The sequence below is a fragment of the Lontra canadensis genome, unplaced genomic scaffold (assembly GCF_010015895.1).
Source record: "Lontra canadensis isolate GAN:19392208 unplaced genomic scaffold, GSC_riverotter_1.0 scaffold38, whole genome shotgun sequence".
NCBI lineage: Eukaryota > Metazoa > Chordata > Mammalia > Carnivora > Mustelidae > Lontra > Lontra canadensis.
Genome location: NW_022631032.1, coordinates 14,244,071 through 14,316,159, shown reverse-complemented (window position 1 = coordinate 14,316,159; position 72,089 = coordinate 14,244,071). Strand labels below are relative to the sequence as shown.

Below are 72,089 nucleotides of genomic sequence, written 5' to 3'. Positions count from 1 at the left end.
ATTCATCGTGTGACTCTGGAAACTCTTAACTGACTCTTTAAAAGAAAACCACTAAAAAAAAAAAAAAACTAAGGTTTTTCTGATAGATCCACGCAAATGAGCAATCCTAAAGGTGTTCCATATCATAGTTGTGTTTCAGGATAAAAATAACCATACGCATGGTTATAATCCATGCACAAGGATAATTTCATTTATGTCCAAACTGAAAAGATGGCCTCCATCTCTCCCTCATCTTCTTCTCAGTCAAGAATCATATTAGTTTCTTGGGTGTAATGCAAAGGAATGATGTCAAGTATCAGAACTAAAGTGTTTCCTCTCTAGGTTGTCTCCCAAACCCCAGAAGAAGGCAAGAGGGAGGACCTTTACCAAATTCAATAAAGACAAAATTGCCTCATGCATCCACAAAGAACCTTTTCAAAGTGTATTGCAGATTCTCAAGGAACCAAGTACAGAATGATAATACCAACTTCGATTAAAGAACACTTCTACATTCAAGCAGAATACCTATCTTTGAGTTTCCTGGTAGCCAGAAAAAAAAAGAAAAGAAAATAGGTGTCATATTTTCCTTGCCTTATAAGTGTTTTCCAGACTATTGGAAGACTCAAAATTTCATTTTTGAACCCTGAAATTGTCCGGAAAGGATAATTCTTACATGGATCTCTATGTATAGGACCACAAACAATGTAATAGAAAATATTCTCAGTAATAGTTTTAATGAAAAAGCAAGGACAAACCTACTTATAACTTTCTTCTGTGATCCCAAATATGAAGACAACAAAGCAAGAACTTTTATGAAGTCAGTGCCACAAAAGGAGCTCCCAAAATTTGTCTAGATTCGTGAATCCATTGTGTGACTTTCTTCTCCGTGTTCTATTTTCCACTGCTCCTGCCTTTGTCCTTTTTCTCTGATTCTGTTTCTCTCTTGGGAATGAAAGCATCATCTGTTATGAGCCATTGTTCAACAAGCCATGTTGACAGCCAGAACAGATTGAGGAACGGTCCTCAGAGGCAGATCCCTGTGAAAGCAGGAAGCAGAAACCATTTTTCCTTTGACACACTCCTCTCCGTGGCCTTTAGATCCCCAACCTGAATTGGGTCCTCACTGCCCTAGCGGCTTACTGCCTACTATGTCCCATGGAGGTTCACCTCTTCAAATAGTGCCACAGCCTTAAGATTACATCCTCTTTTTATTTCCTATCAATACCTCCCTTTCCTCAGGGCTGAGGGCAGCATCAAAAGGAAATGACCTATATCAATCCAGGTTCAGTCGGAGGCAGAACCACAATGAGCTCGGGGATAAGGGAGTTGGAATTAGACCTTTCACAGTGATGGGAGTTGCTGAGAAGCACAGGTTGGAAAGGAAGAGAGATCAGTCATCTGAGAGGTCTGTTACCACAGTGGGATGCAAAGGGGGAGATGGTAGAGAAGTCTACAAGGAGCCGTTGCCTGTATAGGTTGTGGGCTGCTGGGCCTGGGGCAGCTGTTGGTCCTCAAGGTCAGCACTTAGATACATGAGCTGGTCTGGGGTAGGGAAGGGCTAGGACAGGCTGGAACCCGCTGGTACCCCTTCACCTGTCACTGCATTTAACCATGATGACAGTCTAAAAGTAATGGCTGGGCTTCTCTTCCAGCTCCCAAATTTTATGCCGGTTTTTCTTTTTGGCTAACTCTAACCTGAAACCATACAGAAAAAAAGATTTGGAAACACTGTTCCCATTTAAGTCGCTTGCTGGATACATTTCCTAAGTTCCTCTCCCTTAACCTTTCAGTTGCATAAAGAAATATGCACCCATTTACCCTGTGGCCTCAAAAACCCCAACAGCACACCTGGGTGGCTCAGTTATTAAGCATCTGCCTTTGGCTCAGGTCACGATCCCAGGGTCCTGGGACAGAGAGAGAGAGACAGGGAGATAGGGAACAGAAGCAGGGGGAGTGGGAGAGGGAGAAGCACGCTTCTCTCTGTCAAATAAATAAATAAAATCTTTAAAAACAAAACAAAACAAAACAAAAAAAAACCCTCAACCTCACCTCACCTCCATGTCGCCCCTGGAAAGTGCATACCCCAGACTGAGGAACAGTGCTTTCCCTGGATGCCCAGCTCATCAGCCCCTCCCGTGCTTCAAATGATCAAAGGCTCCCAGCTGCTCTCAGGACCAAGTCCAAGCTCCCCCACCCAGCATTCAAGGCCTCCCTGGTCTGGGCTCACTCCACTTCTCCTGCCTTGTTTCCTGTCATTCATCACTCACGCCTGCCTCTGGAAGTCTCCTTTCCAGCACACTCCTGTGGGCCCCCGACTCCCTTGTGTGCTTGCTGATTTCCCGCATTTTCCCCTGGCGTTCCTCTTCTCTGCACTACTTCTTTGCCCAATTCACATACCTGTCGCATCCCTGAATTACATCCCCCTCACGTCATCATTGTTTGTGTGGAGGCCAAGAAAAATTAAGGCCATCCCACCTCAGGTTTAGCCTTAGCATAAGTACAGGCGTCTTAGCTCAGGCAGCCATCTCAGACCCTTATGCCCAAGGGCTGAACTTTCCCCTACTTTACTTTAGTTCTAAGAAGCCCCACCCTGCTTTAGTAACAGGAACCCATAAATACCCCTGCCTTAACTAAGCTCCGTGTCCAAGTCCCTACTCAGCTGTGTCGGGTATACTTGGGCCCAAGCTTAAGCTTGTTAAATAAACCCTCGTGTGATTACATCGGTGTTGGCTCCTTGGTGGTCTCTCAGACGCAAAAACTCGGGTACAACAGTTTGTACCATTAGGTCCACCTTTCCGCTTTGTGTTGTGTTGGTGTTTAGTCTGGCTTTCCCAGGAAGCCTATGAGCTCCGCATGGCACAGTGTCAGAAGCCTACCCCAGCCTTTCTCCTCTTCCGACTCGCCAACTCAAGACCAGTTATATCTGGAGGAATCACTGTTACACTAAACCAGTCATGGTGACCCCATTGTCCTTTGCCAGTGAGTGATCTCCCTAAGGTTGGGCACATGGCTCAGTTCTGGTCAGTAGGATGTACAGAAAAGACACCAGCAAGCTTGCTGTTCCTCTTCATATATATATATATACCATGCGAGGACACAAGGCAGCCCGCTGCCAGCCGGAGAGAGCTCTAACCAGACACTGAGCCCTGCAAACCTTGATCTTGGACTGCCAGTCTCCAAAACTGTGAGAAAATAAATTTGGGTTGTTTAAGCCACCCCATTTGTACTAATTTGTTATAGCAGCTCAAATTGATAATTGATGTATCCTTAAATATCTAAGACTTAGTGAATGCTTATCATATGCAAGACACTGTTCTAAGTATTTTTATTTTTTAAAGATTTTTATTACTTAGAGAGTGTGCATGCGTGCATGTGGGGTGAGGGGCAGAGGGAGAGAAGAATCTGAAGCAGACTCTGCACTGAGCATAGTGCGGGACTCAGTCCCACGACCCTGAGCCGAAATCAAGAGTTGGACACTTAACGACTGAGCCACTCAGGTGCCCTGTTCTAAATATTTTTAAAGGACCAATTCATTTTTTAAAAAATTTTATTTACTTATTTGACAGGGAGAGACATGGCGAGAGAGGGTAGACAAGCCTGCAGAGGGAGATGGAGAAACAGGCTTCCTCTTGAGCAGGGAGCCTGGTGGGGCTTGATCCCAGGACCCTGGGAGCACGACCTGAGGTGAACGTAGAGGCTTAACGACTGAGACACCCAGGTGCCCCATAGCACCAATTTATTTAATATTCACAACTTCCCAGTGAAGTAGGTACAAGTACGATCATATCCATCATACAGATAAGCAATCTGAGGCACAGAAAGCCTGAGAAGCTCACCCCAGATCACAAAGCTGATAAATGGCAGAGCTGTGATTTGAACCGAGGTTGTCTGGCTGCTGAGGTCACACTTAGCCACTATGTTCTGAGGCTTCACAACAGCTGTCCTGGGTATCTTATCCACCTGAAAATTCTCAGAGGCCAGCACAGTGCCTGACACTTGTTAAAGCATTTCTTAGTCTCTGAGGTGCCCGGCGTCTGCCATCCTTTGTCAGCAGTCCTCTAACTTCACCCTCACGACAAGGGGTGACTGACTGGCTGGCTTTTCCCTGGGCTGAGGGGAGCCCCTAGAAGGCAGGACTATTGACCTCAAACGGAGACAAGTTGGTCACCCCACCTGTCAGGTCAGTTCACAATTGCATTACAACTTTCATTGCCCAAGGCACTTTTGCTTTGAAGGACCCCTCCCACTGTCATAGATTTTTGTGGGGCCCCCCAAATTAGTTTTTTTAATGATAGGAGAAAAAAATTGAAACCTTTTCTTCAACCCTGAAGTTTCATTTTTTTTCTTCTTCTGACTTTAAAAGAAATCAAAGCGCCTTAGTGGAGGTCCTAAAAAGATGATGAGCCCTCCTCACTGTGCCCACATGCCTCTTGGTCCTAATCGATGCACTGGCTCTAGGTTATAAGCTATCATGATCCCCATTTCACAGAGATTTTAAGTAATTGTCAAATAGTCAAACATCTAGAAAATAATGGAACCAGGATTTGAATTCACACTGTCTCTCTACAGAGCCTATACTTGTAACTGCTGTAGCAGTGTTTTCCAACATCTTTGTTGGGGACCCACAATCAGAAATAAATTTTATAACACAATGCCACACACACGCACACACGCACATGTACAAATATAGCTGAATCGAAAGTTTCGTGTAACAAATTTACCCTTACTACACATAATTCACATTGATGCTTTCTATTCTACTGTTTTGGTTTTATTTCTTTTTTTTTTAAGTGTCAGTTGCAGCCCAACAGAATTCATGACCCCTGTCAATAGGTTGTGACCTACAACTTGGAAAACCTGTATCCCACTCTAATACCATTTAATATTTTTTTTTAATGAATGTCTTGGGTGTAGGGACAGGATAGGAACATCCCCCAATACAAATATTTTCAACCAAAAAACTATCCATTTGTGGGGCACCTGACTGGCTCAGTCAGTAGAGCATGCAACTCTTGATCTTGGGGTCATGAGTTCGAGCCCCAACTTGGGAGTAGAGCTTATTTAAAAAAAAAAAAAAAAATCTCAAAGCCTCATTCCAAATCTCTGTACTCTGTACCATCCCACACTACCTCCACTGGAAAGGGAATAAATTTGGAAGGAAAAAAAAAAAACTCAGTTTTACCTGTGTCTTTAACAACTGAACTAACATGAAAAGGAAATATGTGTTAGTTTAGAAAGACGATGCCAATGGATGATTAAGTATACTAAAGTATCTGCTTTCTAGAAAGAATGGAATGGGGTAAGAGCTTTGATTTTATACTGTTCTGACTCAAATAAGTCTTCGCATTCCATCCCTCTTCTGCAGTTTGTAAGGCTGAAAGGGCAGGAAACCATGCTTCAGAAAATTCATGAACCCAGGGGCTAACATGAGACAGCCCAATCTCTTAGGTCTGTGTATGCCTGTTTCCTCCCTGATTAATCAAACATGAGCCTTTCACCGGGTTTCCTTCCCTCTATATTATAGGGAAATGTGAGTTTCAAGCTGGCTATGTAGATAAATGATTGTTACTAAACTAGACCTAAAATGCAGATCAGGCAATGTAAATATACCGTTGGGTTGATTTAAAATCCCTCTGATGCCTGTAGGACCTCTGAACCCCAAAGACACGAGTACATAGTTAGATGTTCTCAAGTGACACTGAGGAGCTAGCTTCCCTGTCCTACGTTAGGGACTGGGACCCTCTGATAACCAGCTGTACGCTCAAGGTCTAGACTCACACTGGCATCAAAGAGCAATAGGCCAATAACGGATGAATTAAGCCCTGCGTGAAGGAGGGGAGGAATGTTGGCATGATCTCAAATTAAGGAAATTCAGACCAAGAAGCTATAAAACCCAGGCTTTCCTCAAATGAGGGCTTAGAGAAGGAGGGGACACAAGACGAGAAAGAGGAAAGAACATTGAAGACACAGGGACAGAGCCTGGCATAGTGGGAAGGACTCAGAACCGGCAGGTAGGGGTGTAGGCTCTGGCTGTCATGGTGTCTCACCTGCTGTCTGATTTTGGCCACAGCCTTCCCTTTCTGAGCCCCAGATTCCTCAACTATAAACTGAGTCCTCTCTGCTCAATGGCATTAAAGGTTCCTTTTGGCTCCCAAATTTCAAAATTCCCAGATCTGAACAACTGAAGGTCCTAACTATGTCAGGCTATGCATGCAGCAGTTACAGGAGGAAGGCAGAGAGGAAGGAATTTCCTTCTGGAATTTTGACATGTCCAAAGATGTTGGGACCCACATCTTCACCGGATGGCACTGCTTTCCTGGGGCTGGGGTTAGCAATCCCAGTTCCTGCCCTAATTTGCCAGATATTCTAAGGAGAAGCCCCACCGGGCATTGTACTTCTTATGTTCCTGATTATAAGGACAACTGTACCAGGCATTGTGATCATTTCTTTTTATGTGCATGATCTCACTTTGTCCTTACAGCGTCCTATGAAGTGAGGACTATATTATGCTGCAGATGGATAGAGAAGGCTCAAGGACATTAAGTGGCCCACTCGAAATCATTCAGGTGAGAGGTGGTAGGGGTTGGGTTTGAACCCAGCTATGTCTGCCTCCAATGTTCATGTTCTTTCTAGAGCACGAGGCTGTACAAGTGTGATTTGCAAGAAATAAGCCCCTCCTACTCCACCCATTTTGGCATATCAGGAGGATTAAGATATATCTCCCTGGACACTTTTTATTTCTTTATTATTTATAGCACACTTTTTTTTTAAGATTTTATTTATCTATTTATTTGACAGAGAGAGAGATCGCAAGCAGACAGAGAGGCAGGCACAGAGAGAGGGGGAAGCTGACTTCCTGCTGAGCAGAGAGCCCGACGCGGGGCTCGATTCCAGGACCCTGAGATCATGACCTGAGCCGAAGGCAGAGGCTTAACCCACTGAGCCACCCAGGTGCCCCTATAGCACACCTTTTTTAAAAGATTTTGTTTGTTTATTTGACTGAGAGAGAATGCATGTGTGCACAAGCAGGGGGAGAAGCAGGCTCCCCACTGAGCAGGGAGCCCAATGCAAGACTGGGTCATAGGCCCCCTGGGATCATGACCTGAGCCAAAGGCAGATGTTCAACTGACTGAGCCACGCAGGTGCCCCATAGCACACTTACTTCTTCTTCTTCTTCTTTTTTTTTTTTTAGCACACTTACTTCTTTAAGATTTTTTTTTTTTGAGAGAGAAAGAGAGTGATGGGGGCAGGGAGAAAGAGAGAGAGAGAATCTTAAGCGGATTCCCCACTGAGCACAGAGCCTGACGTGGGGCTCCATCTCACAATGCGAAAGTCATGACCTGAGCTGAAATCAAGAGTTGGGCACTGAAAGGCTGAGCCACCCAGGCACCCCAACAGCACACTTACTTCTCAAAAGGGACCTAAGGCAACTCAGAATATTAAAACATATACTATAGGATAGTTTTTATAAATCAAAGGATATAGAAATATACACACACATACACACACACACATGAATTCGGGTTTAAAAAATGATAAAAACTGAGTAAGGTCTATAGTCTACTTAACAGGAATGCACCGAAGTTGATTTCTAGCTTCGTTGTGTCTCCTTTGGGGGAAGCCTTCACAAGATTTTGTACTATCTCTGCAACTTCCTGTGAGTCTATACTATTTCAAATGACAAATCTTAAATTATATGAGTTGGGGGAAATCGGAGGGGGAGACAAACTATGAGAGACTGTGGACTCTGAGAAACAAACTGAGTTTTGGAGCGGAGGGAGGTGAGGGTTGGGTGAGCCTGGTGGTGGGTATTAAGGAGGGTACATATTGCATGGAGCACTGGGTGTGGTGCATAAACAATGAATTTTGGAACACACACACACAAAAAATTAATTTAAAAAATAATAAAAAATAAAATTATATAAGCAAATAATAAAAGATTAAGAGATTATAAATAATCTTGATAAGAAAAAAGTAATTTAGATGAGAAGTAGCCTGGGATGGCATGTCAGGAGCTGCCGGCCTTCCACACTAAATCTTCCTTCATCTCCCTGGGCACTCAGCTAGACCGATTTCCCAGCCTCCTTTAGAGTTAACAATGATCACGTGACTGAATTTAGCCCGTAGAATGAGAGGAACTAATAGGACCCTTGCAGGCTGGTCTATAAAAACCTCCCAAATGCTTTCTTTCCTGCTCTTTCCCTGTATTAACTGAGCACATGACGGCCAGAGTAAGAGTCGGTACCACATGGGAAAAGCCTAAGTGACTAATTACAGTGCAGGGGAGAGCTGCCCACCGACCTTTCTACCTTGGGCTGTTACAGGAACAAGAAATAAACTTCTATGTGTTCAAACCATACACTCTTTATGTTTCCCCCTTTACATTCTTTAAACTATTGAGGACTCAAAAAAGTTTTGCTTGTATAGGCTACATCCAGTGAGATTTATTATATGAAAAACTAAAACGGAAAAGTACTTAGAAATACTTATTAGTTACTTTAAGAGGAATGGATCCATTACATATTAACATAAATAGCATTTTTTATAAAAAAATATCTTCTAAAACAAAAAAATTACATTTTTACAAATGTATTTCTGGCTTAAAATAGAAGACAGGCTAGATTTTCGTATCTGCTTCTGCATTTCATCTGTAACGTAAGTTGTTTTGGTTTAAGTACATGAAAATATATTTAGGCTCACACAAATATGTAACAAAAAGGAGGAATATTTTAATAGGGTTTTTTTTTTTTTTTCAGATAATTCTGAATAGTCTCTGTATACTCCGTCTAAACTCTACAAGTGATAGTTTCTTAAAGGTTGGTTGCAATATGACATCTAAAACTGTATCAGTGAACTTTTCATATTCTCTTAAATTAAAATCCGCTGGTTTATTTTGTACTTAATGGATCTTTTACCCATGCATGATTTTAGAACCTCATCCATTGGTTGTTTGGAAATAGTGATTCACTGAGCCATGCACATCTTCCAGATGTTGACGCATTTTAATTCACAGTATTTTAAAAATCACATGTGTTAGTATCACCACCAATATTATCCCAAAAAAAAAGGTCTTTTAAGTATTGGGAAGGTGTAAGTTTCAAAATGGCCGATGCTAGTTTTCCAAAATACTAATTTTCACTTAAAAGCCTGAGTGTTACCACTGGCAACAAATGCTCTCATTTGTTTTCCTTAAAGTAACAGGCTTGTTTCTTTCAAGAATGTGTCTGTCCAGTCCCCAGGCCTAAATTATGAGCTTGTCAGTCATTCTTTCTAGTAAAACTGAAGTTCTATGGAAAAAGCCTCTAGTTCTTTCAGCTCCCAACTCGGCGAGATACGGGCTTTCCCCTGAGAGACAGGAGTGCACTTCAGTGTGCAAGAGCCATATGAACACTCTCATTCTGCCACACAGAATTCTGAAAGATGGGTATGCAGGGGTCACAGCTGCATAACATTAAGAGCTGTACTGCTCATCAAGGAGATTCTTAAGTGAAGCTGGCGTTTCTTTTCACGAAAGTGCACGATGAAAACAATCTAACGCCCCCAGAACCGCGGGACAGTTAGTGCCACTGTCTGGATTCACCCAGGGGTCCCACCATGGCTTTTGCGCCATTAGTGCAAATATAAACACAAAGGAAATGGCAAAGGAAGTCTTAATATTATTATTAAAAGAGTTTTGGGGCGCCTGGATGGCTCAGTCAGTTAAGTGTCTCCTTGGGCTCAGGTTGTGATCCAGGAGTCTTGGGATCGAGCCCAGCTGCTGGCTGTTGGGCTCTCTGCTCAGCATGAATCTGCTTCTCCCTCTGCCCCTCCCCCACCCCCATCCAGCTCGTACTCTCTCTCTCTCTCAAATAAATAAATAAAATCTTTTTAAAAAGTTAAATTAAAATTTAATTTAATTTTAAAAAAAAAGTTTTCAACTTCATGGATTCCCTTAAACAGTTGGGAAAGCACGTCACTCCCCTAGAGTTCCTCAGACCATTCTCTGAGAGTCACCCAGGAGAGAATGCGCAGCCTTCAACTTAACTCATTTTTTTTCTTTCTCGTTAGTTGTTTCAGCTTGGCCATTGGCAGGCCCTGAAAGACATGGATTCAGGGCTGACACATTTGCCTTCCTTTGATACCTTTGGAAGACTGAGAATAGAAGCTAGATTATAATCATTATCTTTCTCCTTCTCTGATGACATGGTCTTTAAAAGGACACATTTTGGAATATTTTAGTGCTATTTTATGAAGTTTTCTCTTTTTTTTCCCTCTTTCTGTCTGCCTGCCTGCCTGTCATTTTTAGATGTCCTGGTATTCGTAATAACAGTGCAGTCCCCAAATCATCAGGATTTCTGAATTTCATAACAGAAATTCCAGCAGTCCCAAAGGCTTCTGGGAAATTCTTGACCTGAAAGAGAAAGGAATGTCCCTTCTCTGGGAAAGCTGCCCGATCATGTCTATCCGATTAAAATGGCCACATGCAACAAGGTCACAAGATCAAGGGAGCCCCACAGATGGGAATTCCAGACCCTTCCCCTTCCTCTGTGCTGTAGTCCCCCATACCTGGAGAGGTTTTATTTTCTCTTTTTTCTGCTCTTTTCCTATTCCCATGTTTCTAACTCCTTCCTAGGGCCCAGATTGACCCCCTGAATTTGACTACCCCCCCCTTATTGGTTAAACTGACTCTAGAAATCTCATAAGATTCTATTACTTAATCCTCTGGTATTTGTTATCTAAGTTTTACTATATACTGCTTTGTGTTTAATTAGTCTTGTTGGTTTGGGGATTTACTGGAACCGGTGGTATTCACTACTCTTCATCTCATATGCTGCCAGTTTTCTTGAAGGGTTTTTAAATTAAAAGCCATAATCAACTCCCCACTTCGCACCTTGTGGAAGATGCCTTCTGTGATGTCACTGTGGCTCACTTCACCCCTTTCTGAAACCCCCTCTCCCACCTTTCCAAATGGGACCTGGCAGCCATTTTTGTTATCAGCAGCCCTGCCCATCCCAGACCGTAACTGATTGGATCAAGAGTGGACACCTGATGGAAACAGGTCAGTCAGAAGTTTTTCTCCCAGGAATATGCTGTTTGGCCTCAAATAAATGAGTCAGATTTTGCTGGTTGCTTGACTCAAAGATGGGTCAGTTCAGGAGCTGAGGGTGGGCAGAAAAATCAAGAAGGGGGATCTATTGAAGGGGAACAGGAAGCAGATGGGCAGAGAGGAGAAGAGATGGAGACCTCGCAGCTTTGGCAAGTCAGACGAAATCTTCTACTTAGGTTTCCAAAGTCTGTCCAGCTCCTGGTCCCAGGCCTTGGGAGACCCTGTTTCCTATGGGTTCTAGGAAAGTCCCTGTGGGCTCTAGAAAACTCCCCCCTTTTGCCTAATCTAGCTCCATTTTGACCAGAACCCACAACCTCTCCAATCCACGAGGTATCCTTCAAGACTAAGGACAAATTTCCCCTGCCCTGAGAGCCTTCCCTATGCTTTCAGCAGAATGACCATGTCTTGCCCAGGATTTCTGTACTACCACAGTCCCCTGCATGACCACAGTCCCCTGTGCCACAATAGTACAACTCCCCTACTCCATCCTCATTACTGCCATTGGCCCATGAGCTTACTGGTCACTCATCTACTAAACTTGAGCCTTCAGATAACCGTGACAATGTCTTATTGAAGCCCCTTCTCTTATGGTTAGAACAGCAGCTGGTACCTAGTAAGCACTAAATAGATTTTTGAATGAATGAATCAGTGAGAAAGTGAATTCATGGATATGGAAATCTATTATTCAGTGACCCTTATTCAACATTTCAGGTTGAAATATTTTAGTTGCTTGTGAGAATTCGGAGGCATGCCCCATGGGAGCAGGTACTTCTTGTCCTGTGACCAGGGTGGCCCCAGCACCCAGCACAGGACTCGGCATAACAGACACCCGGTGTTTGTTGATGAATCTGTTGGGAGGTATGTGAGGAAAGAAAAGTAAGGGGTGTGTTTGAGCTGCAAAAAATCTCAGTCTTAACCTTCTGCTCTTAGTCTTGCCCGTGGATCACAAGTTTCTCAACTCTGTCCATAATTCTCACCCTATTATTTGCATTCCTTTTAAAAGAAAACCTACAGAAGGAAATGAAGTGCTCATTCAGAAGGAGTTACAGAGCCCCGGCCAGCCTCCCCGCAACCCTCATAGCTGCATTCCTGAGCAAGGCAGTTGGGCCCCCAAAGTTCTGCTGTCCGCTCTTCCTCAGCCAGCTGAGGAAAGATTTCACGTCTCTGATGCTTGTAGCAACATGGCATATGTGTTAGCTTGCAAGGGCCACCTTAACAAAATTCCACACACTGGGAGGCTTAAAGAACACAAACGCGTGTTCTCACAGTTCTGGAAGCTAGATGTCAAGAGATCAAACTGTCTGCAGATTCGGTTTCTTCTGAGGCCTCTCTCCTTGGCCTGCAGGCGGCTGCTTTCCCGCTGTGTCCTCACGGGGTCCTCCCTCTGTGCACACACATCCCTTCTGTCTCTCCGTGTGGGCAAGTGTCCTCTTCTTATAAGGACCCCAGTTGGGTTGCATAAGGGCACACCCTAACAGCCTCATTTGAACTTAACCACCTCTGTAAAGGCCCTCTCCAAATATAGTCACATTCTGAGTTGATGGCGGCTCGAGTTTCTACATCTGAATTTTGAGAGAACATAGTTCAGCCCATACCTGAGCCAACTGAAATATTTAATGATAAGATAATGATTAAATTCATTCGAGAACTATATCCTGAATGCCCCCAGGGCTGAGTCCTGCCCTGGGGGCTCAGTTGCTGTCCACATTCTAGTGGGGACAGGGTGCTAATGGACAAATCAAGAGGGAGGCTGCCTAGCATGGCACTTTCCCCGCACAAATTCTGGATGCAGACATCCTTGCTTTCCCCCATCCCCCCTACCTCATCCCGCCCCCACCCCCGCTTACCAGCTGGATGACTATGGCAAACTATTTAACCTCCCTGTACCTCAGTTTCCTCATCTGTGTAATGAGGTTACTAATAGCACTTACCTCATAGCTGTGTTTTGAGAATTAAATATTTATAAGACACTTAGAATAGTTGCTGGCACATAACACTAGATGAGTGGTAAATAAATGAATTCGTGAGCATCCATGTGAGTCACTGAAAATGAAGTGTGTGGGAGATTGTGTTACTGGCTCCAAGCTTACCTCCCTCCTTGTATCCATGTCCTTTGCCATGTAACTGCAATTCCACCACCAACAGCAGAGTTGGTTTCTTTGTCCCTCTACTCTGGGCTTGCCCATGTGACTTGCTCTCTCCAATGGGATGTTTGCAGATGTAAAATCAGTCGAGATTTGAAGTGGACGAGAGTGTCCCCTTGTGTTTCTCTTGTCATCCTGAGAACGTGCTGGAACTAGTCTGCTGATCCTAGGGGACGAGATGGGGACATATGGACCAGAGTCCACTGACCCACAGACCCCTAAGTGAGAACTAATTTATCACATATGTGTACTAAGATTTTGAGGTTGCTTGTTCTACAGCAAGAACTGACTAAGTGACTGACTGACAGAAATTTGACCGAGACTATTTAATGGCATGAGGACATGTTCTCACTAAACTAGATGTTGGCCAAGGCAGATAACAAAGCAATTGTAACAGTAAGATCGTATTTTTTTTATTTTAAATAAATACATGTGTGTGTGTGTGAGAGAGAGTGTTGTGTATTCCTAAAAAATAGATGAAAATGTGAATCGGTGGTAATCATTTGGTGGTGATTCTTACTTTGTGTGTGTTTCTCGCCATGCTTCAAATAATTACATTTACGTTGTGAAATGTGATTTGAGAAGATACATAGATGGATGAAAAGATGATTACCAGTAGCTGGGTAGACAATACCTCCTTGGTGTCTGTTCTCCCATCCCAGATTTCAGTCTAGATTCTTCTGTGGTGACCAAACCCACACTCCTGCCGGGCTGGAGGCCACACAGAATGTCTGTGATTGTAGGAGTTTGGAAAACGATTTTTAAGATAGCCTTTCAAGGTGAGACAGCTTGTTAAGATTCTCTAGGGCCCTCTGAATGGTTCCCTCCGGGCTTGGAACATTGTGTTTAATGCATTTTGGACACATGCCAGGTCAGTGCTGAAATTAGAGGTTAATGTTTAGTTTAAGAGCAAAACAAGAGGAGGGCTGAGGAACAAGCTGGAAATATCTGATTTGCGTGCAGCAATTACACTGCTTTAGGCCACATTGCCCCACACAATTGCACTGGCCTCTCCAGGTGACCAGCTCTGAAAGATGGAACCTGAGTGGATGGTGCATGGCCTCTCCAGCCAGAGCAGAATAAAGTGGGCCGGTCTCACAGCCTTTGCCCCATCTCACTCTGGAGTCAGAATCCACACAGGCACTAAAAGGGGCTTCCAGGCCTTCCTAGGAGACATAGTTACTATTTTCCTTACTTTTTTTTCATCAACTTTGTTGAGTTATAATTTAGAGACAATAAACCCATCTGTTTTAAATGTACAATTCAATGAGTTTGGGCAAACGTATACACTCTTTTAACCACCACCACCACCACCAAGATAGAGACATTTTCCGTCACCGTGGAAGGTTCCTGCAGGTCCCTTTGCAATCAGTCCCAACCCACATTCCCAGACTCAGGGAACCACTGATGTGCTCTCAGATGAAAGATTAGATTTGCCTTATCTAGAACGTGATATAAATGAAATCACTTGGTAAGTACCCTTTTGTGTCTGGCTTCTTCTGCTTATAATGTTTTAGATGCTCATCCAAGTGGTTATGTATATCAATAATTTGTTCCTTTTTACTGCTTAATAGTATTCCATTATATGGATGAATTACAATTTCTGTATTCATTCATCTTTTTTTTTTTTTAATGTAAGCTTTAACCCCAACTTGGGGCTTGAACTCATGACCCCAAGATCAAGAGTTGCTTGCTCCAGCTGAGCCAGGCAGACCCTATTCATTCACCTTTTGATGGACATTTGGGTAGTTTCTAGTTTAGGGCTATAATGAAAAGGGCTTTTTTTTGAGGGGGGGGGGGGGGGAGTTTCAACTGTACTTATTTCATGGCTGTTATGGGACTCACTAGCTATTGATTGAATAATTTTCCCTGAAAACTAAAGAAAAGTTGACGATCAAACAAGTTGACAGTTTACTCATTCATTTAACCACTCTTTGAATTAACCACTTATCCAATAAACATTCACTCACCACCTACTCTTACTACCAGTAATAATTTAATAATATTGTTAGTGAGTGCTTCATGCATGTTAAGGTCACTGTGCTGAGAATGCACCTGGGATTAGATTCATTTCTCATAGCAGTGATGCAGGGTCACTGTTAACTGGTCTCAGATGTAGGTGCTTTCTTCAACCTAAAGTGTGAGGCAAATAAAATTGCAATTTTTAAAAAAGATTTTATTTATTTGACAGACAGAGATCACAAGTAGGCAGAGAGGCAGGCAGAAAGAGAGAGGGAAGAAGGCTCCCTGCTGAGCAGAGAGCCCGATGCGGGGCTCTATCCCGGGACCCTGGGATCATGACCTGAGCCAAAGGCAGAGGCTTTAAGCCACTGAGCCACCCAGGTGCCCGAAAATTGCAATTTTTAAAACAAAAGCAGTTTCTATACAACTTTTTGTATAGTTGTTTTTCATTTCTTTATTGACCTTCCTTCCTCTCTTTTATTCCACTTTCTGTGAATTGATGAGGTTTTACTACGTCTTCTTTAATCAAGACCAAATGGTCAATGACATTGCTCTGGCTTTTATGTTTATTGGGGTTGAAGTGATGCCTGGTTGACACTGAGCGGAAGACGTCACACTCCCAGCATCCCTGGTGCTCGAGCTAGATTGGTATTTACTCCGGGCACACACCGAACACTTCATCCTCCAGACACACGATTGAGCCAAGGTGTTATATGAGTCAGATGAATAAGTAAAGCCAAGGGCACTTCTGTCCTTGTTTGGCACCTGGAAATATCGTTAATTTTCTCTGGGTTCCTACTGAATGCTAACACTCACCAGGAGCTTTGCAAAGAGAAAGAAAAAAAGACGATGAGACAGAAAAACTGTCTTAACTCTTGAAGAGTTTAATTAGTATGAAAGCCAAGAATAAGCTGGAAAAATAGTTAACCAAGAAAGCATAAAGAAGGGGAGGGGGCACCTGGGTGACTCAATCAGTTAAGCATCCAACTCTTGATTTTGGCCCAGGTCATGATCTCAGAGTGGTGAGATGGAGCCCCACATTGGTCTCTGTGCTCAGCAAGGAGTCTGCTTGAGGTTCTCTCTCTCCCTCTCCATCTGTCCCTCCCCTCCACACTCACGTGCTGTCTTTCCTGCTACAATAAATAAATAAAACTTTAAAAGAAAAAGAAGGGGAGAAAGCTAGAATTTCTTGAGATTCTACCATCTGCTAGAATATGCTAGAATGCTAGTCCAGGGGTTCTCAGAGTTGGCCAGTTATCAGAAGCCCCTAGAAGGCTTGTTAAAACATAGATTGTAGAAGGAAGGAACAAGGAAGGAAGGAAGGAAGGAAGGAAGGAAGGAAGGAAGGAAGGAAGGGGACAGAAGGAAGGAAGGAAGGAAGGGAGGAAGGAAGGGGAAAGTTTTGTTGTAGGAGAGGTGCCCTGCCCCCTACAGTTTTTGATTCAGTAGATCTGGGGAAGAATTCAAGAAATTACACTTCTAACAAGTTTCCAGGTGATTTTGATCCTATCAGCCTAGGGACCACACTTTGATATCTGCTCAGAGTTGCTATATGTGCTAGACATGTGTATTATCTCATTTAAACATCCCACAAGCACTGTGAATTAGTTCTCATTATCCCCATTTTGTACATGAGGAAGGTAAGAGTTCAGAGAATTTTCAGAACTTGCCCCGGGTCCAAACATTGAATTTTGGTCTGTCTCAATCCAAAACCCATGGTTTTGTCACTATTTCAAACTTTCCCCAAAAGCTTCCTGGAAAAGTAGACCTAAGATCTTATCTGAGCTGGTCGCTGTCAGAACCTCCAGGGTTTGAGAGTAAACAGGCATGGTGGCATCATTTAGGATCACATGCTACTAAAGTAAGAAGGTGGTTAACTCAATGGTTTGGAAAGGATCCAGAATATAAGAGTCAATGACCCTGACCAAAACTATCAGATTCTTTGAAGCTAACTCAGAATGCCAAAAAAAAAAAAAAATTCTTCATGGCACCATGTCCCAGTTCCTCCTTTCATAAAGATGGAGCCTGGGTGCCTGGGTGGCTCAGTTGATTAAGCATCTGTCTTTGGCGCAGGTCATGATCCTGGATCCCAGGATGGAGTCCCACATCAGGCTCCCTGCTCGGCAGGGAGTCTCCTTCTCCCACTGACCTCTCTCCTCTCATGCTCTCTCCCTCTCTCTCTCTCTCTCAAATAAATAAATAAAATCTTTAAAAAAAAAAAAAAAGATGGAGCCTGGTTACAAATCAGATTTTCATCTATCTCTCTTCTGCTTCCCATAAGCCCCCTGCTGCATTTATTCAGTATAAGAAACATTTCTATAAAAATGTAGAAAACCAAAAGCTTCAAACTTAAGTGATTTTCTCATGTGAACAAAGCAATTCTATCTTCCTGTTGAATTTTTGCCTTCTAAGTCTTTAATTCAGACACAAATTACCAATTTAAGAAGTGAGAGAGGAGATATCACTATAGATTCTACAAAGATTAAAAGGATGATAGGTACATTTATGAACAACTTTATGTCAGTAAATTTGATAATTTGATGAAATGGATGCATTTCTTGAAAGACACAAACTACCAAAGCTCACTGAAGAATGAATCAACAACCAGGACATCTACTAAAGAAATTAATTTATAGTTTAAAAACCTTTCCATGAAGAAAGCTCCAGGTCCAGATGGCTTTACAAGTGAATTCTACCAAACATGAAAGGAAGAAAAAATATCAATTTTATACAAATTCTTTTGGAAAATTAAAGAGGAGGGATTAGTTTCCAACTAATTATATGAGGCTAAAATTACACTGAAATGCAAAGACTTTAGATAAAAATTTAAAGCTGCACTTAATATTAAGGGAAGAAAGATATCACAACTTTGGTAATGTTAGCCAACATTGAATCCCGAGCTCCTAGCAGCCCCAGGGAACTAAGCAAGCTTCATTCATGTCCCTTCGGCAGATAAGTAAATAGTTAGATAAAGCTCAACCTACATACCTTTCCTGTGGTACTAAGGACGGCAGAAATAAGAGGACACCAAAAATAAACTGCCTCACAATTTCTGTGTGAATGAGGTTAGAAAATGTTCAACGTCACCTGAAAATGTTAAACATGGTCCTTTTAGAGAAGGACCCCAAAGATGACAATTCGCCTCATGGAAAGGTTTAACTTCTTATGACAGAGAATTTCAAACTTATCTAAAGGAGATAAATATAATGAAGCCCCAAACCCAAACCCAGCTATCAACCGGTCAACCAGTCTATGCATCCAGACCTTCATCCTTCTCCTCTATCATACATTATTTTGAAGCAAATCCCACCCCTACTATCACTTTGCCTATAAATATTTCAGGATTTATCTCTAGAACAGGACTTCTCAACCTCAGGACTCTTAACATTGAGTGCCAAATAATTCTATGTTTCAAGGAGCTGTCCTGTTCATTGTAGGATATTTAGTGACATCTGTGGTCTGTACGCATTAGAGGCTGGTAACACCCCTCCCCCAGTTTGGACAACCAAAAACGTCTCCAGATACCGCCAAATGTCCTGTAGGGTAAAATCTCAAAGCTGAGGACCACTGCTCTAAAAGATGAGGACTCTGTTTAAAAATATAGCCATGATACTGTTATCACATAAATTATTAATAATTATTTAGTGTAATTAAATATCCAGTGTTCAAATTTCTGATTGTCTCATAAATATTATAAGTGGATTCTTTCCAATAGTTTTTTTTTCCTAAAGTTTTTTTAAATTATTATTTACTTGACAGAGAGAGCACAAGTAGTCGGATTGGCAGGCAGAGGGAGAGGGAGAAGTAGGCTCTCCGCTGAGCAGGGGCCCTGATGCAGGGCTCCATCCCAGGACATGACCTGAGTGGCAGGCAGACGCTTAACCAATTGAGCCACCCAGGCACCTCCAATAGTTTTTTTTAATAAGAATCCAAATAAGGTAGGGGTGCCTGGGTAGTTCAGTGGGTTAAAGCCTCTGCCTTCGGCTTAGGTCATGATCTCAGGGTCCTGGGATAGAGCCCTGCATCGGGCGCTCTGCTCAGCAGGGAGCCTGCTTACCCTGTGCCCCCTGCCTGCCTGCCTCTCTGCCTACTTGTGATCTCTGTCAAATAAATAAATAAAATCTTTTAAAAAAAGAATCCAAATAAGGTCCCTATACTGCGATTGATTGATATATCTTTTAGATAGCTTTAATTTTTTAAGATTTTATTTATTTATTTGAGAGAGAGAGAGAGAACGAGTAGGGGAGAGGGAGGCAGAGGGAGAAGCAGACTCTCCACTGAGCAGAGAGCCTGATGCGGGACTCAATCCCAGGACCCCAGGATCATGACTTGAGCCAAAGGCAAATGCTTAACTGATTGAGCCACCCAGGTGCCCTTTAGTTAGCTTTTAGTCTATAGGTTTCCCCTCCATTACTTTATTTATTCATTTTTTTTTTTCCTAAAGAAAAGAGGTCATTTGACCTACAGAGTTTCCCACAGTCTGGCTTTCACTGCGTACACATTTATAGTGCACTTTAATATTATCTCTGTGCTATTTCCTGCAAATTGATAATAGGATCTAGAGGCTTGCTCAAATTCAGATTGCAAGACTTCTTCAATATTGTGTTCTTCCATGCGTCACCTGATGTAAAAAGCCACTGATGACCAATCCTATTCTAATTCGACCATTCTTTCTCCATGTATTAACTAAATTCTTCTGTAAAGGGGAATTTTCCCTGAGAAGCAATTGTTTTGGATTAGTACTGACCACCCCCACCTGCAAAACTAGGGTGATCAAGATTCTGAAGCCTCGTGCAAACTCAATAGAAAGAAAGGCTGAGCACTGATGACTGATGCCTGACATGGGCCTAAGACAGAACAGCAGTAGTTAAATCTTATCCCCAGTCTAATTTACTCCCTTCTTTTAGAACTGAAGACTCAGTAAAAAGAAATAAGACCATTAAGAGTGGCATAGAATGGGGGCACCTGGGTGGCTCAGTCGGTTTAGCGTCTGCCTTCAGCTCAGGTCATGATCCCAGGGTTCTGGGATCGAGCCCTGTATTGGGCTCCCTGCTTGGTGGGGAGCCTGCTTCTCCTTCTGCCTGCCACTCCCCCTGCTTGTGCTCCCTCTCATTCTGCCAAATAAATACATAAAATCTTTTAAAAAAAATTTTTTTAAAGGAGTGGCTTAAGAATGTGTTGAATATGATTATGGAGTCAGGGTGGACTCAGAATCAGAGTGTTTATTTTTCTTGTTTGTTTTTAGTGTAATCCCCAGTGTGGACAATATTCAAGGAAAAGCCACTTTGGGATACTGTTTGTAGGAATGTAAATTGGAACTTTTCTGGAGGACAACTTGACAATACGTAACCAAAACCTTAAAAGTTTGCATATATCCTTTGACCTAGAAATTCTACTGCCAGAAATTTATCCCAAGGATGTGCAGGGAGACCTAGCAAAGACTGTTCATGGCAAGTCTGTAATAAGGAAACAATGTAAGGGTTTGCCTAGAGGAGGTTAGCTAAAGGCAGAATGCTATCCAACCCATGACCTTGCCATTCTGTCATTTTGATATTACAGAATACGTAAGGGCATGGAAAGATGTTCATACCTTATTATTGAATGGGGAAAAAAAAGTCTGAAGTAGTATATTCAGTAAATCTCATTTCCTATTTTTAAAAAAGGAATTTACACATGGAAATATATGCATAGCAAAAAAGGTCACGGTAGATGTACCACAATATTAAGTTAATATTAAATTACTAATATTACCTGATGGTAAAATTGGGAGTAATTTCTATTTTCCTCCTTTTGCTTATATGATCTTTCAAAATTTTTTGTAAGTAATTCTCATCGCTTGAAAAGAAAATCTTTAATAACAAGTATTTTTAATTAGGGTTACCAAATAAATTACACCATGGAACATACTTAGAGTAAAAAATTATTGTGAGGCACCTGGGCAGCTCATTCTTTAGGCTCATTCTTTGGCTCCAGTCGTGATCCCAGGGTCCTGGGATGGAGCCCTGCATCAGGCTGCCTGCTCAGCGGGAGGCCTGCTTCTCCCTCTCCCACTACCCCCTGCTTGTGTTCCCGCTCTTGCTGTCTCTCTCTATCAAATAAATAAAATCTTTTAAAAAATTATTGTTTGTCTAAAATTTAAATTTAAGGAGGCATCCTGTATTTTTATTTGTTAAATCTGGCAAACCTACTTTTCATGCAAAGTAATCAAAGGAAAAGGGGTGCCCGACTGGCTCAGTCAATAGAATGTGTGACTATTAATCTTCAGCCCTGTGTTGGGTGTAGACTACCATCACCAGCCTCACCATCCCCCACCCATTCACCCCACAATCTTTTTTTTTTTTTTAAAGATTTTATTTATTTATTTGACAGACAGAGATCACAAGTAGGCAGAGAGGCAGGCAGAGAGAGAGGAGGAAGCAGGCTCCCTGCTGAGCAGAGAGCCCGATGCGGGACTCGATCCCAGGACCCTGAGATCATGACCTGAGCCGAAGGCAGAGGCTTTAACCCACTGAGCCACCCAGGCGCCCCTCACCCCACAATCTGTATGTCCTGGGGCGAGTTACCTGTCTTCCCTGAACCTCAGTAATAATGCCTGCCTTGCAAGGATCAAATGAAAAGTGTGTGACGGCACTTTGTAAATTGCGAAGAGCCAGGAAGCCCATTATTATCATGTTAGTAAATTACACACACAAGGACATGTTGAACAGGAACGAAACAGCTGCCACAGATGACTGCAGAATTGTTCCTTGCAGCAGATTTTTGATGGCTCTCTGAGGTCAAAACAATTCAAGGTTTAGTCACTCGGAGACTGAACCCGTATATTAACATCTATCCAAATTGTTCTTGCGGTCCTATTTATAGATGCACTGATCACTAGATATTGTGGGAATACTTTGCCGCAAGTCGGTCGCTAAATTGGTTGGCAAGCAGCGGGCCACGAGTGGCTCAGAGGAAGCCTGCGTGCTTCATGAGCTTGGCCGCTCATAACTCCAGGCCCTCACCTTGTCCTCACACACTAGTCTCGGTCACCTTGGAAACTGCCCTATTCTAGATGCAGAGCACAGAACACACTGGCTGGCGTGGAATTAATCAGCAGCCGCCTCTCTTCTGGTCTGTTACTGAAAATCCATCAGTACCTCTCAAGCTATTTTAGGGAGGGCCCATGGTGGAGTTTCAAGGCTCTTCCAGGGGGAAATTAACACGGGAGGTCAGGGTTTATGGAAAAATAAAATAAGGGAGAAAGAAATTAAGGGAGAAGGAAAGAGGAAAGAAGGGAAGGAAGAAGTGAAAGAAGAAAAGATCAAAGGAGGAACACATAAGATATTATCCTCTTTTACATATGAGAAAACTGAGGCCCAAGCCTCAGGAAATATCAGAGCGGCATTTCAAATCCAAGGGAAATACAATCCCTGAAGGAAGAAAAAAAATCCCCTAAAATGATTGAATTTTCCAAGGTCCAAAACAGTTTCTGGTGGGAATCAGACACTCCAGAAATAGTGCCAGCAAAATGCAACTTGTGGCATGGGACAGAGGAGGGACGCGGTGAGAAGCGGCCCTCTGTGAGCCAGGAAGAGGGCCATCACCCAGACACTAACCCTGATCTTGGGCTTCCCCCCACCCCAGCCTTCAGAACTGTAGGAAATAAGTGTCCGCTGTTTAAGCCCCTCAGGCTGTGGTATCTGTTATAGCAGCCTGAGCACACCAAGACGTGACAATTCTGTGGCTAACTTCTGAAGGAGTCGTCAGGATTATTTTTCACAGTGGCTGCACCATTTTCCATTCCCTCCCTCAGTGTTTGAGGAGGGAATGTCAATGTGGAGCCCCACCAGCCTCAGCCTCAGTCTTAGCTTTGCCACCCACATGACCTAGTAACCTCCTCACGTAACCTCTCTGGCTCTCAATGCCCCCACTGGTAAAATGGGGGTCATCAGGTTGATGCAGATTGCATGGGTGGTGTAGAAGGTCTGTTAGCATACACTATGCAGTACGTGTCCGTGGATTCGTGATTGTTGCAGAAAGAACCACAAAATCGCAGTATGGGAAGGGGCCCAGTAGGCACAATAAATGATTTTACTTCATGGATTTTCTTTCTTTTTTTTTTTTAAGATTTTATTTATTTATTTGACAGACAGAGATCACAAGTAGGCAGAGAGGCAGGCAGAGAGAGAGAGGAGGAAGCAGGCTCCCCGCGGAGCAGAGAGCCCAATGTGGGGCTCCATCCCAGGACCCTGGGACCATGACCTGAGCCGAAGGCAGAGGCTTTAATCCACTGAGCCACCCAGGTGCCCCATACTTCATGGATTTTCACAGCAAGACTCTCTATCGTGCATCCTGCCAAAAGGTCGCCACCAACCTCCCTGTGGGGCACAATGGGCCAGAAGCACCCACTGGATATCAGACAGCATTTCCCAAGTGTGTTCTAGAAAAGCTGGCTTTCATGGGGTATAAATGAGGATTATGAAGAGAGAAAGAATTCTGAAGTCTGAAAACTGTGGATCAAAAACACCAAAGCAGATTTCTCTCTTGCAGGACTTCTCAGAGCATTGAGCAGGATTGTGCACTTTGAAATCACCAGTGAGGAATGGAGACGGCAACGTTTCCTCAACTTCCCTGTGCTGGGAGACTTTTCCCAGCTGGACAAAGTCTGCTTCGGGAAATGAGGCATCTGTCCACACAGCACAGAAACCACGTATAAGGTCAGCTTCAGCCTTGAGTTCTAAATACTCACCCCAAACCACAGCGTTGCAAAAGTTTTCTCCTTTGCCACTTTAACCCAAATGGTGATTAGTGTCCCCAATCATCCCTGCTGTGTGACGTAGATCTCTAAGTACAAATTCGGGGTGTAGGATAATCTTCCAAACACTGAGAGATGAGGGTCGCCTTGTCAAGACTGAGGAAGCCCACCCTACCCCCGCCAATCCCGTAGCATGTCCTGGACGAAAGTGGACAGAGCTGGGTTTCCCTTCTCAGCCAGGTTTTTCACCTGCTGAGTTCAGTAAATGTCCAGAGCACCACATTCTAGGGGTTCTGCAATTGCCCCTTTGTATGTTAAAGCACTTTTCAAAAAATCCACCATAAGTCTGGAGGCCATAACTAAGAGATGTAAGGAATGGTCAGGGTCTGGGACAAAGCAAAAGACTTAGTTATTTCCTGAGACACTAGGCAAGGGGCTGGAGGCCTGGTTCCAGAAGACCTGCCCTCCAACATTCACATGTAATGCAAATGCTAATAAGTTACCCCCTCCTGTTGCACCTTCCAGAATGGTGAATGATTCCATCTCTGACGGCGACCCAATAAAATGACTCTCACATATAAGCTTACCTCGAGCCTTCTATTCTCTGGGGCGCTGAGGAAACTGAGGCCTTTTTCCTGAATTCTTTTAACTAAAATGAAAAAGACGGTCCCAGGAAGACCTCAAGAGAGGAACCCTGACACCGGAGACTTCATTAAGCACTTACCACATGACAGATCCATGTGGTCCAACAGCCAGAGAGGAGAGCCAACTGCACGCAAATGCCCACGGCCGGGAGTAATCCTAGCCGGCCCCTGGACCACTGCCTCCAGATCCCCTACACCGCCCGCTCAGCTGGAGTTTGGGAAACCGCACAATGTCTGCAATGTAAGGAATTCCATCCACCCAACCTTTATCAAGCCTGTCAGAAGGTAGCAGCTGCCCGTGAAGGCTTTGGGGAGATTTGCTCAAATATGAAGATGGACGTGGGTCTTCTTTTACTGACACACTTGAGGGAAGGAGCAAGAAGAAAAGCCGCCGAGCTCTGTGGGTGCGGCCCGGGGGACCTCTGCACCGGAGGCAGGGGGCCCGGCTGCGGAAACGACAGGGTGGCATGCATCTCAGGCCTTTGCATGCCCCCTGGATCCGCAGTCTGGGACAGCAGCAAGTGTGTAGAGGAAGAGAAGCAGCCTGCCATGGTGGGGTCAAAGGTCAGCCGCATGCCTGGGCCCCAACAGGCTGGGTGATCTGACCAGCTCATTCCCCTCTTCAGACCTCAGCTTCCTTGCCAGCAAAAAATGAGATGGATGTTCTAAATCTGTGCATTGGGATTTGTTTATTCTTGTAATAAAATTCACGTAACACGGGGCACCTGGGCGGTTCAGCCATTCGGCATCTGCCTTCGGCATCTGCCTTTGGCTTGGGTCATGATCCCAGGGTCCTGGAATCGAGCCCTGCATCGGGCCCCCTGCTCAGCGGGAAGCCTGCTTCTCCCTCTCCCACTCCCCCTGCTTGTGTTCCCTCTCTCTCTCTGTGTCTCTGTCTGTCAAAGGAATGAATAAAATCTTCAAAAAAAAAAAAAAATTCACATCACACAAAATGTGTTAGTACTGACATTTGGTACATCCCAGCACCAGGCAACCCTCATCTCTCTATATTTGCAGGGCATCTTCATCACCCCGCAAAAACAGCCCATCCCCATGAAGCAGCTCCTCCCCAGCACCCCTCCCCCTGGCCCCTGGGAACCAGGAATCTTCTTTCTGCCGTGTGCACTTGCCGGTTCTGGGTATTTCATATGAACAGAATCTTACACTTTTGTGGCCTTTTGTGACTGGCTGCTGTCACTCAGTGCCATGTTGGCAAGGTTCATCTGTGTTTAAGCATTTAGCAGCACTTTGTTTCTTTTCATGGCTAAATAATATTCCATCGTGGACCTTTACTACTTTTTTTTTTAAGATTTTATTTATTTATTTATTTGACAGAGGGAAAGAGATATCGAGAGAGGAGATCAGGTAGAGGGAGTGGGAGAGGGGGAAGCAGGCTTCGCACTGAGCAGGGAGCCTCATGCAGGGCTCGATCCCAGAACTCTGAGATCATGGCCTGAGCCAAAGGCAGATGCTTAACCGACCGAGCCAACCAGGGGCCCCACATAGAGTCTCTTTTAGGGCAATTATGGAATCACAGCCAGACAGGACTCCTGGCCTCCCTGGCATGGAGCTTTATCTCATGGGATGCCGAGGATACACTTCCCTGCCAGCTCACAGCTAGGAGGGGCTGATTTTACTGTATAATCGTTTAATCACATATAGAAAGGAAATGCCAGCCCACCAGCCAACTGGGTTGAGGACCAAAATTTTAGAAACTTGGTCACAAGGTGAATTTAGGGTTCTGGCTGAGAGGTCTTATACTAGCTTCCTATGGCTGCCCAAGCAGACTAAGACATATGGTATTGTGTGTGTGAATGTCTGTCTGTATGTGTGTGTGTTTAAAGATTTTATTTATATACTTTATTTTAGATAAAGAGAGCAATCGCATAAGCAGGGAGAGGGGCAGCAGGAGAGGGGGAGAATCTCAAGCAGATTCCCTGCTGAGCATGGAGCCCAAAATGGGGCTCGTTCTCACAATCCTGAGATCATGACCTGAGCTGAAGCCAAGAGTTGGATGTTTAACCGACTGAGCCACCCAGGTGCTCCTGTGGTATTGTATGTTTAAGTGACTGAGGAACCCCAAACTCTTTTCCACAGTGGCCACACCATTTTCCATTCCCACCATCAATGTTTGAAGGTCCTGTTTGCTCCTCAACCTTACCAACACGGGGGCTCTTTTAAGCAGGGAGAGCATTTAGTAATAAAACTGCTTTTTTTTAAAGATTTTATTTATTTGTCAGAGAAAGTGAGCACATAAGCAGGGGGAACTGCAGGCAGAGGGAAAAAGCGGGCTCCCCACTGAGCAGGGAGCCCAATGAGCCAAAAGCAGACTCTACTGACTGAGCCAACCAGCTGTCCCAATAAAACTGCTTCTTATAATGAAATCCTTCTTGGAACCTTACTATAAGAAAACCGATAAAAGAGAAGCTATTGAGTGGAGGGGATATGACAGCACCTCTGAGGAAGCCCTAGGCTTCTAAGAAACACAGCATGAAAGCAAATGCTCTGAATAGGTTTGTTGGATCCTTCCTGGCTTGGAATCCAGAGAGCCCCATCTTGACCGGTTTCCCAGGTCCATCCAGGTCCTTGGAGGTGTGGCCTAGAGAAGAATCTCCCCATCTCCATCTTATGCTTCTAGGGGAGGCTTGAGGTTGCAGGGCTCTTCCAGATGTGGTGTGGGGCCCATCTGTGCGAGAAACATCTGGTTCTCATTAAAATGAAAATTCTGGGATCCTACCAGACTAACGGAATGGGAATCTTTTTCAGAGGAACCCTGGAATTTGCATTTTTTTTACATACTTCCAGATGATTTTGATGCCCCCAAATTTGAGAACCACTGGCCTGGAAGGGTCTGAGGGGTGAGGGGTTTGCAGGTGGATGCCTCAATACGGAAGGCCAAAGAGCAGCCATCTTGCTGAACTGTGGTAAGCTCCCTCCCTTGCTCTTTAAGTGAGAGAGACGCGCTGGATTTTGCTTTGGAATCCAAGTGCCACCTGGAGCTACCCAAAGGTCATATTGGCACCACCTCCTTCCCACGGGACTGTGAAGTTCCAAAGGATAAGGACCCTCTTATGCCCCTCAGAAACTGTGCACAGTGTTTAAGCATTCCCAAGTGCTGTTATTTCTTTTAATGATGGTTATTATGGTTACTTTTTTGAAATTTGAAAATACAGCAGATCAGTCATAAAGCAATGACTATTTATGCAAGTTTTAGCAGCGTTAAGCAATGCCTTCGTTGTGCTGAGAATCAACATTATTTACTTTGGGAATCTTGCCCAGATTTCTGTTAACTCACTCACACATAGCTTCTCCTCCCAGCCTTGTGACTCAATGAGGTTTTCCCCCGCTGGGGGAAGGAAAACTATTATGTACAGACCCAGTCTAGTGCAATGGACTCATCAAGGATCATCAAAAGCCCCCATTCCACTTACACCCCCAGAGTAGAAACTCCCTCTTCAGGCTCTGCTGGGACTCCCCCAAGAAGGAGTAGCTCCTACGGTTTTGGTTATACATTGCTATGTAACAAATCTTGCCGAAACTTAGTGACTTAACACAACAACCATTTTATTATTCCTCACCGGTCTTTGGATCGACTAAGCTCAACTGAGCAGTTCTGCTGCTTCTGTTATCTGTGAGACCACAGCCATCTGGGGGCTCAAATGGGCTGACGAAGTCAAGCTGGCTCAGTCACATGACTAGGAGCTGATAGTGGCTGTCAGCTGGGAGCTTAGCTGGGCTTGCTGGTGAAATGTCCTGTACATGGCCTCTTCGTGTGGCCTGGGCTTCCCATCGTGTGACAGCTGGGCTATAAAAGGGAGTATCGTAAGATCCAGTGTTCCAAGAGGGAGGAGATAACTTAAAGCACCGGGATTCAACCCGAGCTCTAAGACCTTGCATATGCCATTTAATCTCCTAGACCCTAAACTTCCCCATCCACCACATGGAGATAATTCCTTTCTCATCAGAAGGATGTGAAGACTAAGATGGGATATATAAAGCTCTTCACACAGTGCTCATAGAGAGTGAGTTAGGATCATGGGCACACCAGCACCTAATCCTAGGACACCCTGGGTTTCTCCACTTTTTCTCCCACCTTATCCGGATTCCTCAGCGGCCACCTCTCATTTGAAGACAAAGGAGAGGTTGCTGTCTTTAATGGGATCCTGTAGGTCTAGATGCAGAGATTAGAAACTATGACAGGACTCCTTGGAGTCAAAATATTTGAAGATATTTGTAAGAAAACATTGCTTGCTGCCCAGTGAATTACATGTTACAATAGCATGTTATCAAACTAAATGCCTGTCAATAGAGCATGAGAGATGATAACATCCATATTCTACTGGATATTCTTTGCTCTTGGGGCATCTAGCAACTGATCATCCTTCCTCTCAGGGGGAAACTGTAAGACAGGAACTAAACACCCCTGCTGTCTGCTACAGAGGCCAAGAGGAAGGCAGATGAGCCCACTCCTGCTTCCTGGAAGGGGTGTAAGCTGAGTGTGGCAGCAAGAAGCTCCTGCTGAGGCAAAGTCACAGGCACGGTTAGTGACGTTCCAGCTTCCCAGGCTGGCAGTGGAGCCTAGATTCCGGTGGCATATAGGTCAGCATCTGGCAGAACAGAGCTGCCTCACTGACCTAGACGACTCAGCCTGGAACTGTTGTAGATGTGAGAAATGAACTTTAATTCATTAAGCCACTCTAAATTGGGCTTTTTATGTTATATAGCTTATACTAGTTATAGTGACTTGAGAACATGGCCACCATGTTCCTTCCATTGAGGTTAGAATCTGTGTTCTCTCCTCTCAAATCAGGACAGGATTGTGACCACTTAGATCAAGGACTATAGTGAAAGGTCATGAAAGGCCACATGGCTTTCTCCCTGCTTACAGGAACACTAGCTCCTGGAGCACTGAGCCACCCTGTCAGAAGTCAGACTACCCAGGGGCTGCCACACTGTGAGGAAGCCTAAGCCATATACGGAGGCCACATACAGGCACTGTGGTCAGAAGCTGTAGCTCACAGGGCACTTGGACGGCTCAGGCAGTTGAGCGTCCAACTCTTGATTTTGGCTCAGGTCATGAACTCAGGGTTGTGAGAGGGAGCCTCGCATGGGGCTCTGTGCTCAGCATGGAGTCTGCTTGAGATTCTCTCTTCCTTTTCCTCTGCCCCTCCGGTCAACTCGCTCTCAAAATAAATAAATAAACCTTTTTTATTTATTTTTTTTAAAGATTTTATTTATTTATTTGATAGAGATCACAAGCAGGCAGAGAGGCAGGCAGAGAGAGAGAGGGGAAAGCAGGCTCCCCTCCCCACTGAGCAGAGAGCCCGATGCAGAGCTCAATCCCACAACCCCGAGACCATGACCCGAGCCGACGGCAGAGGCTTTAAACCACTAAGCCACCCAGGTGCCCCTAAATAAACCTTTTTTAAAAAGCCTTCAACCTTAGCCCAGGGTTCATGTCATCCCAGCCAAATCTCAAACATGTGAATGAAGAAGTTTCCTGATGATTCCATTACCCTCTCCCGACACCAGCTTATCATCTTTCAGTTTGAATTTTCCCAGCTGAGGTCCCAGACTGTGACATCATCCCTGCTGTATCCTGTTAGAATTCCTGACCCACAGACTATATGAGCATATTAAATAGCAATTGTTTTATTCTGCTAAGTTTTATGAATCGTTATACTGCAATAACTAATAGAACACTGAACTATATATAATAGATTCTGTGGGCTATCAGTACTCTCTCAAAAAATTCCTTTCTTGCTGATTCAGTTAACCAGACTTGGTTGCTGTTGTTGCCATCAAGAATCTTGACTGGTAGATATACAATGAAACATGCCACAATGCTTAAACTGTTGGAGTTTAGATGTTCACAATGTAGTTTTGAGTGAAAATGGCAGGTTCCAAAACAGGTAAAAATAGTTCTATTTTTGTAAACTAAAATAATTTTTGCATAGAATAAATTCTAGGATGCCATGTACTAAAATTATACTGTGTTTAGGTACTAGAATTACAGGGGTTTTTTGTTTTTGTGCTATCCGTATATTCTAATTTTCTAATAATGAATATCATTACAGTTACATGTATAATTTTTTAAATTAAAAAATATTTATTAAAAAATTAAGCCAGCATTATAGATGAAGGAATTTGAGAGTACTTAGCATACCTCTCCACCTTTGAGGATTTTTTATGTTGCCCAGTGAAAGACCCAAAAATACAATCTTTAGGAAGTATGATAGTCCCTAATAATTCCTCCTCTCCCTATAAACACATGCAGTTTCTCACACCAGTAGTGTTTGGGGGCGCTTTCCTGGCTCAGGTGTTGGAGCATGCAAGTCTTAATCTCAAAGACCTAAGTCCAAGCCCCATGTGGGGCACAGAGATTACTTACAAAAAACAATAGTAATGTTTAGGGGCACCTGGGTAGCTCAGCTGATTAAGTGACTGCCTTTGGCTCAGATCATGATCGTGGAGTCCAGGAATGGAGTCCTGCATTGGACTCTGCTCAGCAGGGAGTCTGCTTCTCCCTCTGACCCTCTCCCCTGTCTTGCTCTCTCATTCTCTCTTTCTCAAATAAATAAAATCTTTTAAAAATATATTAGTATTTAGTTCCCCTTTTCTTAAGTCTGGGCAGTGCATATGACTGCTTTGGCCAATGGAATAGAGCAAGTTTGAGGATTTCTGATCTCAAGGGTTAGGAAGACTGGTAGCTTTTGTTTCTTCCTCTTACATGCTTGTTCTTGGGATGTTCCCTCTTAGAACCTAGCCCAACCCATGTGTCAGAGAAACAAAGCTCTCCAGTTGGCTGCTTCAGCTGAGCTCCTAGCTAATAGCCAACACCAACTTCCAGCCATGTGAATGAGTCATTTGGAATTCCAATGCAACCAAGCCCCAGATGACTTCAACTCTAGTCAACAATCTATGGGACAGAAGAATCACCCAGCTGAGCACTGCTCACCCACAGACACATGAAAGTCCTAATATGGTGGTTGTTTTAAACCACTAAGTTTTGGGATAATGGGGTAGCCAGCCTACAAGATGGCTCCAGTGATCTTCATCTTCTGATATTCACACCCTTGTGTAGTCCCTTTGCACACTATGCCAGGGCTGGTCTGTGTGACAAACAGAATATAGTAGAAGTGATGTGTGGTATGTTACTTCCAAGATTAAAGTATAAAAGACCTTGTTGTTTCTCTCTTGGTCACTCTCTCAGATGGCTCTTCATGTTGTGAGCAGTCCCATGGCAAGAAAACTACATAAGATGACCAACTTGTCACCAGGTAGCCCAGGACTTTACTCGTTTTAGACTGAGAGTCTCATTCTGCAAACCCCATCAGTCCTGAGCAAACGAGGATGGTTGGCCACCCCACACTCATGTGTAAGGCACTGAGGCCTTTGGACAACAGTGTGCTAGAAACTGAGGCCTCCCGACCATAACTGCATGTGTTGTGTCATCTTGGAAACAGATCCTCCAGCCCCAGTCAAGCCTTCAAATGACTACAGCGCCAGCTGACCACTTGCAACCCTGTAAAAGACCCTGATCCAGAACTACCCAGGTAAGCTGATTCCAAATTCCTGAGATCCCCCAGAAACTGTATAAGATAATAAATAGTTGTCATTTTAAGATGCTAACTTTGGAGTAATTTTTTAAATACCAATAGGTAATTTATACAGGTGGTCTGTTCTACCGAAATCAGTAACAGAAACAGGGGCATGTTCCTGTTGTACACCCTGCTCTAAAGAGCTGTGGTGATCTTTCTGTCTAGGGACTTCCTTTCCTTTCCTGAAAATCAACCTGAGGGAATTTTGCCTCTCAAGTTCCTGAAGAGCAGTGCCGGGCCAGGCCCCTGCTTACTGCTGGGGAAGCTCATTCCAATTCTAATTGTCTTCCAGGCATTAACAATGAATCTCTTGGGCTCACAAGGTCCTCCCCCTCTCCACTTCCAAATACTCTCTGAGGCCATCCTTGAAGGCCTGAGGTGCTTACCAGCTGCTTCCGCAGCCTTCTCTGCTAGAAAGTATCCCTTGATCTCTGACAACTATCTGTGCGTGGAAAACAAGGCATGGGGTGTGTGATCAGCAGGACATGTGGACTGTTTGTGAAGATCTGGGAGACCTGACCTCAAATCTCTTCCAACCAGGCACCGAGGTATTTGAGATTTGGCCTGTTGAATGTGATTCGTTCACTTGGAAGGGCCAGTCTATTCACCAGCACCTTCTTCTGGATGAGCTGTAAGTCCTTCTTGCCTGGGCAGGGCAGCAGAAGAGCAGTGGGAAATTAGTCGAGGGGAGCACAAACAGTAGGGGGGCCCCCCCCGAAAGCTGATCTGGGCTCCATTTCCGGTCTAGTAGGGGGTTATGCTGGCCCTGTCTCTGGGCCGCCTGTGGGCTGCACACATGCACGGTGCCCAGCACACTCGGGCCAGCTGCCGTGTGCGCCCGGGGAGCCAGAGACATCTGTAAAATAGATAAAGATACGAGTAACATGAGCTGAGCTATCAGTGTTCTGTAGTCAGGCCACAGACCGCATGGCTTCAAAGAACAGAAAACTATTTTCTCACAGTTCTGGAACCAAAGGTCCAAAAGTAAAGTGTCAGAAGGTTTAGTTGCTTCTGGGGCTGCGAGGGAGACTCCATCCCATCCCCTTCTCTTAGCTTCTGGTGGTTTGCTGGTCATCTGGGGCATCCCCGCGGCCTGTCGGTGCATCCCTCAATCTCCTGTTCACCTGGCGTGCTCCCCATATATCTCTCTCGGTCTAAATTTCCGGTCCTCATTGACCCCATCTTAACCTCAATCATCTGCAAAGACCCCATTTCCAAATAAGGTCGCATTCAGAGGGAGCAGGAGTTAGGACTTCAGCATCTTTGAGGGCGCACAATTCAAACCATAACACCAAGCGTTTAGTAAAAATAGCTCATATCCATGAAATGCCCAGCATTTGCTAGGAGAGGCATTTTGTATACGTTATTCCTGATTCTCATGAAGTTTTCCTAATTTTATAGCTGTAGGAAAAGGATCGGAACGATTACAGGGCTTATCCTAACTCACGTAGCTTGAAAAAGTAGGGTCTGGAATCAGCCTAGCTTCACCACTTCGTGGGGAGGGAGACCTTGGACAAGTTACTTAACCTCTCTGAACCGGGTTTCTTCATTTGTAAAGCGAAGATAAGAATCGCGCCTCTGTTCGTGCTGAGCGGCTTGGCTGCAAAGGTTTTAAAGATAATGCACAGAACCTGACACACAGTAATTACTGAACTCATGTAACTGTTATGATAAAGAGTAGAGTCAATGTTTAAATCCACATCTCACTTAGCTCTGATACCTTCATCGTCTCCTCTAGGACGCTGCACAACCACGTGCCAGGCTCTTCTTCACCCATGATCTCACCAAATCTTCATTGTATTTTATGGGTGAGGGAACCGAGATACAGAGAGGTGAGGTGACCTGACCAAGGTCACCCAGCAGATAAAGTCTTCTCACCTAGCTCCACTGACTCCGATAATTTTCCACTATGTAACCCCTCATCCCAGTGCACAGATACAATATAGTAGAACACTGTCCTCTACCACGGTTTGCTGTATCTCCAGATCCAAGGGAGTCAGCCAATATGAGTTCATAATCTTGTGGCCCTCCCCAGGTCTACTGCAGGCAAAGAATTCTGTTTCCATAACACTCAGCTCCTGCTGGTTCAGAAAGCTCAGTTCAGGGGTGCCTGGATGGCTCAGGTTAGGTGTCTGCCTTTGACTCAGGTCATGGTCCCGGAGTCCTGGGATCGAGTCCCACATCGGGCTCCCTGCTCAGCAGGGAGCCTGCTTCTCCCTCTCCCACTCCCCCTGCTTGTGTTCCCTCTCTGGCTGTCTCTGTCAAATAAATAAATAAAATCTTAAAAAAAAAAAAAAAGAAAGAAAGCTCAGTCCAGAAGATAGATTTATTTTTTCTTAAGTCCTTCAGAACTCTTTCTCTCTCTATCTCTCTCTCTCTCTCTCTCTCTCACACACACACACACACACACACACACACACGCAATGCTTATACTAGGCCTTACCCCTGGAACAAAGTAACTAATCACTGAAAGGGAATGGGTTGTATAAGATACCTCAGTTAGAAGGCTTGAAAAGTACAGAACCAGCTGCAAGGCCTAATCCAAATCTCCCTGGCAAATGAAGGTAGAGAAGATTCCAAAAGGCAAAAATAAAAACCAAAAAACCATATAAACACCTCAGAAATAAGCTCCTTCTGATTTCTCTGTCAGGACAGAAAAAGAGACAAAGCAGCTAGATTCTCTGGCCAGGCCTTTCTTTGATCTTCCTTCCACCACCTCTTACCTAGCCGCCCTTCCATACCACAACTCAACCCTACAAACACCTAAGCTGGGCACCTAGGAAGAATGGTGACCCACCAGCCTCCTCTGGCCCATAGACAAGTTTTGTTTAGCCTGAACACAGTTTTTAAGTTAGTTGTTAACATTTTTCAAAGTGAGACGTTTCAGCTAGGACTTGTTTTTTTGCTTCTTTTGGAAACTCCCAAGTTCTGGCCAAGAGGCTCTGTGTCCCTGAGTGGCCACCGTGAGCCAAAGCTGAGTAGTGGCTGCCTCTGAGTTGATTATTTTTATACCTAGACCACTTGACTCACTCATCTTCCTTGCCTGACCCCTCTAGGCACGTGAGGTTTTCACTCTGTGCAGTTGAGCCCTCCCCTCTGCTACCAGATAAAATCTATCTTGCCTCACCTGGCCTGGCATTCAAAAGTCCTTCCCAGTGTGGTTTATTCAGACCTAGCCCTGTGACCCTATTTCATTCCAAATTCCTCTACTACTTCATCTCCAGACAGGTCCTGGATTTTCCCATATTGGTTCTTGGGCTAGGGCTGTTTTACTTCCTCTGAGATGCCTTCAGCCCAGCTTGGCCAGAACTCTTCCACACCCTTTGAGGTCCATATGAAGGCCTTCTCAGGACCTCCCAAACACATGCAAGCTTTTGTTCATTCGATGTTCGAAGTCACCTTGTCATTTTGAAGTCTTCTCACATTTGCATATCACAATTTCTCTTCCTGTGAGTCTTCCCCTGCTAGCCAGTGGCTCCGGCGGGGCCCAGCCCTGTAGCCGGCTTCGCCACAGCATTAGATCCGTGAATAAGGACGCTGTCTTGACCCTCCAAACCAGCCCAGTCGCCACTGATCTAATACCTCAGTTCATGCCACACGGAGCAGAAGAATTGCCTGGCTGAGACTTGCACACATTTCTGACTTTTCGACCAGCTGTGGGATATAATAAAAGGGTTGTTGTTTAAGCCACTAAGTTTTAGGCCAGTCTGTCATACAGCAGTAGATAACTGAGACAGTTGGGAAAAATAACAGTTTAATCTTGTTAACTATTTTCTTCAAGTCTTTTTACAAAAAAAAGAAAAAAGAAAAAAGTGTCACACACACACACACACACACGTGTGCACACATAACTTAGAGAAGGGGAAGGAACTAGTGGTTATTGAGATAATTTGATTTCTGTTTGGCCATTTTACATGTATTATCTCTAATACTCAAGACAATCCGGCTTATATTATTATTTACATCTAAAAAAAGAAGACAAAGCCCAGAAAAGTTCAGTAACCAGCAGATGATCACACAGCTCATGAGTGAGGGAAATGGGAATTGAATGCCCAGTCTGGTCTATCCAGCCACAAGATCCAGGTTTTTGTCACCACCTCACCTTCCTACACCACCTCTCTGGGCTCGGATTGTGGTCTACACTCCACTTAATGTGACACCATATGTGGTCTCTTCATGTTGCTGCAAAGCCTTCAGTCCTTCCTATTAAATGGCCACATACATATATTTTTTAAAGATTTATTTGAGAGAGGGAGAAATAGCAGGGAAGGGACAGAGGGAGAAGAAGAAATCTCAAGCAGACTCCCTGCTGAGCCCGGAGCTTGACAGGGGCCTCATTCTCCCAACCCTGAGATCATGACCCGAGCTGAAACCAAGAGTCAGACACTCAACCAAATGAGGTACCCAGGTGCCCCAGTAAATGGCCACATATTATTCCAATTATAGTTTACATACCATTCCCCTCCTGTTGAGCATTTACATTCCTTCCAGATCTTTTTTCCATTAAAAGAATTCTGACAGTTGCACCATGCCACAAAGAGTAGGAATTCTAAAGGGTGGGGTGAGCCTTTTTGGAGTTTCTTGGGTTTTACCAGGAATCTCATCTACGTGACTCCTCCAGCCATCCACTCCTCACCCAGCCACCCTCTCCACGCCGACTGCTCTGCTATAGGGAGCCTGGGTATACAGGCGCCTAAGGAGGGTGTCCCAGGTGTGGCAGAGAAAGAGAAGAATTTCCTTGAAACGCACACCCATTCAGCCCAGATGAGTTAATCACCTTTTATCAAGTTAATGCAGACCTCATTAACCTTAAATAGCTTTGACAGCTGGAAAAATGAAGATTATGTCAGGATTCTTGCTGATTTTAAAAAGATTACAAATCCTGTTATTTCTAAAGGGCCAGGTAAAATGTTTTTAAATCCTGTTAAGAATTTTAGCAGATACCCAGAGAGCAGTGGGTAGACATTAAATGGTTTTAAACAGAGGAGTGAGGACCTAATCTGATTTTTTTTTTTTTTTTTAATCTGGAAAGAACATCCTGGATGGAGGGCAATGGCAGGATTTAGTGATTGAGAGGATGGAGGGTGGGGGTAGGGAGGACTCTAGCTGGGTGGGTAGGAGGAGAACCAGGAAGGGAATAATGGGACCAGGTGAGCTAGGGGTGCCTGAGGGCAGCACCTGGGCCAGGCCAACTTCTGCTAGGACCAGGGATGCAGACCTGGGAGGGAGGGCCCCATAGGCCAGGAGGGAGAGAGATCTGGAGAGCCACAGCAGGCCCAGAAGGAGAAGTGAGGAAGGATGCTAGGGAAAGGTCCTGAGGCCTCAGCAGCCCATGAGGCTGCCAACCCTTCCTTCCTAGGAAGGAAGTCCCAAACTACCCCATTTTAAGGGGCTGTATGAGCTGGTCATCACATCCCTGGAGGGTTTCAGCTCAAAGATTCCCGTGGATTTTATACTTAAGGGAAAGCACTAACCCAGATGGAGCCCCAGGAAGAAAATTCCTTTCTTTCCTTTCTTGCAAGTATTTATTTGAGAGAGAGAGATATCAAGAAAGAGCAGGAAGGGATGGGGAGAGGGAGAAGCAGGCTCCCCTCTGGGCAGGGAGGCCGAATAAACGCGGGGCTCGATCCCAGGACCCCGGGATCACAGCCTGAGCAGAAGGCAGATACTCAACTGAGTTACCCAGGTGCCTCTAAATCCCCTTGTTTCTGACCTCCTCAAGATCTGCAGCCAGCCAAAGACAAGTGCCAAGGGGACTGGCACCAGCTCAGATCAGTGCTTTAAGAGGAGCAAAGACAGGCGCCCAGGTGGCTCAGTCGTTAAGTGTCTGCCTTCTGCTCAGGTCATGATCCCAGCGTCCTGGGATGGAGTCCTGCATCTGGCTCCCTGCTCAGCAGAGAGCCTGCTTCTCCCTCTCCTCCCTGCCTGTACTCTCTAGCTCTCTCTTTCTCTCTCTCTCTCTCTCTCTCTCTCAAATAAATAAAATCAGAGGAGCAAAGACAAACAACTTGGGGGAAGCAGAATTTCATTCCACCTGGGCATCAGGGAGCAGAAGATGGGATAGGTTTTCCTCTGGACAGTGAAGGACGAGGGACCACCATGCAAAGATCCAAAGAGCGGAAAATACAGGACAGGCCAGAGCTAGAGCCGAGGGAACTTTGCAGCTATACAATGCTACCTAGATGCAAGCAGATACCACTGTTTACACTGCTCAGACTCACAAGATTGTGAAGTTCTGGGCAGCCATCTAACCATGGCCCTGTAGGCTTTTTCATCATCAGTGGCTGAGATAGAAATTTTCTGTGACATCATCTGGGAAAATTGTCCTCCAAAAAGCAACTTTCCAGAGCCTATACTTTAGTCGTGCATTTTTTGTACTAGCCTCCTTGACCAGCTTCTTCCTGGTCTACCTGAATATTCCCTTTTGCCCTCTTTCTTTTTAAGCCTTTGGAGGAGGGGATGAGGTATGTAAAAATAAACAAATCTATAAAACACAAAACCTATCATCTTTCAACGGAAAGCCATGTCCCCCAAATCTACAGGAGGGTAGTGGTGCTGTGAGTCTCATGGTGGGCGGGGGGTGGGGGCGTTGAGGGGGCTAACTCGATGGGGCCAGGGAGGCAGGGTCAAGGAAGGAAGTCCAGTAAGGGGCAAGCCTGGGCAGAGGACTCTGGAGGTAGTGTCTGGAGTGAACTGGGACAGAAAGTCCTCAGGAAACCCGGAAGGTTATTAGTCTAGGTACATACTTAGAGTCAGCTTCAGGTGAGGCTGGTCAGGCAAGTCAAGGTCATTTCTGTTCCAAATGACATATTTGAGAGTTAAGAGAGGAGACTTCTCAGGCTTCACATTTTCTACACCCAGGCAAAGAGGTTCCCTTCCGTGTAGGATAACCTGGGAAATGTGAAGGACATAGGGATGTAGAAACTGGGTGGGGAGATGATGATAAATGCTCTTGGAACAACTGCAGAGCTGAGGCAATTTGGCGGGCGGAGCAGGGATAGGTTGGGATCTGTGCTTCCACGCCATGGGCATGGGGGCAGAGGGGAACAAGAGACACAGTACACTAAGAGCCTTCAATTAACGTTGCCATTTTACTGAGAATTTACAAGTGGAGTTATTCTTGGTCGAGCTGTGTTTGGCAGCAAGTTCAATACATAACATATAATTGCTACATAAATTTACAATTGTTTACAAATACATGACAACGATATTTGCTCCTTGGGGACCACAACCCACAGATCCCGGCAAGAAGGAGATTTGCCAGCAACAAGGGAGAAAGCCCCATGCAACCTCACAAAAATTTTCCAGTTCCTAACCTTTCAGCATTCCTCAGGCAGGGCCTCCTATTGTGTGGAAAGGTCCCTTCAGGACGGTGGGGAGGGCCTGTCGAGGGTGGCAGATCTCAGAATCACCATCTAAGATTAACTCCGTGCAGGAGGTGGGGGTCATGGTCACCAAAATGCTTTCTTCTTCTGTGTAATCATCTGATAGGAGGCTTATCAATGACTACCCGAGGAGACCCCTAGCTTCTGCCCTCAGATGCTGGACTGAGGAGTAGTAGGTCAGGAAGCCCAGTTCTGTTTGGGCTGAGTGGGAGAGGGACTCCCCAGCTCAAAAGACTGAGTGGAACAGCAGGTAGCAGTGAGGTGCTCAGTCTGTCACTAGACAGACAGGGCTCTTCCAATTGGCCATTTTGATCCAGACATCCTGAGGTCATAGACGGTTTAACGTGAGTAAAAACTATATAATTGGATTTGAGAGAAGATGCCAAAATACTAAGTTATTTCATATCTAGTAACTGCAAACATAAAGAATGACTTTTTTATTCTGTCAGTGAATGTTTCATGATTGTCTCCTCTGGAGCGGGCATTCACTCCGTAGGTACTGAAGACCCAGTAATGAAGAAGAAGCAGGGTCTGAGAGGATAGATACAAGGAACAGTCACCTAACACTCCCATATAACTATGACTCATGATACATGCCTTAGCAATAACATGAACATCCCAGTAACAATACCTAACATTAATTGGGCTGACAATTGCAGGCACTGAGCTGACTGGTCCTCAGTTCGTTCCCTCCTACAGTCCTCACAACTCCCAGGCAACTGTGTTCATCATCCGCTTTACGGATGAACACACCTGAGCTGCACAGAAGTCAAAAGACTTGCTGGGAAGAGGCAGAGCTTCAATTTGAATCCAGGTCTGACTCCAGAAAGCAGGCACTTGACCCTGAAGTAAAGAGCAGGAAGAAGAAGTAAAGGACTTGCCTTTGGCATGGAGGAGATCTCTCTGTGCTCCCAGTCGTCTGCCTTTATCCTCACCCTTATCCTGCCTTTGTAGACCAAGTAGAAATGATGATTCCTTTGACCTACTGACCTGGTAACCAGGGCCAGAGAATTTCACATTTACTTTGTTGGGTCATGAGATAGGACCAAGAATGGAGTTAGGGTCAGGAACAGGATAATCGTGCCTTTCCAGCATAATTACATCCTTGCACTCTGTGATCAAAATGATTGAGTCATAAGGTTTTTCTTAGTGCCAGAGCCATCTAACTTGCTCTCAAAGAGGTCGCCCAGGGTTGTTTTACTTTGATGTATTTACCAGAGAGCTGAACCTGTTTTGCAGCCAAGTCGGTACTCTGAGGTCCAGCTGCGTGGAGATGCCTGACTCCCAGCAATCCAACTCATAGGAGGCTGAAGTATATAACCAAATACTCGTGTATTTATTCACAGCTGGTGTTAGTCCTTCAGTAACTGGAATGCTCCTCCCTCAACTGGGGCATCCTTTTCCCAATATAAGCAATCAGAGAGCCAAATCAGCCATCAGCTGGCTGGTTGGTGAGTATATCCCAAGAGTTAGCTGCGGGCAGATTTCATTTAAGTCAGGGTGGGGCTTAGCGAGTCGCCTCAACCTCACAGCAGGGCACTTCTGTATGAGCTCCAGTTTCCTGTTGTTCTTTCCTGGACCACGGTGGGTAATAAGTGTCACCGGCTGGCCTCTTGGTTTTACCCTACTTCTTTTTCCTTTCTATTCTCCAACCTTCTCCCTCATTCTTGTTTCCTGCTTTCTCCATACAGTACAGTTGATAAGATTGCTAGTCATTCCATTGTTATTACATCCCAGCCCTGGACCCAGCCACGCCAGGATACGTCAGGGAGGTGATCTGATGGGTGGGTGGGCTGGTCCAAGCTCTTCCTTTAGGTATGGCCTTTTTGTATTTATTCTCAGATATATTAGGTTAAACCATATGAAATTGCTATATGGGCAGGCCAAAAACAGAGAGCAGCAACTTCATGTGGTTCAACTAACAGCAGACCAGATTTATTAGGGGTGGGCTTAATGAGTCCAACCCCTGCTTGCAAGCCTCAGTGGTATGTGTGTATAGGGTCATACATGGCAGCCTGTTACATATATCTAGAAACAGGCTTCTCTGGCTAGCCACTGGTCTGGCACCTTGTTCATCTTGCTATCTGTTCAGCCTCTGATTAGGGCCTTAATGTCAGGGATGACAAAGGAGGGACTTGAGGTTGAGGGAGAAAGTCAAATTTTTTGTTATACCTGAGAGTATGCGTTCTGAAGCCAACAGAGAACAATTTTAAGGAACACTTTTTGGTAGTCCATGTCTTATTTATTCCCCTGTTCATGTGAAAAAATTGGAGACTAATGGAAACAATTTTACATTCTACAACATCAAATGCCTGGGTGATGCAGGCTGATGCCCCACACCATTCCTCCCTTGTGCAGGGTTTTCAAGGGCTGTAGCTATATGTACATGTATTTGTCTGTTTCTGGTAGCAGCTTACCATACAGTAAGCTCTGTGAGGGTAATGCCTATCTCTGACTTAATTATCCTTAACTCGTATCATAGGGCCTGGCACGGAGTAAGTGATCATTTTAAGAAATGTTTTAAAAACATAAATGAATGAGTGAGTGAGTGAGTGAAGTTAAACAACAAGCAAATCACAGAAATACCAGGAAGGCATCAAATACCATACCAAACAAAAGGTCTCTGGACCTTTAAAGGTCAGGAACCAGGCTGCCTGCAGAAGTCACCAGAGACTCCCCAGAGGAAGTGGTCTGAAGGCATTTGCTCCCCAATTGGAAAAGGTTGGTGGAATAGCTCAGGCCGTAGCACAATCTGCCTCACAGATGTGAGAGAGGAAGCCACAAATGACAAGAAGCCACAAATGAAAAGTTGCTCCCTATTTCCTGGCAAGCTCTTTGGCCAGTATGAGCCACATTCCTTTGAGCTGAGCGTGTGTGGAATTTTCAGCCTAGGTAGCAGAATGGAACTTGGAACAAACAGCTCAGCAAAAAAGAACCCAGGGACAATGGGGTGGGTCCAGCTGCCCTTTGCCAGCTCTTGAGCTCACAGAATGTTGGCTCAGTGGGTCTTGTTGAGGGAGATAAATGATGTCTTTTGGATTATACCATTTCAGAGGGCTCAGAGAGACATTTCCATGTTCAGACAACTCTATAAGATACTTAGAAGATGTGCTGAAATACCTGGGAATGGTCTGACTCCTCACCACTGTTCAACTTTCCATCCAGCAAGAACAAGTTAAGGTCTGTTTTACTTTAAAGATGGATACGGTCTTGGGGTGCCTGGCTGGCTCAGTCAATTGAGCATCTGCCTTTGGCTCAGGTCATTATCCCAGGGTCCTGGGATCGAGTCCCACATGGGGTTCCCTGCTCAGTGGGGAGCCTGCTTCTCCCTCTCCCACTCTCTCCTGCTTGTGCTCGTTTGCTCTCTAATAAACAAAATCTTTAAAAAAAAATAAAGATGGGGACGGTCTAAATATTGGAAGGCGGAGGGGAAGAAACCATCAAGAGGGAGCTGGAGGATGCTTTGAGGTGAGGGCAGATGATGATGAGGGGATGATGGCAGGATTCAGGGCGCTATGTAACCAACCTAGAAGAGGGTGGCAGGGGAGATTGAAGAGGAACTAGTGGGAATGCAATCTGTCAGTTTCAGAGCAGAGGATTCCACTAGGAAGGGATGAGCTTTTTGGAGGAAAGAATAACTACAGACAATAGACATATAGAAAGAATAACTACAGACACAACCACAAAGATACTGGTGTCTCTACTGGCCTGACCAGTACATATGATCAAGTTCTGGGAGCATGTCATGAATCACACTGAAAAATGTAGTGGGAAATTTTGTGGTGTCAACCCTCAGCTGCTATGCCTTCTCTACATTTTCCCAAGTCATTAATTCCTTCAAGACACTGATACTTGATGGGGACCTAAGAAAGGGGCGGGGAGGGGGGGGAACTGAATCCCAATTATTCGTATCTGGAATTTCTTGATTATAAGGGAGCTGAAGCCAGGAATGACAAATTACTCAACCTAGAATAAGGCACATAACCTTAAAATATAGCTAAATAGGTGCTTCATAGATGAGGAAAGGACAAAAGTTAGAAAAGGAGGGAGGGAGGAAGGAATGGAGGGAGAAAGGGACAGAAAGGAGGAAAAAGAAATTTGATCAGAGACTTAACTTTAAGGGAGATGTGGGTGGGGGCAGGACTTGGCCTGCATCACAAGAAGATAAGTGGTGTCACAGAAGGAAGTTACCTAGGGTTCACCTGAGTGATTGGGGGCAGGCTACATCTGGGGAATTATACCTAAGCTTACTGTTGCCCAAGGCTAAGTTCTTGATTTACTTTGTTGACATACTGGGAACTCAGTTCTTTAACAGTAGTGGAGGTGGGGGAGGGAGGGAAGACAACCTTCAATGCGGAAACTATAAAGGAAAAGACAAAGAAGTCACCCTTTTACTGGCTGTACTGTGTCTACCCCATGAAGCTACTAACATAGTCTGAGTCATTTCCTTAGTAGCTGCACTCTCCTTTGTCCTTAGAAGGAGGAAGTTGAAAGTCTAATACTTGACATTAGGCCACCGTTTTCAAATTAAAGAATTCCTTTCATTCTCAAGGCCCAAAAGGTACTTAAATGGTAAAACCAGGTTTAACATGGGTATTTTATCCCCATCCCTATGACACACCGTTCTCCTCCTTTTACCAGATATATAAAAGCTGAGGATAAACTGCATCCATCATTTAGACTCAAGTCAGGGCGGGGAGCACTATTTAAATGTATTAAAAAGTCATGCATCTCACATCCAATGCTTAACGCACGGTGCTGGGCAGCTAACAGGTCCTCCGTCCGAGAGCGAATACCCTCATTTTACATATCAGAAGCTCGAGGATCAGATTTCTTTAGCTTGACCTTGGTAGACAGCAAAGGGTGGAGTCCAGACAAAATTAACCCCCTATCTACCTACCGGCTTATCAAAGATTTTCGCAAAAAGACCAAACTTCAGGCCCACGGCTCCTCTCATTTCCTAGTAACCATCCCATAAAATGAAAATTTTAAAAAGTTGCCAGACCAGAGGAGGTGAAAGTACAGAGTGCAGCGGAGGAGGAGTTACCATCTTGAACACAGCTAGCTTAATACACAACCTTCCCGTTTCGCTAAAGTTCAAGCCACAAGGCCACAGTTCGCTCTGGGCGAGCAGACACGCGTGCAACCTACGCATGCGCTCAGACGGAACCCACCCGCCCCTTTCACCAGACCTCTTCAGCCAAGTCACCAATTAGCCCTCTAAATGCCCGCCCTCAAGGCTAAACCCCTGGCCAATCGGGAGGCAGGAGCCATCAGGAACCCCACTTATTTAGCATACACCCTCCTCTCTCTGTCCCAAGGCCCCGCCCCTTCTGAGGCAGGGATTGTCGCCTAAGCGCTTCGTTCTGACACCTGATTGGCTCCTCTGGAAGCTCCGCCTCCGTCTCCTCCCGCCGCCCTCCCCTTTGCGCTCCCACAGCGGCGGGCGGAGCTAAGTACGCACGCGCGGGCGCTGCCTCTCTCTTCTGGTGGCCCGCCCTCCCTCCTCCCCCTCCCTCCCCTCCCCACCCCCTCTCCCTTCCTCTCCGGGCCTGCGCGCGCGTGTCTTCCTCCTGCACGCGCCGCTGCTAGCCAAGCACTCTTGCCGGAGCCGCTGGCCCGCGCGTTCCTTTTCCCCTCCGGCTGCGGAGCGGACGGGATCCTGCACCGCGGGCTCGGCAGCAGCGGCAGCCCCGGCGGCTTCGAGCGGCGGCACGGGCTCGCGATCCCCTAGGCGGACCGTACCACCGCCCGCCAGCACGCGGGGGGGAGCCGCCCGCCCCGCCGCACACGCCTCGGCGACCCCGCGGGGCTGAGGCGTCGCCGCGCCCGGGAGCGTGAGCGCAGAGCCGGCCTCGACCCCGAGCTCTGAGCCCCGCGGGCCGCGCCCGCCGCCGGCCCCACCCATCCAGGCCGAGGAGGCTGAGGCCATGGCCGAGACGGAGGAGCGGAGCCTAGACAACTTCTTCGCCAAGAGGGACAAGAAGAAGAAAAAGGAGCGGAGCAGCCGGGCGGGGAGTGCCGCGAGTGCGGCGGGCGGCGCCGGCGGGAGCAGCGGAGCCGCGGGCGCGGCCGGCGGCGGGGGCGGGCGCGGGGGCCCGGCCGGGCGACGGCGGGACCGCGGGCGCGGGGGCCTTCGGCCCCGGGGCCGCCACCAAGGCCGTGACTAAGGTGAGGGGCTGGAGAGGCCGGGATTCGGGGCCGGGCCGCGCGCTTGCGCCCATGTGCCCGCCCCCGCCGGCCGCCAGCCTGGGGAAGCGTCCGGGAGGGGCCGGCCAGCCGGCGGACGGGCGCGGAGGCTGGCCATGTGACGGGGGCTTCCCACGCCGGGCCGGCCCGCCTCTCCCCGCGGGACCCCCAGCCTCCTCCCGCCCCGCCCCTCCACCTCGTGTCGCTGGCCGGGACCGAGAGTCGGTCCGCGGTACCCTCGAGGGGAAATGAGTCTGGGTCTGAAGTACCCAGCCCAGAGCAGCATTTATCGAGTGACGTCGGCTCTGAGTAATTTGGTGTTCTGACTTCAGCCCGCCAGTCTGAGCAGAATTTTCTAACAATCGCATTTGTGGCAGCTTTAATTGCCATGCTTTGGCCTCTAAACCCATAACAGAATAAGTCTCATGACAACATTGTGGTAGACATTTAGTTGTGGGGTTACCATTGACTTTTTCATTCGACTTTTCCTGGTTGCTTTTAAAGTAACAGCTCTCTGGAGGGAACCCGGTGGAAGTAAGGGTTGGACTGCTGGGCACGTTTGTCCTCTAGCCTAGTCGGCCGCCTTGGAATCAAAAAGGGCCTTTGGCCAGAAAACGAGTCTGCATTTTAGGTTCCAGACGCTTGATCCTTTTTCCATAGTCTGATATTTGCCTTAGTTGTGTTTTAACACATAGCTTTAATTGATCAAGTGGTGTGTGTTTTACAGGATGAAGATGAGTGGAAAGAATTTGAGCAAAAAGAGGTTGATTACAGCGGCCTCAGAGTTCAGGCGATGCAAATAAGGTATGGTCTGGTTACAAACGCGTTTAGATAACCCTTAGGATAGGTATAGTATGTTTGGTTTTTCACTAGCCCCCAAACCGCATCACAGGGGCCTCATGCTTTAGATATGCATATTAGGGCTGTAACGGATTGTCTTCCTTGTCTCTGTGGGGGCAGTTCTTCTGTATGCTGATCAAATTAGCTGTCAGCTCCAAAATCCTGTGAGAGCTTGCCTACTTATTTGAGACCGCTAAAATGAAATGGATTTTGTGGTTTGAAGACATTCACTTTTTAACATTGGTGTGTTGAACCTAGGGGTTTTGTTTGTTTGATTCAAAAATAATGTGGTTTTCAGATCTCTCCAATAAGCAAGTTAATACATACGTATTTTTGTAATTTAAGTATACTTAATTGATGTACAGATTTTATATGTTCACCCAGTGAGACCAATCTGTGTAATCAACAGCAAGGTCAAGAAACTGAACATTACTCCTGCAGAGCTTATCTAAAGCCCTTTTAGTCATTACCTTCACCCCCAAGAATAATCAGTATCCTAACACTGCAGATTTATTCTCCCTAGAATTTTATAGGGCATCAGATAGTCTGAGCATGTTATTTTTAAAGTTCAAGAAAATAGGGGCACCTTGGTGGCTCAGATGGTTAAGCATCTGCTGTTCAGGTCATAATTTCCAGGTCCTGTTGGGCTCCCAGCTCAGTTGGGAGTCTGGTTTTCCCTCTCCCACTCCCGCTGCTTGTTTTCTCTCTCTCTCTTTCTCTTAAATGAATAAAATAAAATCTTAAAAAAAAAAAAAAAAGGTTCAAGAAGACTGGTATTTTTTAAAAATGGGTTGGTTGGTTTAGGGGATTTGAAATTAACATATTAAGTCCAATCTGTGATAGTTGGTTTTAGATTCATGTGAATAGATGTCTTACTTTAATGGGTGAATGTATGGTTCCACCATTTTTAAGGTTAAAACTCTTTCATTCCCAGTTTAAAGAAATAAATGATGTAATGAACTGCATCCAGTTCGAAGTTTGCAGTTTGTGTATACCAGTGACCACGTGGCACACGGGCAGAAGTAACTTTCCTTAACAGAATACTCTTTTGACTTCTCCAAGTGGTAATATTTATGGCCTTACATAAGTTACTCAAATTCAAACACCAGGGCTAATATTTTTTACTTTTGTTGAATACCTCCCAGAGTGCCAGGCGTTTATCTCCTGGGTTCGTTTAGTGAGCTTAACCAAAGTGAAACCTGACTGATTGTGGGAAACGTTTTAGGAAATGGGGCTTCTCCACTCTTGAGGTTCTTTTGAAGTAATGATAAGTACAAGTGATTAGGCTAAATTTTACTCCCAACAACTTCTTGAATTTGTATGTGAGATGTTTCTTGAGAGGTGTAGTTAAGAAAATATCCCTTAAAAAAAAAAGAAAATATCCCTGATTCTGGGGTTTGACCTGTGAAAATGAAGAGGAGGAGATGTGAAGTTCCTGTCCATTGGGGCTTTGGCACTGGCTGTGTGGTTCCTGTTTGGCTGTAGAATAAGGTTCTTGGTCCATCTTTCTGAGCACAGGTTCTTAACTGCGAATTCTGAAGATTGAGTGACAGGAGGAATAGTGTTTGACCATGTTGAACTTACTGAGCAAGAGTAGCACTTTCTGAGGGGAAAGGTTTTGAATTCACTGAATGCTGGAAATTGATTTTATTATATTATGGAGGATTTTTATTATTATATTTTTTTATTTATGGAGGTCTGTTTTTCTGTCATTGATTATATATTCCATATCCATACTCAAGGTTATTTTTGTCTGTCTTTCTGGCTACTCCAGAGATAATGAAACATTTCTTAAATTATGTCTTTCACCTCTGCCAGGGGCGTAGGTAAATCTCAGCTAGTATGAGTGTTTAAATTCTGCTTGACCTGAAGCTTGACTAGCTTTTATGTTGTTTTTCTCGTTATTCCTAGCACCTAGTCTTAACTCCTGAGCGGTCTGCCACAGGTCTTTCTCTAACCTAACATTGAAAAACATATTTTCAGGAAGCTGCCTTTGTGGCTCCTCAGTCACCCTGGAGTCAAGAGTATTTTTTCCATTATCTTCACGATCTAACAGCCTTCAGGAAAGACTTGAGTGTGAGACATCATCTGAGGTCTAATAATGACAGATTTTCACACTATATACTGTCTATCCTTGTAAACTTTGTATTAAATGTTTTGACAGTGAAACTCAGTAGGATCGGGATCCCCAAGAAAGAAGACACTTTGTTTTCTTCAAAGGAGTGGAAGTAGGTTACTCACATAAATGGGATGGAGTTGATAATGTCACGAAAACATGGACTTCGGGGAAAGAGGAGCCTGGGTTTCAGCCTCTGCTTGTGTGACCCTGGGCAAGTCATTTTACTTTGGAGTGTTGGTTCTGATCTGCAGAATTGAGACAACTCCTAGGAATGTGAGGATTTTTGAATAGGGTATTTGTAAAATAGCCACTCAGCAATACTGATCTTCTCTATTCATTGGGTAAATTAGAATAACTTAGTCTTGGCAGTCTGTTATTTAACCATGAGGCACCTGATCTATAATACCAAGATTTGAGGACAAGGGATAGTGAAGGTACACTGACTGCTATCATGACTAAAGACTGGTAAGTCAATTCACTATGAACCTGATAGAAAATGACATGTTCAGGTTGGCATGAGTATGACCATACCAAACAAAAATCCTTCTCAGAGTGTTCAACTATAGACTTTGAATTATTGTCTTCCATAGCTTGGTCTTAATCTTTTAGGCAGAAGCCCTTAGGAAGGGGCAGAAGAAAGGACATACCTTTGAGAAGTTGGGGCACATGATTCTTTATGCCTTCAATTTGTTAAACTTTCTGTGAGAGAGGCAGCTTTGCTATCTCTGTATGAGACAAGGGAATATGAAACTTTGGAATTTGACTTAAAATACCTTGACATTTTCAGCCTTATAATCTTAAAGTTTTTTCTTCCAACTTTTCGCTTTGAAAAATTAGAAACCTCAGGAAAGTTCCAAGAAAGATAAAATAAGTACCCATATACTCTTTGCTTAGATCTCCTGATCATTTTTGTCACATTTGCTTTAGTCAGCTGCAAATTCTGCATATAGCCTTAAAATTTTTTTGACACTAGACCTTATGATAGGTTAGCATGCTGGACCTTTATTGAAGGTAAGTGTTCATTTGAAAGGAAATTTTCAGTAGCGGCAAACAATGCTGTATTAATGTTCTAACACATTTACCAACTAGCTCAAGATTTAAGTGCCAAGAGTATTAAAAGAGCTTGCGTACAGATTTTGTGTCTAAATTAACAGATGTGTTCAAGGTCCTCATTATGTAGAGACAAGTTCTTTAGGGGGTTGCCATTGGGATGGTGATAAAAGGGGCTTAACATTGGAGCTTGGATTGTTGGATTGTTAGCAGTCTAAATGGGACCTGTAGGCCTCTCATCTTTAAAATGGATTTAATTTAATATTTGAAGTTACTAAATGTTGAGGGTTTGTCCTGTTTCAATAATAAATTAACTTCTTGGAGGGGCACCTGGCTGGCTCAGTAGGGGGAGCACGTGACTCAGTCTCAGGGTTGTGAATTCAAGCGTCATCTTGGGCTTACTTTAAAAAAAAAAAAAAATGAGTTCTTGGAACCCAGTGGTTTTTTTAGAAACCTTCTTAAGAAATCTAGAACTTGGGGTGCCTGGGTGGCTTGGTCATTAAGCATCTGCCTTCGGCTCATGTCACGATCCCAGAGTTCTGGGATCAAGTCCCTCATCAGGCTTCCTGCTTGGCAGGAAGCCTGCTTCTCCCTCTTCTGCTCCCCGTTTATGTTCCCTCTCTTGCTGTCTCTGTCAAATAAATCTTTAAAAAAAAAAAAAAAATCTAGAACTTTAGGGACACCTGGGTGGCTCAGTTGGCTAAGCATCTCCCTTCAGCTCAGGTCATGATCCCAAGGCCTTGGGATTGAGTCCTGCATTGGGCTCCTTCCCTGCTCAGCAGAGAACCAGCTTCTCCCTCTTCTTCTGCCGCTCCCTCCCCCTGCTTGTGCGTATTCTGTCTGTCAAATACATAAAATCTTAATAACAACAAAAACCTTTAAAATCATTAGGTAGAGCTGGGTAAGTTGTTAACTTGAAGAAATCACTCCTGCAGCAAAGCTGGATTCATTGTAGCAAATCTTAGTGTGACGGTAGTGTGCCAGACATCAGGGTTGTAGAAATAATTCCTGCTCTACTAAACACCAGTAGGTCATTGCAGTGATGGGCAGGATACTGTGGAACACAGGAGAGAGACACTTAGTCTCCCGTGAAGGCATTGAGAAAGAGTTTTTGGAGGAAGCTGCCAGCATAGCTCATCAGGCTATGTCTAGCCATTTTGCTGTTGTAACAGTGGTTGGGTAATAGGGCAAACCAGTGGAGATGCAGAAGCACAGTCAAGTCTGGATTTTGTTTTAGCTGCTAAAACCCTAGTATTGGGGAAGGAGAGTTAGGATGTATAAACTCTCGTGTAAAGTCCTGTGAGATAAAGAGGTAAGGATGTCCCATCTTTATTAAGAAACTGCTGCAGGTTGTGTAATCCTGATCAGCCGTACTGAAAATGAATTTGCTCAAAATAGAGAAAATTTCTGTGTCATATGTTAGAGCTCTAAAGAGGATAAAATGAAAGAAGCAACATGAGAGAGTATGAGCTCTGGAGACAAGGGGTTTGGCTTGCTACTCTGTAGCCCTGGGGAAGGGGCTTACATTTTAGTCTGAGTGTCTGTGTCTTCCTTTGTACAGTAAGTCTCCTGCCTGCCTTGGTGTTATTGTGAGGTTTAATTTGTGAAGTGATAGGACAGGGTCTGGCCTACTGAGTACTAGATACTCAGTAAGTATTACATTTTCTTGCTTCATTCATCTATACCACCACTAGTACCTTACAGACTGTTGTATATTTAAGACCATAGACTTTAAATTGTGATAATGTATTTACAAGTAGCAGTGTAGTATTTAGAAATGTGAAATTTAGCTGATATATTAATCAGCTGTATATTTAGCTATAAATTTAGCTATATGTTCTTTTGGGTCAAATAGCAAATTTTAGCCTAATTATCTCCTGTGGAAATGATTCTTTGCAACGTGTGTCTTAAGACATTTAGAGATTTGACATTTTCTGGAAGTGTGTAAGTAAGAAAAGGTAATCAGATTTTTAAGTTATTTCTACCCTGCCCTTAGTCCTACAGCCTTTTGACAAGGCTTTTAGCATCTCTGGGCCTTTGTTCCTTCCCTCTCTTGGATGAAAGGTCCTTACTAGACAATTTCCAATGTTTAGTTTAACTTTAGAATCCTAAGAAACCAAAATATTAGGTTGTCTTGTGCCTATTATTACAGATGCACAATCTCTTTAATTAAATCCCTCTTACTTCGTAATATTTTGTAATTTAAAGGGATTTTTAGATTTGTGATTTATTCATTCTGGTCTCAGGGTGAAGAGGTAGTAAACATTACCTTAAAGGTCGTAAAGAGGTAGTAAACATTACTTTAAAACATTACTAGTAAAGGAACTTCTTTTACATGGATCATCAGTATTCTGTCAAGCCAGTTTGGGGCTTTTCTTTAGTATCGTACTGTGAATTAGAAAAACTATATTTTTAAAGGGTTTTTAAAAGGTACAACAGCCTAAAAATGTATGAGAGTGATCTTTAATCCCTTCTGCTTAGAGATAATCAGTGTTAAATTTTTTAGTGTTCAGTTGATTGCTTACTGTAAGCTGATAATTCCAGTTTAGATATATTAGTCACCAAATATTAAAGAATTTGAAGAAAAATCTATTTTAGAATATAGTGTGTATGTTTGAACAAGTGATTCAGCACATTTTGCTGAGGTGTTTCACAATGTAAATGACAAAGCTAGCATACTTTGGGGATATATAGGAGTATAAAAGTGCGGTGAAGGTTCTTAAAGTCCTTGTAGGGGTCTGTCTTCCTTGTCTGGCTGGGATTGGGTTACTGGGACATACTAACAAGTCTTTAGTAACTAGGTAAATAACACTTAGGTTTTTACTCAGGAACCAAGCAAATTACATGAAAGTAAAATTACATTGGCATCAGTTCTCAGAAGTGGCTGACTGAAAAAAAATATTTTGGAATAGTTCTAATGTTAGGATACCACTGTTAGACTCCTAGATAAATTAGGACCTTCATATCCTTACCTGGTCATTCTTTCTATGTGTAAATTGTCAAAAACAGGGTCATAGTGTTTGGTATCTTATTTTTAAAAATTTCTAAATTTTTTAAAATTTTTAATTTTAATATTTAAATTTTAAATTTTTTAAAATTTTTAATTTTAAAATTTAAAAAGTTTTTAAAAATCTATTTTAAAAGAACTGTTCGTGTTTTGGGTTTTTGAGATTTTGAGTTTTGTTCTCATTTTTTTTCCTAGTATAAAGATGGCATCTGTCTGAAAACTCAAATGGATATTAAAAAGCATATATTAGTGGGGCGCCTGGGTGATGCAGTTAGTTAAGCGTCCAACTCGGTTTCAGCTGGGGTTGAGAGATTGAGCTTCTGTTCAGACTCCATACTCAGCATGGAATCTGCTTAATTAATATTCTCTCTCCCTCTGCCCCACCTCCCACTCCCCCCCAAAAAAAATCGTAACATTTAACAGCACCTACTCTATGCCAGGCACTTTTCTTGGTGCTTTGTGTCTATTAACTCATTTAATTTTCATAATGGAGCTATTATCCCCATTTTACATAGAGGAAACTGAGGCATACAAAAGTTAAGTGTCATACTTAAAGTCTCCTGGCCTAGTCGGTGGCAAAACCTAGATGGTTTGAACCAGGAAGTCTGGTTTTAGAATCTGCTTGTAACTACTTGCTGCATGAAGAAAATAAAATCAGGCATTCTAGCACCCAGCTACTTTTTTTAACTTTTTTGTTTAAATCAGAATGTCCTTCTACTTATGTTAAGGTGTATAGATTTTGTTTTACAAAGCCATTGGCTTAACTGACATGAATATTACTTCCATGTCAGCATTTTAAATGACTGTACAGATTCTATTATGTGTTAACAAAAAAGGAATTCTATTTTAAATGGCTGTACAGATTCTATTATGTGTTAAAAAAAGGGAAACTGAAGGATGGCTTGGCCCCATTCTCATTCTTTTTTCCTCTTACAGTCATAAGTAAAATCATGCTACAAATGCTGGTTGAGGATATGTTCATTCCCCTCTTCTCTCCCTGATTGTCACCCTAGGCCTCCAAAATCTGGAATCCCTTCTGTTGGTGGTCATTGTCTTTGAAATTTTCTCTTTTTTCTTAAGATCTTTTTTATTTGTCAGAGGGACAAATATTTGTCAGGGGAAGTGGGAGGCAGAGGGAGAAACAGGGTCCCCACTGAGCAGGAAACCTGAGGCAGGACTTGATCCCAGGACCCCAGGATCGGGACCTGAGCTGAAGGCAGACACTTAAACCCATTGAGCCACCCACACCCTCTATAAGGGTCTTTAAAGGAGACCGTTGGTTATTCGAGAAACTTGTCTTATAGCTAGCACTTTCCTTGTTTTAACAGAAATGGCAGGAAAACACTGAGTGTCCTTTTGTAGAAGCCAGGAGGGGCCGTGATGTTCCCAGGGTCATGCACAGTAGGGTGGAAGTCATCTGTACATTGTTAAGTCCATGATCACTGATCAGGCGTCAAAGGGAGAAGATTTCTGAAAGAGTAAAAGGAGGACAGCTTTAGGCAACAGCGCTTTTTCCAGTAGGAGAGAAAAGCGTGGTCAGAATGGTAAAGAGGTTGATAGGCTGAAGTTCTAGGAAAAACCACCACTGTCACGAAACAATTCAGTGAAAGGTTGGTTGTCTGTGCCAGAGGCGGTAGCAGCAGCAAGGGAGAATCTCGGCAAAAGGCAGTTAGATTTGACTCCCTGATTCTTGAATCAAGCCAATTTAAGAATAAAGAAGAAATAGGCATAAACACTACACACAGTCTTGGGATACCACTGAGGCTATCTTTTGCATTTCTAATTACTAATAAAGCCAAAGACTGAGTTTTTGTGTTCTCTTCTTTAAATGGGTGACATATCTGGTGATAGGAACCAGTTCTATATCTTCCCTGTGGCACTAACAAAGTCTGTAGCACTGATGTCAACACTGAACACAGGCTTGTTTCTTCTGTTGGAATGTGAATTCTCATTTTGAGAGTAATTTTGTAATATGTGCTAAATGATTAGGAAATGAAATTAAACAACTTACAAGAACTGTTTTATTACTGAAAATTTGCTTACCATGAGTGCCTATTCAGCCACTCTGGTCTGGTCCTAGAAAAATCCAGAGCTTTCCCTCTTAAGTCCTCTTTTCTCAGGTTAGCCTGGCCTCTTCCTCCCGCAGTTGCGTGAGGTTGGTAGCTGGGGTCCTGCTCTTACTTGGGGCTGCTGTATGTAATGACATAGATTGTCCTAAGCCTGGCATGTCAGTATGGTAAATATTTCTAAGTGTTCTTGACTATATGAGGTTTGCAAGAAAGGAAAGCAGAGACTATCAGACCAAGTAGTTTTCGAAACGTTTTGTAGCAGTACAGTCCTTTCATATGAAGTCAGGTGGGAGTCCCAGTGTATAACAGATAAAATCCCTTATTTCTGTCTGTTTCTTTTAAGCAGGTGGGTCACTGGGACTCTGAAGAGGTTGGGTCACTTGTCTTAGGGTCACACAGATCAGCCTTGAAACAAGTAAGGATATAGAGTGGTGATTTTCCTGGTAGTTCTGTAATTGAATTCACTTGTTTGCTTTACCACTAGTGAAAAGGAAGAAGATGATAATGAGAAAAGAGAAGATCCAGGTGATAACTGGGAAGAAGGTGGAGGTGGTGGCGGTGGTGTAGAGAAATCTTCAGGCCCCTGGAATAAAACAGCCCCAGTGCAAGCACCTCCTGCTGCAGTAATTGGTAAGCTTAATATTTTATTCTCCTACAGCTGTCTGTGTATAATTCAGTGTACTGTTGGCATGCAACTAAATGAATGCTTGTAGTACAATGAGTGGGGTTCCTTTCTGCTCTTACGAGAGATGTTTGTATTTGTCTGAAGAGTTTCATTCACATCCTGTGTAAAGGAATTTAGACCTTAAGAGACGTGCTTTTCTGTAGGCTCCTTAAATTTATATGTAAACTAACTTGCCAAACTTAAATACTTGTAATTTGTGTCAGTTTTTGACAGTTGGCTAAAGGGATATCGTACCTATGTTTCCACCTGTCTTTGTTTTTTACCCTGTTCCTCATTTACTCTGTCTTGAGGCATGAATCCTCAGAAGGGCACATTTTATCACTCCTAAGAGTTGATAAGAAGAGGTTCTTGGCGGGAGCATGAAGAAGTGTTAGATCTTCTAGTGGGGTGTTGCCCACCAGAGAGCAACAACGAAGTGTGTGAGCAGGTGCACAGTGTATCTGTGGTATTAACATTTCCTGGTGTGGGGGCATGGTGTTTAGGAAACAGATGTCTAAAAGGGTTCCTTAGAAATGGCAGTGTTGAGAGAAGTTTGAGAAACATTACGTTATAACATATACCCATTTTTTTAAAATGCAGAATACTAGAATAATAGTTCACTCCAAGTCTTACTGCCCAGATATCACAGATAATTAGTATGTGTCCGCATTCTTGGCATCCTTTCTAGCCCTTTGCTAGGTGTACATACATATATATATATATATATATATATGTTTTTCCATTTAGCTTTTTTTACTTTCTCTCTGATAACCTGAGCATTGCTAACCTCAGTGTCCAGGTCTCCATCCTCACCCAGTTTGCCCCATCAGCAGCGCTTGCCATAGCTGATCACCCCAGGACACCACAGTCTCCTGCTCCCTCCACTGTTGATTCTGTCTCCCTGGCTGGACTTTATTTTCTTACCCCAGTGGTCAGCCCCTGCCGCTCTCTTTTCTGTGCCCTCCCTCCCTTGACAGTGTCCACATGCCGGCAACTCCAAAATTCACAACATCTAACATCTCTCCTGACCTCCACACACGCTTAGCCGCCAAGCCGGCATCTCGATATCCGCATATCCCCAGCTGAACTCATGTACAGTGGACCCTTGAACAACGCGAGGGTGGGGGCCCTGCACCTCTGTGCAGTCTGATCCACGTTTCACTTCTGGCTACCCCAAAATTTAACTACTGAGAGCCTGCTGTGACTAAAAGCCTTAAGAGTAACAAACATACCAGTAACCAGTAACTAGTTGTTATCAGTAACAACACATATTTTATATATTTATCCTACTATATTCTTAGAATAAGCTAGAGGAAAAATATTAAAAGCGTAAAGAAGAAATCCATTTACAGTTCTCTACCGTGTTTATCAAAAACATGAACGTGTTAGTGGAGCCATGCAGTTCAAACCCATGTCAGGGGTTAGCACACCGCTTTCCTAATCTCCTTGCTGTTCATTCAGTCCCTTAGGCCACAACTCTTGGAGCCCTCTTTGATGCCTTTTCCTTGCTCCACACCTAAATCTCATTTGTCAATAAATTTGTTTTGTCTTTATTTTCAAAATCAGACTCTGTGTGACTAGTTCTCTCCAGGGCCACTGCTACCACCCTGCCTTGAACTGTTAATTTTTATATGGATCGGTGAGGTCCTCTCTTTGCTGCTCTGCCTGCTTCTGTGCATGCCCTCCTCGGAGGAGGAGAAGCTGAAGTTCTCAGTGACCTGCAAGGCCTGGGATCCCTGCCTTGTGATCCCTTCTTCTGACTTGCTGTTTCTTTGAACCTGGTCCTCACTCACCCTGCTTCTTGAGGGTGTCAGGTACACTGCTGCCGCAGGCCCTTTGTGTCTAGGTTCTCATCCTGAATCCTCTTTCCTTTATATTAGGAGCCTCTAAGAAAGCTGCTTCTGCAAAGGGCCAGATAAGAGGTAATTTAGATTTTGAGGGCCGCACGGAAGAGGATTTTAATTGCCCAGCCCTGCTGTGACAGCACAGAGACAGCTGATGCAGACACCCAGTGAGTGTCGCTGCATTCCAGTGAGCCATTTAGGAAAGCTGGAGTCGGACCAGATGTGGCTTGTTTGCCTCCTCAAGCTAGGTTTGCCTCCTTACGGCTTTTAGGCCTTGTGTGGTTTCCACCTCAACACTGAGAGCCCTGCCCGTCGTGTGCTCCCTTTACAATCCCTTCCCCCACTCATTTTCGGTATGGCACCAACCTTTACGTGGATGCGCCTCCTCCCTCGAGCCGAGCACTGCCCCACAGTACTTCTTGCAGTGACAGAATAGCATTGTTCGCCGGAATAGCTGCTAGCCACAGGTGGTGGTTGCGCACTTAAAATGCTACTAGACTACTAGAACTAGGGAACTGAATTCTTAAGTTTATTTCACTTCAGATGGCTGCATGTGGCTCGCAACCTGAATATCCAGTCCAGTTCATGAAGGCATGTCCTTAACATTTGTATCTTCCACCGTGCAGTTTAGAACAGCGCCTGACACAGCAGGTGCTCAGTCACTGATGAATGCGTGCGATACTGAAGCTTTCCCACACTTAATTAAAAGCTGTATGAGACAATAAGCCTTTATAGTAGTATTCAAATGGCTGCATTATATTGCAGCTAATAAATGATGGCGTAGGCGTTTATTTGAAATGAAGTTTTTGATAAATGGAAAACACACATAAAGTACTGAATCCATATTAAGAATGGGGAGAGAAAAAAATGATACATAAGGAAAGGCTGAAAGATTCTGTCCCGAAAACATTAGCCATCCTGGGAGACTTTGGGCTGCTCAGCTGCCTTGTTCTTTTCCTGCTTTACCTGTATTTATAAGATAAGACAAAGGGCCTTAAAATCCACTGATGTGGAAGACAAGGAAATTATTAAAGATACATAGTGGCTTATTTTTACTAGTCTTTCAGAAGTAAATATAGACACAAGCGTTTTCATAAGTAAATTCTTTACACATGGTGTGTTACCTAACCCACCAAACAGATAAAGAAGTCATTACCCACATTTACCTCTATGTAAACTGGGGGCTGAGGTTGTGCTATTCTCAAAGACAGTAGTAGCTGACAGACTGTCTCCCGGTCCACAAACAAGATTCCTCTCCCACTTGCAGTAAGTTTGAAAGCACTCATTTACATAGGTAGTCGAAGTGTTGTACATGGAAGAGAAGTTAGAAGACTGCCCCTGAAAGAGAAGAGTATTTTCACTGTCAGACATTTTCGCAGATAACTTTCTTCAGTTGTCCAGAGAGACTGTGTAGGTATTGGGGTTTTTTCTGTAAGTGTCAAGTCATTGGGAATGCGGGACTAGCTTATTAGAATGCCAAGGCATTTGAATAGTTGCTTTAAACTGTTATGAAATGTTAGTTACAGAGACCCCAGAACCGGCAATGACTAGCGGTGTGTATAGGCCTCCTGGAGCCAGGTTAACCACAACAAGGAAAACACCACAAGGACCACCAGAAATCTACAGTGATACACAGTTCCCATCCCTGCAGTCCACTGCCAAGCATGTAGAAAGCCGGAAGTAAGTACTGTCAACTCCTGCCTTTTGTCTGGGAACCCTGTCCCTTGGCCAGCGAGTGGGATATAGGAGATAGGAAAACCCACCTGAGGTGGGATGGGAGGGGATCTCCTTGGTAAAGCCCAGGCTACAGCCGACAGGCAGCTGTGCATTATGTGGGACTTACAAGCATGAGGGTGGGGAAAGGGGTAAGGACCCTGGAAGGGGGCAGTGGGTAAGAAGCACGAAAGACAGACATTGTCTACAAAAGTTTCTTTATTCCTGGTTTGTGTTGTTCTGTACCTCTGACATGTATCTATTTAGAATTCTTTGTAAGCACATGTTCCTTATAACATGGAAACTAGAAATGTAAGAGCAATATTTCATTGTATCCCCCGTAGATGTGAAAAGATGAAAGATGTTGGCATTTATAAATCTAATATTAAAATAATCTTATTTCAGCAGGTGCTTAAAATGAATGCTACCTGGAATTAAATGACCACATATGGCACTTCCACATCCTTTGTAGGGACATGAATTTTTTTTTTTTTTTTTTTTTTTTTTTTTTAAGTGAATAAAGTGGCAAGAAATGTAAAGGACATCAGATGGAAATACTGGTTTTGGTGGGGGGTGGCTTTTAAAGTAAATACCAATCTTTTTGTCTCTTTGAGAGCCCATCTGGCTTGAACTTAAGCCTCCATTGGACTTGCTCCTCTGCTCTGTCCTACAGAATAAGGGGCAGTGATTCCCCACGGGACTCAACTTGCTTTATCTGATCCACTCCCATCAAGGAGGAGTGAGGAGAAATCATTGAATAATGAGTAGAACCTGACTTGAATCAGAAAATTGTTGCCCTTAGGCATAAAGAGATGTATTGTTTGTATTTACTAAAAATAAAAGTGACTCTTAGAAGGAATCACCGTGTCATCAGATAGCCTTTTGACTTTGCAGTTGTCTTCAAGTTGGTCCCAAAATAGGTTTGCAGTAAACAGTATTCAAATAGATTGCTGCCACAGAAAATAGGACCATAGAGATTCAGTATTTGTGTTTTCTCTTTCTTTGAAGCCCAGAAAATGATCTGATGATGATTTTATGTGCAGGTTTCCCCCGCTGTCGAAAGTAGAGAGTTCCTATGAAATGGTTCCTAAGCCAGAAAGGCATAAAGCAAAGAGAGTCCCCACTTTCTGAAAGGTTGCATTACACTGCTTTGCTTTTACCGGAAGACCTACTTTCTTTCCTAACTTAACACTAACTGAAAGAAATCTGAAGAGGCTTTTCACTGTTACGAAAAAATATGTCACCATACTAACGTAGTTCTTTTGTAAAAGCAAGTGGTGTAACCCAAACTTAGGGAAAGCAGGATTCCTCTACCACTTTCCCCTCTTCCTCCCTTAGGATACTTCAAAGGGGGGGTGTGGCTTTTTTTTTTTTTTTTTTGGAGGATCAACAACCTAGTGAAGAAGAAATTTACTGATTACATTTCTTTTCCCTTAGGGATAAAGAAATGGAGAAGAGCTTTGAAGTAGTAAGACACAAAACTAGAGGTAGGGATGAGGTTTCAAAAAACCAGGCCCTTAAACTTCAGCTAGACAACCAGTATGCTGTGCTTGAAAATCAGAAAAGCAGCCACACACAGTACAATTAAGGAATGGTCTTTGCTAACCCTTCTAAGGTAACTAGACTGCAGCTAACCACCAGGAACAGCCATTCATCATCTGATCTCTGCTGGACCCACAGCCGATGCAGACCACTCGATATAAGTGACCAGCCCTTGGCACTGTGGAGGTGCAGGTGTCACAGCTGCTCTTTGTATATACTGGATTTAGGGGGATTCTCACTGTTGTGTAAATGTGTGAACTAGATTCGGCAGTGTTCTTTCGTTGTTACTCTGCCAGTACAAAAACAAACTGCAGCCAGTGGTCATTTCAAAATCTTTTTATGTTCAGATACTGAGCCTTCGTAAGGGCTGACTACCTCAGGTTTGCTGCACTCGTTGCGGACTTCATGTGGATCACAACTTCTGGACATGGAAGGTTACAGCTAGTATGTGTCGGTGTGAAGCTTGAAACCAGCTCTACTGGATTCCTATCAGAAATCCTGCAGAAAGTCAGCCATCTGGGTTCTGATCTGCTGTAAAAGATGAAGATTTAAGTGACCTTAATTAACCTGTCCTGTGCCCCACCCTTAAGGATATTCTGTAGTGGGCTGTGTTAGACTTTTTGGAACATGCCGCTCTCAAAAGAACTCATGTGTTCAGATAATCTCTGTAGGGTTGTGATTTTATAATTTAAGCTTTGAGTTGTATTCTGAGGTAACCACAAATTAAATTCAACCAAACTTGGGTCCACCAAGTGGGAAAGGGGGTAGGGGAGGGAGTAATCTTATTTCTTTTAGTAATTTTTTATTTGGGTAGTGCTTTTTCTGTGTTCCACCCATTAAGGCCTTTTTTTTTTTTTTTTTTTTTTTCCTTTGACTCAATAAGTTCTTTGACAGAGCATATTGCTTGGTTAAATAAGTGACCTGAAATATGCATTAGAATTGTAAAACGTCTCATGAATTTGCCAATCCCTAGAGTGGAACCAAATAGCCTTTGACGTCAAGGGCAGTGGATGTGGGGGGCTCTACTTCAGGTGCTGCTAAGCCTCCTCTAATCAGGTCTAAACTGTACAGTAAACTGCAGTGAAAAGAGTGGGTTCTGCTCAGGCCAAGGGATTCACTGACCGGCCCTTAGCAGTTCAGAGCGACGTGAGCAGAACCGTAAGCTAAAACCCATTTAGGTTTTCACAGATCTTGAATATCTTTGACAGGATTTCCAGATACACTTGTGCCCAAATTGTTCAGGTATTGGACATTCTACAGATGCAGTGATTGTGCCAGTTTAGCTCTGTTACCAACCTCCTGGTATGTCTTTATGTTCATTTGAAGAGTCAGGGGTGAAAGGCGATGTAGCACTTCTGTTTTTAATAATTACAGCTTAAACTATCCAGTAATTTTTAGTCCTTAAAGGGACTTCAGGAAGCTACCCAGGATTACTGAAAAGTCTTTCCATCTAATGAGATAGTCTGGTAATTTACTAGTTTTGTATCTTCGGTTCAGTAGAAATATTTCAACATGGAATGTGACCACTTGATGCAGAGTCTGGGTTTCTCTCTAATAAATCCCTTTGCCAAATGCAGGAGTTGCAGACTTGGCTCCTGGCAAGAGTGAAGCAAGTGAGTAAAACTACCCCGGCGTGGGTCATCTCCTCCAGGAGTTCAGTCTTGATGAAAGTGTCAGTGCAGAAATTGACTCCTGGGAGGTCACAGTATCTCCTGCCAGGACCTGCCAGCCACATCTGGGCCATGACTTCAGTGGTGTTTGAGGTGGCAGGCAGGGTGCCTGCCTTCTGGTGTGCTGGGGTGAGCAGCTGAGCCAGCCAAGGAGAGGTTGGATGATTAAGCAAGAAACAAGGGATTCTTGGTTAAACTGAAGACTTCATTTGGGAACCAAAAATCTTAATAATCTCTTGGATCTTGAGCCACATATTTCCCCTGAAAAGTAAGCATTTTTTTTCCAGCAAAATTTTGTTGGGGCTTATGTTACTGAGGAATGAACTGAGATGAGTATGTGGAACTTTTATTTAATAGCATACTATACTAGAAATCTGAAGACCTGCAGGAGATTTAAAATTCCAACTCTTGTTATAACTTTTTAAAAGATTGTGAAATATAAAAATGCACATGAATCAAGTTTTAATATACTGTATGATGGGTGGATGAGGCTGTCCATTGTACCATTTCTTTCTTTGAATTCTCAGGCATGGTTTGGCAGTGCAAGAACTCTGTAACATTAACAAATTCAATAAAAAGTAAATATATGGATTGTGCAGTCTGATTGTTTTTATGTCTCCCCCCCCCCCCCCGGCCGGGTAGTTTTTATTTTTATTTTTAACCCTTAACGTGTATCCTTTTTTTTTTTTTTTTTTTAAGATTTTGTTTATTTACTTGAGAGAGATCACAAGTAGGCAGAGAGGCAGGCAGAGAGAGAGGAGGAAGCAGGCTCCCCGCTGAGCAGAGAGCCCGATGCGGGGCTCAATCCCAGGACCCTGAGATCATGAACTGAGCTGAAGGAAGAGGCTTTAACCCACTGAGCCACCCAGGCACCCCTATCCTCTGTTTTTGAAAATGGCTAATTGATGTCACTCCTCCATCACTGGAGGAGGATGGTACTCTTCAACTCCTGTTCCTGGAACGTTTGCAGAATGTTAATGAGACAGACCTGCAAGGAAGGCGGCTGCAGCACTAGGATGAGTATTCACGAAAGTTGAAGCATTGAAATGTATGTTTTTTTCTTTGTTAGTGTATTAAATTTGTCATAAACCATAGCAAGGGAATCCGCAATCTTTACTGTGTAGAATAAAGATCTCGGGCCGTGTCCCAGGAGAAGCTTATACATTTGTCAAATGAGCAACCATTTTAAAGTTCAGGATTTAGTCTGCATTATAGTTCCTACATTTTCTAGGCTAGAGAAGGTATTTTAAGTCACTTTTGGTAATGGACTTTTAATGTTTAATGTTAACAATTGCTGCTAGGGCATTCTGGCTACTTGATTGAGATTTTTCTTGACAGCCCTACTTAAAATAGAACACTTACCAAAAAAAAAAAAAAAACAGTCCCTGTCACTAACGTCCCTCTTAAAATCTTCCATAGTTGGGGTTTTTGTTTTTTGGTGTTTTTTGTTTTTTCTTGAGCCGAAAGTTGCACTTCTAAAGTTTACATGTAAATACTGTTTTTAGTCTCAAAAATTGTGCAACCATCACTCTGAATTCTGGGACATATTCCTCATCCTCCCCTCCCCCTGCCAAATTCCATACCCATAATCCTTGACCATTTCCCCAAGTCCCCTGCCCTAGGCAACAACTATTCTTCGTCCCTTAGACCTTCTCTTTCTGGACATCTCCCATAAACAGGGCTGTTCGACGGTCTTTTCTGACTAGCTTCTGTGACTTGGTAGGTGTCTGAGGCCATCCATGTAGCATGCATTAGCACTCTGTTCTTTGTATTGCCAAACAGCTTTGTGGACGCCGTGTTCAGTGTTCATTCATCACTTGAACATTTGGGTTGTTTCCATTTTATCCTTGTTACGAATAATGCTGCTATGAACTTCCATGTATAAGTTGTCAGTATGTTTTCAATCCTTTTTCTGTATTTAGGGATGAAATTGCTGGGTCATACACCTTTTTGAGTCACTGCCAAACTTTTAAGTGGCTGCACCATGTTACATTTCCACCAGTGCTATCTGAGGATTATTTCTCCACATGCTCATAATTAGAGTTACCTGACGAGTTCTAGTCATCCTAGTTGGTGTGAGCTGTTATCTTGCGGTTTTGATCTGCAATTCCGGAACTAGTGACTAGTGATGCTAAATATCTGTGTGCTTACTGGCCATTTGTGTATCTTTGGAGAAATGTCTATTCAAATCCTTTGCTAATTTTTTGTTTTTGTTTTCATTATTGAGTTTTTTATATATTCTGGATACTTGTCCCTCATCATTGTAATTGGTAATTATCTTCTCCCATCTTTATTTTCTTACTGTGTTTTGAAGCACAAATGTTTTTAATTTTGATGAACCCCAGTGTATCTTGTTCCTTTTGTTGCTAGTGCTTTGGGTGTGTCTAAGGAATGTGACTTAACCAAGGTCATAAATATTTATCCTTATTCTGAGAGTTTTGTAGTTTTAGCTCTTCCATTTAGATATTTAATCCATTTTGAGTTAATTTTAGCATATGGTGTGAGGTAGGAGTCTAACTTGGTTCTTTTATATGTCGATATTCAGTCAGCCAGTGCCATTTGCTGAAGACTCCTCTGTTATTTGGTATGCTAAACATTTTACTTGTCTATCTGCCTTTATTGGGATATGAGACTGGTCTGGAGTAGAAACCTGCAGGAAGGGATGTTGAGTTTGGAGTGTGGGATATGAATAGGGAAGAAGAGCCAGGCAGATTATGGTGACTGAGGAAAGCGTTGAGGCCAGAATCCACACAGGCATTCCCTGGGTTGGAGTTTCCCTTCCAGAGCACTGCTATAAAGCAAATACTGCAATAAAGTGAGTCAAATGATTTTTTTTATTTCTCTGGGCAAAAGTTATGTTTATACTGTAGTCCATTTAAGTGTGCAAATTGTACTGTGCCTAAACAATTTACATGCCTTAATTAAAAATATTTCTATAAAATAACTATCATCAGGGCTTCTGGCGAGTCATAATCTTTTTGCTGGGAGGATCTTGCCTTGATATTGATAGCTTCTCACTGACCAGTGTGGTGGTTGCTGAGGGTTGGGGTGGCTGGGGCAATTTCTTAAGACAACAATGAAGTTTGCTGTATTGACTCTTCCTTTCAGAAAGCATTTCTGTGTAGCACTGTGATGCTGTTTAATAGCATTTTTTAAAAAAGATTTATTTCTTTGAGAGAGGGCACCCACGTGTGTGCGCCAGTGACAGGAGGGGCAAAGGGAGAGAGTCTGAAGCAGACTCCCTGCTGAGTATGGAGCCTAACGAAGGACTTCGATCTCATGATCCTGAGATCATGACCTGAGAGGAAACCAACAATCAGATGCTTAACCGACTAAGCCACCCAGGTGTACCTCTACTTGATAATATTTTACCTGCAGTAGAACTTCTTTCAGAATTGGACTCAGGCCTCTGAAACCCTGCCACCGCTTTATCAGCTCAGTTCATGGGATATTCTTGGTCCTTTGTTGCCATTTCTTTGCATTTAAGATTTTATTTGAGAGGGAGGGAGAGAGCTGGAGGGAGAGAGCTAGAGCAAGAGAGTGAGCACAGGAGCAGGAGGGAGGGGCAGAGGGAGAAGCAGACTCCCCACTGAGCAGGGAGCCCAAGGTGGGCTGCATCCCAAGGACCCAGAGATCTTGACTTGAGCCGAAGGCAGACGACAACCAACTGAACCACCCAGGTGCCCCCACTTTGTTGCCAGTTGAGTAATCTTTACTGCATCTTTATTAGAAGTTTCCATTTCAAGAAACCACTTTCTTTGCTCATGCATAAGAAGCAAGTCCTCATCCATTCAAGTTGTATCGTGAGACTGCAGCAAGTCAGTCCCGTCTTCAGGCTCCACACAGTTCCTTCTAGTTCTGCTATCTCCACACAGCAGTTCCTTCCCCCACTGAAGTCTTAAACTCCTACAGGTCACCCATGAGGGTTGCACTTCCAAACTCCTTGTTAATGTTGGTATTTCGGCTTCTTCCCGTGAATCATGAAATGTTCTTAATGGCAACTAGGATGGCGAATCCTGCCCAGAAGGTTTTCAACCTATCTTTCTCAGATCCATCAGAGGAATCACTCTCTGTGACAGAACCTTACAATGTATTTCTTAAATAAGACTTGGAAGTCAAAATTATTCGATTCATGGGCTACAGAGTGAATATTGTTAGCAGACATGAATATACTGATTTTGTCCATCTCCATCATAGCTCTTGGGTGAACTGGGTACATTGTCAATGGGAAGTAGTATTTTGAAAGGAATCATCTTTTTCTGAGCAGTAGGTCCCAACAGTGGGCTTAAAATAGTAAGTAAACCATGTTGTGAATCGATGTGCTGTCCTCCAGGCTTTATTGTTCCATTTATAGAGCACAGGCAGAGTAGATTTAGCATAATTCTTTAGGACCCTAGGATTTTGGAATGGTAAGTGAGCACTGGCTTCAACTGAAAGTGACCATCTGCACTGCTTCCTAACGAGAGTCACTCTGTCTTTTGCAGCTTGGAAGCCAGGCACCGACTTCTCTACCTATGAAAGTCCTAGAAGGAATCTTCTTCCAACATAGGGCTGTTTGCCTACATTCAAATTCTGTTGTTTCATGTAGCCCCTCCATTCATGATCTTAGTTCCATCTTCTGGATAATTTGTAGCTTCTGCATCAGCCCTGACAGCTTCACTTTGCACCTTGATGTTATGGAGACGGCTTCTTCCCTTAAACCTCATGAACGCCCCCATCTGCTGCCTTCAAACTTGTCCTCTGCAACTTCCTCCCCTCTCCCAGACTGCACTGAAGAGTCAGGGCCTTGCTCTGGACTAGTCTTTGGCTTAAGGGAATGTTGTGGCCGGTTTGATCTTTCCAGAACACTTACCGGCAAGAACGCTGTTCTGCTTTCTTATCATTTGTGGTGTTCCCTGTGGTAGCACTTTTAATTTCCTTCAGGAATTTTGTTTTGCATTCCCCACTTGGCTGCCTGGTGCAAGATGCCTACCTTTCAGCCTGTCTCAGCTTTTGACATCCTTCCTCGGTAAGCTTAGTCGTTTCTGGCTTTTGACTTAACGTGAGAGACATGTGACTCTTCTCTCACTTGAACACACAGGGTTCTTAATTGCCCTGATTTCAGTATTATTGTGTCTTAAGGAAGGGGGGGGGGCCGAGGAGAAGGAGAGAGACAGGGAAATGGGCGTTCGGTGGAACAGCCAGAACACACACCACACATTTATTGAGTAAGCTCAGGTCAGGAGTACAGCTGGTGGAGCCTCAAAACAATTATACAATAGTAACATCAGCGATCACTGGCCACGGATCACCGTAACAAACAACGATAATGAAAACGTTTGAAGTACTGTGAGAGTTACCAAAATGTGACAGGGGAAACGGAGTGAGCAAATGCTATTGAAAAATGACACCAATAGATTTGCTCGATTCAGGGTTGCCGCAAACCTGCACGTGGTAAAAAACGCAGTATTGGCCAAGCACAATGAAGCAAAATGCCTAGAATGAGTTATGGCGCTATTTACAAAGCGGAGACAGAAGTTAGCGGGGTAATCGGGCTGGGCAGGAGAACCAAAGTACAGAATCCTGTAAACAGATACTCTAATAACGAGTGTGAAACTGCAGGTCTGTGATGGTTTTAATTTGCCACCCAGCTATGTAGCGAGGCATTAATGGGGCCTGCAGAATGCAGGCAAGTTATGAATTGCTTCCTGAGCTTGATACAAAGGTAATGAATATTGTGAAGGATACATTAATCAAAGAAAAGAAATACTGCTTTAAATAAGCATTTTTATTACCTAAAAGTAAAGGAGAGAAATTATGTCCACATCAAGGATTTAGGGGAGACTATATACACACACAGACACACACACACACACACACATATATAATCATTAAAGTAGTGTTTGGACATTGTAGTCCGTTGAGACCAGAATTCTGTGGTTCCTGGACATACGTAGTAACACAGAAGCTGCGTGGAGCTTCAGTTGTAACTCATGTCACCTGGGAACACCCTTCCCCAGCTGAACTTTCCAGGGATCCCATCAGAGCATGCAGCAAGAAACTTCTGTAAGGTTGAGTTCCTTTGTCTCCAAATACAGTGGAAAATAGTGCATAAGTACAAAGGTCCCAGGGACAGAGCATCCCAACCCGGAGCTGTCCTCGCTCTTACAAGGCTCAAACAGCTTTAGTAGCAGGTGCGAGGCTGGGTGAACAACTAAGTAGGAGGCAGTCACGCCCCCACTTAAAGGGGTAGCAGATTTAATAGGGAATAACTTTTGAAGTTTCTTGCAAATACTTACTGTGATGTCCCACATTTTGCAATGACATTTCAGGAAACACGGTCTTCTGTTTTTGTCTTCCTTTAGACTTGAACAATTTTAGACTCCAAGCTCTGAAGATTTAAATCTTAAACCAGCAGATTTTACCTTTTCTTACCTTGTTAGAACAAGTGGCAATAGTTTTCTATATCCTCTCTTTACACCAGTTGGATCATTTTACCTTTTTTCCCCAGGAAAACTCGAACTTTGATTTTTTAAATCTTTCTTCATCTTTACATACAAAATAAACTTAAAAAATATTTTCTTTATTTATTTGTCAGAGATAGAGCGTGTACAAGCTGGGGGAGTGGCAGACGGAGAAGTAGGCTCCCCACTGAGCAGGGAGCCCAACATGGGGCTTGATCCCAGGACTCTGGGATCAAGGGTTTTTATTTGACAGACAGAGATCACAAGTAGACAGGCAGGCAGAGAGGCAGGCAGAGAGAGAGGGGGAAGCAGGCTCCCCGCTGAGCAGAGAGCCCGGTGCGGGGCTCTATCCCAGGACCCTGAGACCATGACCCGAACTGAAGGCAGGCTTAACCCACTGAGCGACCCAGGCGCCCAAGCCAAACATTTTCTTAATATCAAATGCATTGTTGGCCTTCTGATCCTTTCATTTCACATGGTTCTTTAAAGTTGGTTTGTTGGAAACAGAATCCAAGCCAGGATGACCTATTGCATTTTGTTTTCTAGACCTCCCAGAATTTCCCCACTTTATTCTTAACGTTCAGTTATTGAAGAAACCTGCTCATTTGGCTTGTAGAATTTTCCACATTCTGAATTTAGCGGGTTGCTTTCCTAGATATCCTAGGAGTCACGTGCCTGTCATTAATTGATTGCCTCTAGCTTCCAAAGCTGCCCTTCTTTGCCCCATGTTGTGATTCAGGAGCTCTGGACCCTGTGCCCATCTCTCCTTTGCCAAGTGGCTTTGCCAGCAGAGGGTGCTGGAGCAGCACTGTAGAGTCAGGAAGAGGGAAGGCTTTTCTTCCTGTCTGCAGGGCGGCTGGCAGATCGCTGTGTGGGGCCTAGCGCGTGCTCCTCAACAGCCTTCGTGGTTCAGCTACAACTCCCGCCTTCCAAGTTTCTCTGCCAAGGTCAGGCTGGGTCCTGTGATGGCAACTGCATTCTCCCCTCACGGGTCTGAGCCTCAGGTTTGAGTAGGACCCTAGCTTTAAGATTCTAAGTTCCTTGCGTGCTCAGTGTTCCTCAGCTGTAGGGGCGAGCCTGCTCTCTGCGGTCACTGCTGCTGTACCCCGACATACCTTTTACCCTTCTAGTAGTTAACTTTTTACTAGTTCGTAATTCTTTATGTTACATTTTTCCTCTTACACTGACTGGTTTAATTTGTTTCCTGGCTGATGAAATGGTAGCAGGAATGGTCTCAGGGGAAAAAACCTTCGAAGTTTGGATTTGGCGATTGGTTTGCTGGTGCCTTTGGATTCAAGTGAAATGATGAGCTCCCTGCCAGGGGGAATGAGCTGCTCTTGATCCATGATACGCAGTGGTATTACAATGAAGGTGCTACCTCTGCTGGGGATGAAGCAAGTGCCTTGGGAGCCCCTGAGACTTGGGCTGCACTTGACCTTTACGGCAGTAATGATGACTGCGAGGACCCAGGAGGAGCTGCTTCTGTACCTACTGGAGTGCCTCTGGGAATAAATGGCAGGCTCGGGTCCTTAAACTCTCAACTCAAGTACTGTAGTCCAAGGACCAGAGAGCCTCCTGGCCAGACCTAATAGAATCATTTCCTGTAGCTGGGGACTAATTGATGTTCCTGAAACCAAACAAAATTTTGCAGAATGCAGAATGACAACTTGAGTTGAATTCACAACCTCATTAAGTGTCTTATGTGACATTTAGAATGTTGATTGGGAAAGAGGGTGCCTGAAACTCGGAATGGCAACATCTGGTTGGACTCAGCCTAAACCGAGACTTAAAACTTGGAGTCTCAGGGCGCCTGGCTGGCTTGGTCGGTAGAGCATGCGACTCTTGATTTCAGGGTAGTGAGTTAGAGCCCCATTGGGCATAAAGCCCACTTTAAAAAACTAAACTAGATTTTTTTAAAAGATTTTATTTATTTGACAGACAGAAATCACAAATAGGCAGAGAGGCAGACAGAGAAAGAGGAAGCAGGATCCGTGCTGAGCAGGGAGCCCAATGTGGGGCTCGATCTCAGGACCCTGAGAGATCATGACCTGATCCAGGCAGAGGCCTAACCCACTGAGCCACCAAGGCGCCCGTAAGATTTATTCTCTTAGCCACTTTCAAATATGCAATACAGAACTATAACTATAGTCACCATGCTGTACACTACATCCCCAGGGCTTACTTAGCTTATAACTGGAAGTTTGTACATTTTGATCCCCTTCACTCATTTCTCCTATTCCATCCCCTACTGCTGGTCACCACCTATCTGTTGTCTGTATCTGAGTTTGGTGTTTTATCTTTTTGTTTTGTTTTGTTTTAGATTCCACATGTAAGTGAGATCATCGGGGTTTGTCTTTCTCTGTCAGACTTTTTTGACTTGGCATGATGCCCTCAAGGTCCATCATGTTACAGGTGGTAAAATTTCTTTCCTTTTTTATGGATGAATAATTTTCCTGTGGAGAGTGGGCGTGGGTGTTTTGCGTGTATACATCAGGTCTTTATCCTTTCAGCCATGGGTGGACTTTACTTGGGTTGTTTATTATAAATAATGCTGCAGTGAACATGCAGACATCTTCTCAGCCTACTGCTTTTACTTCCTCTGGATAAATGCCCAAAAGTGAAGTTGCTGGATCATAGGGTAGTTTTTTAATTTTTCTTACTATTTTCTATAATGGGTGTAACAATTTATACTCCCACCAAAAGTGCAGGAAGCTTCATTTTTTCTCCTCCTCTGCTTGCCAACACTTGTTATTTCTTGTCTTTTTGATAATAGCCTTTCTGAGAGAGGTTAAGTGTTACCTCCTGTGGTTCTGATTTGTATTTCCTTGGTGTTTAGTGATGCTGAAACACCTTTTCACTTACCTGTGGGCCATCTGTATGACTTCTTTGGGGAAAAGTCTATTCAGATCATCTGCCTATTTTTTTTAAAGATTTTATTTATTTATTTGACAGAGATCACAAGTAGGCAGAGAGGCAGGCAGAGAGAGAGAATAGGAAGCAGGCTCCCTGCCAAGCAGAGAGCACGATGCGGAGCTCGATCCCAGGACCCTGGGATCATGACCCAAGCTGAGGGCAGAGGCTTTAACCCACTGAGCCACCCAGGGGCCCCACATCTGCCTATTTTTTAAATTGGATTGATTATTTTTGTTCCTCAGTTGTATGAGTTTTTATATATTTTGGATATTAACCCCTTCTCAGATATGATTTACAGGGGGCAACTTTAGCCCTCCACACCTGGCAGTTCCTGCCCTACCCCTTTTGCAACCCCCTTAGAACTGTGTGATCCCAGTGGGTAGACTGACTTGGCCTGCAGCATGGGTCATGGCTGGAACATTTCTTGGTGGGGTCAGCACCACAGAGTACATGCTGCTTGGTGCCACGGGCTGATCCCGCCACGACCCTGG

The 72,089-nt window shown here is 44.1% G+C and overlaps 1 protein-coding gene across 1 annotated transcript; it reads left to right on the top strand.

Moving 5' to 3' along the window:
* Positions 1-44,997: 44,997 nt before the first annotated feature.
* CDV3 (CDV3 homolog) lies at positions 44,998-62,196 on the top strand. Its single transcript, XM_032869674.1, is given in 7 exon segments — positions 44,998-45,615; positions 45,617-45,706; positions 46,452-46,528; positions 55,294-55,439; positions 58,838-58,997; positions 60,468-60,517; positions 60,646-62,196. Coding segments are annotated over 7 exon segments (681 nt in total). The 5' UTR covers positions 44,998-45,465; the 3' UTR covers positions 60,654-62,196.
* Positions 62,197-72,089: the final 9,893 nt, after the last annotated feature.